The 64,343-nt window shown below is 53.3% G+C and overlaps 2 protein-coding genes across 5 annotated transcripts; both read left to right on the top strand.

Moving 5' to 3' along the window:
- Window positions 1-34,817: 34,817 nt before the first annotated feature.
- CLDN3 (claudin 3) lies at window positions 34,818-36,103 on the top strand. The gene has a single exon (XM_080830934.1). The coding sequence runs from the start codon at window positions 35,049-35,051 to the stop codon at window positions 35,703-35,705; it is 657 nt and encodes a 218-aa protein (XP_080687060.1). The 5' UTR covers window positions 34,818-35,048; the 3' UTR covers window positions 35,706-36,103.
- Window positions 36,104-52,152: 16,049 nt separating this feature from the next.
- ABHD11 (abhydrolase domain containing 11) lies at window positions 52,153-56,741 on the top strand. Of its 4 annotated transcripts, none has more exons than XM_080831032.1 (6): window positions 52,153-52,347; window positions 52,525-52,660; window positions 53,245-53,418; window positions 53,595-53,765; window positions 53,882-54,063; window positions 54,260-56,741. In XM_080831032.1, the coding sequence occupies exons 1-6, from the start codon at window positions 52,229-52,231 to the stop codon at window positions 54,390-54,392; spliced, it is 915 nt and encodes a 304-aa protein (XP_080687158.1). In that variant the 5' UTR covers window positions 52,153-52,228; the 3' UTR covers window positions 54,393-56,741. The 4 variants fall into 4 exon arrangements, with proteins under 4 accessions (XP_080687158.1, XP_080687160.1, XP_080687159.1 ...); XM_080831034.1 differs by having other exon boundaries at window positions 52,156-52,347; window positions 53,882-54,041; window positions 54,260-54,545; XM_080831033.1 differs by having other exon boundaries at window positions 52,164-52,347; window positions 53,245-53,386.
- Window positions 56,742-64,343: the final 7,602 nt, after the last annotated feature.

The raw sequence follows: 64,343 nt of genomic DNA on the forward strand, positions 1-64,343 counted from the left end.
AGGTTGCTGCGGGGCCAGGACTCCTGGATCTGTCACCTGCTGTCCCCTCCCTTCCCACCACCAGGCTTCCCAGGCCTGTCAGAAGAGGAAGTCTTTGGGCTGAAAAGAAAACTTTCCCCGCACCAGGAGAGTTTCGGCCAGTTCCCCCCCAGGGTTGAAGCCGCTTGACAGAACCGAGTGGGGGAGGTCACCTAGAGCCACGGGCCAGGCCCTGTTTACTCCGGGAGGACACACAGAGCGGTGGTCAGATAAAGTCAGGGTGGGGGCAAAGTCCCATGAGACCTGGAAGCCGAGGAAGAACAGAAACTGGGTGGAGGTGGGGCCCTGGGGAGGGGGCTTCGGAGGGGGAGGGGAGCTGCGGGGCACAACTCTGGGGGAGGGGGGTGGGGGGGTGGCTATGGTCTCAGGTTAAGTGCTGGAGGCGGGGATCACCAGGAATGGGGCCCCCGGGAGTTGTGCAAGGCAGCAGGTCTGGGTGAAGGAGGACATTTGGGGAGAAGCAACATGGAGGGCAAAGGTAGGGAGCCTGGGGAGATGCAGCTGGTTCTCGGAACCCGGAGGAATCCAGTCTGACCAGACCCCGGGGATATGGGGGAGGGGCCTCGAGAGAAAGGGCCAGAAACCTCTGCCCCGAATATCACGGAGCGTCTCGGAGCGCGCCCCAATGAGCTAGGGCAGGGGTTGCCAGGCCGAGAGGGGTCCACGCGCCTCGGAACGATGTCTCTGGAAACCGAACGGAGGTGAAAGAAAGCAGAGCAGGGTTTGCGGGGGTCTTTACGGGGGACAGTGGTTGGGCCTCACTCGTCCCGGAGAGATCAAGGGAACCCCTCACCCTCCACATGGGCACCACCAACATGGCTCCAAGGCATCCCTGAGCGCCCAGCACTGTCCAGCACCAAGCCCGGCACCCTGGGGTGGCCCCGTGTCCCCCAGCTTCCTACGGGAGAATCAGCAAGCGCGTGTGATTTAGGTTGGAGTCGTCTGTGAGCCCCGGGCACACGGGAGGCCTTGGCGGTCCCGTGGGGATGGCGTGACAAATCACAGGGTTGGCTGGGACAACGCGGTGGGGAAGTTGAGGTCTTGGGTTGTGGTTGGGGATACAAACAGCCGCCCCCTCCATGAGGCTGGGGGATCCCGGAGGACAGAAGCAGGGGTGCTCAGTGAATGCTCGGGACACTCAGGAAGGCAGGAGGCTCTCTCCTGGTTCCCAAATGCCCCCCTACCCTGCCCTACACTCCTCCCCCCACCCATCCACACACACACACACAAACACAAACAGGGACGGTTTCTGCGGGCACCACACCTCCCAGGTTTTCCTTACAAGGCTCAGAGGAACAGCAGATGCCCGCGGGCTGAACAACAGAGATAAGTACCCTTCCAGATTGACAATAAGTGCTTTCCTGTGATGACCTCACCGAAAGTAAGTAGGGCAGGGACTCTGACAGCCTTTGCACAGATGGGTAAACTGAGGCCCAGAGAAGGCTGGGGGCTTGAGCCTCCTAACCCAGGGCCCCCTCATCCATGGTCCCAGCCCTACAGTAAGCTTTCCGAGTCCAGAAGTGGGTTGCCCAGATGGCCAGACCCCCGGCACGCCCCGCCCCGCCCCTGCCCCTGCCAACTTCCTGCCCTTGTTTTCTTACGACACAGCCAACTGGCATTGGAAAAAATAGGAGTGTGGCGGGGCGGGGGGGGGGGGGCCACATAGGCCCTAGAACTTTCCATCTGTGGCTCAAAGAAGTGACTAAGAAGCTGTCCTTCCCTGCCCAGTTCAGCCAAGCACATCACAGGCGGGGGAGGGGCTGAGCACAGGGGAAGGGGAGGTGCAGGGGGGGCCCAGGTGAAGGGCAGGCCCAGAGCAGGGGAGGTCTACAGGGAGCCTGGATGGGGCTGTGGGCCCAGGTATGCAGAAGGAACAGGAGGTCCCCGGGAGCAGCTCTGCACATGAGTGGAGCTGGAGAAATATTTGTGGAGGCTTGACTTACACCGGGAGGTCCTGGCAGGGTCCCACCCATCTGTGGCAGGAAAAACACCAGGAGAAACCAGACACTTTTCCTGCACGTGCTCTGGCTCTGGCTCCCGGAGCCTGCCGCTCCTAACAGCTTGAACAACGTTTTACTGTGACATCTAATGGGTTTGCCACCCACCCTCGTTGCTTCTAAGGTAAGGAGGTGAGGGCTGGCACTTCCTTCCTTTTTTTCTCCCAATCCTCACTGTCGAATCTTATGCCAATAGAATTGTATCATGATGCCGGGGGTTTTTTCCAGGACAGCCCTCTTCCTCAGATCAGTTCACCCATCCCTGCCCAGTTCATTAGCATCTTGCCAACCATGGGACCTTGGAGAGGCCGGTTTCCTTCTCAGCCTCAACTTCCCTCTTTGTCAAATGAGGGCATGGGCGCTCCTCCCCTATCGAAGACACCTGTCGCATGAGACGAGGGTGTGAGAAAGCTTTGTCAGCTGGAAAGTGCAGTACCAATGAGGAGGAAGGAGCCACCCCCGGGCTCTGGTCCCGCTCACATGAGGAGGGAGCTGGGACTTCTTAGACTTCTCCCCACAGCCCTAGGAGCTCAGTCAAGCCCAGAATCACAACTCCGACCCCACTCCCATGCACACACTTAGTTCCCTGTGTCCCCTCCCCCGGCATCCCTAGGAAAAGGACAGCTACAGTCTCCCACCCAAACCTAGCCATTCCGCTGTCTTCTGAGCTTAGAGCCTGTGTCCTTCTAGGGACCAGCCTGCTGGACTCCTACCCGGACGGCCAGAAGAATCCCCCTGGGCCAAACGGACCTGGGTTCCGGGAACTTTCCTCCTTATTTCCTGGGAACAAGGACTCGAAGACCAGGAGAGCTGGTGTCAGCTCAGAACTATTCCCCCACATCCCCCCCGCCATGCACACCTAACATAACATTCTGATCCTTATAAAATCAAGCAGATTTTTTTGAAGACTGCAAGGAAACAGCCTCACTCTCAGCTCAAAACGCAGTCTAGCTAAAAGTTGGTCCAAAACTATTTATTTCTGGGGCGCCTGGGTGGCTCAGTCGGTGAAGCTTCTGCCTTCGGCTCAGGTCATGATCCCGGGTTCTGGGATCAAGTCCCGCATCAGGGTCTCTGCTCAACAAGGAGTCTGCTTCTGCCTCTGCCCCTGGCTCATGCTCTTTCTCTCTCTCTCTCTCTCTCTCTCTCTGTCAAATAAATAAATAAAATATATTCTTTGAAAACCATTTATTTCTGCAGAAGTTCACAAACTTCTCAGCCCACAGCCTCAAGTTAAGATCCTGTTCTTTTTTTTAAGCGGAGACAATGCCATTAAGTTCTAAGAAGTTTAAATTTCCGTAAATAATCTGCAACGGGACGTCACAGTCCTTGGTGACTACTCACGTTGTGTCACCAAGGGTCCCTTCAGAGCATCTCCCTGCATTGTTCCAGGGCAGGATCTCCAGGAGGCTTCCAGCAACAGGCGGTCAGCTCCAGCCCCGGCCGGTGTGGACCGGCCGCCTCCTGCGTGGTTCTGGAAGCCACTGGGATTTGCCCAGGGTGGCTCCGGCTCGGCTGGGAGGGCTGGGCCCGGGGCTGGCTCTCTCCAAATCCGGGAGAAGATGTGGAGGCCCCTTTGTGGCTGTCCTCTGAAATAAGCCCAGCCCTCCCTGGGTCGCGTCCCAACTCTGCCACGACCCGTTCTGTGACATTGGGCAACAGCCTTGAACTCTCTCAACTGATTTCCTCATCTGGGTATGGAGGATGACAAGGCCTCCTTCCCAGGCTCTGGGAGGCGCAGTGAAGACACAGAGCCGGGGCCCAGGAGATGAGCCCATTCTGCCCCCTGGGATTCTTCTGGCCACCCTGACAGGGGTCTGGTGGGCCCAGAGGACAGGCCCCAGAAAGCCACAGTTCCTGGGCTCAGAAGTGGAGGCCCAGCCCGAAGCCCAGCGCGTGGCCCTCGGCCGTCGGCCCGGCAGCCCACACGGGTGGCCGTCCTCCCCACCGGCTCGGGATGGGCTAATGACAGGCCTGGCTGTGCCAGAGGCCTGACTGCCCGGCCTGGCCAGACTGGCTGAGCCTGTGCTGCCCCCAGGCTGGGCCCTGCGTGGGCTGAGGGAGAGGGTGGCGAGGGGGAGGGTGGCATTTCCACGGAAGAGGAGCCGGGCTGGCCGCCCCCGGCGGAGGGGCAGGGATGGGTTCAGAGAGAGGGAGGGGCTGGGGGGGGGGCCCTGAATGTGGTTGGTTAGACAGAGGTCAGATGGGACAAGGATTCTGTGTGGGGGAGACTTACAGTGAGGACGGGACGGAGTGAGTTTTAAATTGCTTCCCATTAAATGTGTGCCTTGGATCCCAGCTTTGGGGGGGCCGTTTCAAAGGGCCCCGTGTTTATGGTGACCGGCGCCATCCTCACCATCCCACCCCACTGTCCAGCCGTGCACGGACAGGCCACTCCCCTACTTCTCAGTGAGGGCCATGCCGGGCCCCAGGCATGAGACCTCCTTCCCATCCACCCCTGTCCCTCTGCCCCCACGCCCCCTACCCACTTCAAGGCAGCCCTGTCTAGGCCGGCTGTTGTCTTTCAATTTTCCAGAAGCCGTGGAAGGAGAAAACTTAAAGGTTAGGGCATCCTTGAGGACTCTAATCTGAGGCTTCAATCCCGCCCAGCCCCACCCCTCCCCAGCCAGGGAACCTGCTTCTGCCAGACCCTTCCAGGCAGTTGGTCAGCAAATAGTTCCCCAATGCCTGACATGGGCCAGGCACCAGGCTGAGGGCCTTCGTATTATGAGAAAACATTTTCTCTTACTATAAACTACATGGGGGTATCATCGTTCCCATTGCAGAGATGAGAAAACTGAGGCTCTGGGAACGGATGCGATGTTCAGGGCCACCGGAATAATGACAAGACCAGGATTCACACCTAGCCCTGCCTGATTTTGGGGCTTATCCTCTGCACCCACCCTCTCTCCTGCACTGGACAGGCCCAGGGCCAGACATGGAGCTCAGTGGGGAGTCTGGCCAGCACCTGCCCTCAAGGCCGCCGGATCTGACGAGATAATTTCCTACACCAGAGAGGCCCCCTCTGTGTGAACTCTGCAAAGGAAAGAGCCAGCTCCACCCAGGGCCCAGGGCGGGCTTCCTGGAGGAAGTGGCAGGTGGAAGAGAGAGTTCTCCAAAAAGGGAAATGGGGAGGGGTGGGGCGGGCGAGGGCCTCTGCGGGGAGGGGTGCTTTGTGGGGTCTGGAGCCAACAGACGACAGAGCTGGGCTGAAAAGCAAGTTGGGCTTATCAGGGGAGGCTTTGAGTGCCCAGCCCAGGAGTATGGGGGCACAGGGGAGCCACAGACAGTCTTTGAGCAAGGGCAGGCCCAGTCAGCTGTGACTCGTGGGCAGGTACCTGGGCCAGTGTGGCAGGTTAATTGGAGAATGAGAGACAGGAGGGCGGCCCTGCTTTCAAGTAGATGAAGGAGCCTCAGGGCAGGGGAGACGGGGCTTCATGGGGGCTAGAGCTGGGGGGGTCATCTTGACCCAGGATCAGCCTGGACCCCCAGAGCAGCCCGCTGGCCCTGGGCTAGCCTGGGCCGTGTCTCCAGTGGGCAGAGCCAGGGGCTGGGGTCGTCCCAACCTGCTTCCTCTCCACCCCGCTGGGGGGAGCCCCAGACGAGCCTGGAACCCAGCACCCTTGCCCTGCAAGCCGCCAGGGCAGGGCCCACGCCTGCTGACAACACAGCAGAGAAGCTGTTTCTGTTTTCATGACACACCGAGAGGGAGAGAGAAACCAGCAGGCTGACCCGGGGACTCCCAGGTTGGAAGCCAGTGAGTCAGCAGTGACTGCCCGGGAACGGGACCTATCCAAAGTCTAGGGATCCTAAGTGGCATCACCCCAACCCCAGGTGACTCAGAAATCACATTACTCTTCCCTCTGGCTGCAGAGGCCCCCAGGCCTGACTTCCGTGCCTCTGGCCCGGCTGGGGCGGCCCCCGCCCCCAGATCCTGACCCCCTTGCCTCCTCGGGCCCCATCAGTCCAGCTGCCACAGCTTCTCGGTCCCCCTGCCGGGTGCCCCCACTGACCCGGCCCACAGCCCTCATTCCCCGTGGCTCCCAGCTCTGGATGGGTCTAGTTCCGAGGAAGGGCCCCAGACCCCACCTGCCCCACCAGCTGCGGAGCGGGAGGTGGGGCCGAGCCCAGAGCAGCCACGCGTGTGGTCAGGTTTGAACTTTTTTCTTTTTCAGTGTCTTTTTTACGACAGGGCTTAACCTACCTGGTTTGAACTCTTGATGTGTGCCCAGGGACCCACCGGCAGCACCCCGTCCCGCCCTCCCTCCCTGCACACACCCCTGCTTTCTCTCCAGCGCAGCTGGGGGAGCCGCAGAGGCCCAGAGGGGCTGGCCGGCCGCCACCGGCTTGGTGTCACCACCCTTACTCCACGGCTCTCCTCCGTCCCCCCACAGCCTACCCAGGCCCAGCCTCACCACCCAGACTGTAAGAAGTTCCCCGCACACACCTGGGGGCGCAGCCAGGCTCCTGAGTTTCAAGTTTCGTTTCTTTTCTTGCAGTCACCTTATCCCAGCCTTTAGCATCCCAGCCGGCTGGCGGGAAACCCAACCTTGCCCCTTCCTGCACCTCATCTTTACCCAGGGACCCTCTCGATCCCAGGACACCCACGAGTCCCTCCTTGTCCCATCAGTCATTGCCAGGCCCTGGCTGCCACGGAAACCTCCAGGCTTCAGGCTCCAGGCCCAGGGGTCCCTCCAGCGCCTGGGGCTCAGCAGCCCCCCAGATACACGGAGGAGTCAGAAATCATTGACCAGGAACCATAGAGCCATCGCCTAAAAGGTATCACCTTCTGTTCTGAGAATAGTGAGGCCGGTGCTTAGTAGGAGCGCATAGTAGGAGCCTTCCCTGTCCCGGCACGCTCTCAAGGGGCCCACAGCCCCCCAGGTCCTGGCATCCCAATGGAGGCACCCCGTCCCCATCTCGTCCCCATCCTTTCGGTCTGTCTCCACTCCAGAACACCAAACCCTGGCTCTTCGTGACCTTGGTCTCTACCTTGGGGTCAAGCTCAGGGAGAGCTTCTGCCTCAGCCCTCTCTTCCCACCCAACCCCCCACCCCACACACACCAGCCATCGTCTCCCCAGCCTCCCCGTTGGCTTCTCTCCGGCCTCACCTTCCACCTCAAGGGCACAGTGACCTTGAGACACACACTGACCTTCGGCCGCAGAAGCCTTCGCTGGTGCCCCAAGTGAGCAAGATGACGGTCGCCCCCAGGAGCAGACCCTAAAGTCTACCCTAGTTCTAGCCCAGCCTTTCTCTCCTGCCACATATCCTAACGTCCTGATGTCCTGGCTGGCCATGGCTTCCGCCAGCCACCTGTCCCGTGTCACTCGCATCTTCCTCCAGCCTCCGACCTTTGCGCAGACAGAGGCCTCTACCCCACGAGCAAGCTCATCGTTTTGCCGACACAGCAAAGCCCATCCCATCCTTCAAACCCCAACTCTCGGACAGCACAGGGGCGGCATGTGGGCTCGTCCACATGGTGTGGTCACCCCCATCAGAGTGCCTGCCATGGCGTGTGTGGATGTGGCTTCTGCCGCCCATCCACACCCCCCCCCCAACACACACACCAGGCTGGGAGTCCCTCGAAGGCGGGGTGACCATGTACTGCTCTCTGACCCTCCCAAGAGGAGCCCAAGTGGTCTGAACCAACATCAAAGTCTAGCTCCTGAATTCTTAGTATCACTGGACACGAGCGGCAAAAAAGAAAGCAGCTATTACTAGAAAATGACTGGCTAAATGACTGGCTACAGAAAGGGAAGAAAAGAGACAAATGTCCAGGGCAGAAAAGTACCAAAAAATGAGCATAAAGGCTGTACCTTCATTAAGGGGAAGCGTAACCCCCTTGCCTCAAGCGTGGGCTATAGTCACCTCCTTCCAAAGAGGACAGCACAGAGGAGGGAGAGAAGGGTCAGTGTATAGTAGAGGACCCTGACGAACACTTCCCCGGCCAGGTGATCAGGGTCAACGACGATCATCAGAAGCCAGGGTGATCTGGGGCGCCTGGGCGGCTCAGTCGTTAGGCATCTGCCTTCGGCTCAGGTCATGATCCTGGGGTCCTGGGATCGAGCCCCGCACTGGGATCCCTGCTCAGCGAGAAGCCTGCTTCTCCCTCTCCCAGTCCCCCTGCTTGTGCACTCTCTCTCTCTCTCTCCCTCCCTCTGACAAATAAATAAAATTTAAAAAAAATTTTTTTTTAAGTCTATTTTGGGGCACCTGGCTGTCTCAGTCCGTGGAGCATGGGACTCCTAATTCAGGGTCGTGAGTTCAAGCCGCAGGTTGGGCATGGAGCCTACTGAAAAAAATAAATAAATAAAAATAAAGTCTATTTTTAAAAAATTTTTATTTATTTATTTGACAGACATCACAAGTAGGCAGAGAGGCAGGCGGGGGCGGGGGGGGGGGGAAGCACGCTCCCTGCTGAGCAGAGAGCCCGATGCGGGGCTGGATCCCAGGACCCTGAGATCAGGACCCGAGCCGAAGGCAGAGGCTTATCCCACTGAGCCACCCAGGCGCCCCTATTTTTTTTTTTTTTTTTTTAAGTAGGAAGCAAGCAAGCCAGCTAGCTGAGCCCAAGCCCCACCTCCTCCAGGGAGCCTTCCTGGTTCCTGCTTAGGCAGTGAAGGGGCATTGAGGTGGCCAGCGGGCAGGACTCAGCAATCAGTTCTGCTCGTGTTCCAGAACTTCTCTGATTGGAAAAAGTCACGTTTTAGGAGACTCATGCTGAGCTCTGGGGCCCGCAGCTGTCAATGGTGTATTCGAGCAGCTCTCGCTGCTCCCTGCTCGGATGGGTCAGAAACAAAAATATGCGTTTGGGGAGGGGAGGGAGTGAGCGGATGGAGCAGAGGGGGGGTGCGGAGAGCCCGTCAGCAGGCAGGCAGGCAGGAAGGCCCGGAGCTCTCCAGGCCTGGCCCCTTCCTCCACCCTGCACCCCCACGAGCCAGGTCCCCAGAGCTGCCCTAGGGTGGGGTCACATGGATACTGTTCACCCGCTCCCCAAAACACACCTACGAGGGCTCTCCCGGCTCCCGTGTCCCCAACCCCATGGCCACCCATGCCTCGATTCCCCTGCCTCTCCCCAGCTCCTGACCCCGAACCGATGACACTGGGCTCCCCTGCAGGCGGGGAAGTGGCCTCCCCTGTCCTACGGAACTCCACAGCCCCAGGCCTCCATTTGGGATGAGTGTGGTACCAAAGCAGCTCTCCCAGGCTCTTTCTCAGGGCTCTGGCCAGGCTGGGGAGCTCAGACCTCACTGCCTTGGAGGCAAGGCCAGTAACACTAATAGTAACGTCCCGAATGTTCACAGCACTGCCATCCCGGTAGCCAAAACGTGGAGACGACCCAAGTGGCCATCAGTGGATGAAAGCAGAGACAAAGCGTGCTATGTCCCTACACAGATTTTTAAATTTTTTAAAGATTTATTTATGGGAGGAGCACCTGGGTGGCTCAGTGGGTTAAGCCTCTGCCTTCAGCTCAGGTCATGGTCTCAGGGTCATGGGATGGAGTCCCGCATCAGGCTCTTTGCTCAGCGGGAGCCTGCTTCCCTCTCTCTCTCTGCCTGCCTCTCTGCCTACTTGTGATCTCTCTCTCTCTGTCAAATAAATAAATAAAATCTTTAAAAATAATAATAATAAAGCTGCTTCAAACACAATAGAAATTAGCCCTTCCCCAGTGCCTGCCGGGGGCCAGGCAGGCGCACACAGCCGCTGTGAAACCCAGGGAAACTCCGATCCGGTAATACCGGTGCATTCTCCCAACGAAGAAACCGGAGTGTGGAGCGCGGCAGTGACTTCCCCAGGGACACACAGCTTGCGGGGGCAGAACCTGAACCCAGAACTGACCAAAACCCAAGCCCAAGTGTGAAACCACAACCACAAGCATCAGGTCTGCTCAACCTTGTTTCCAAGACATGACCGAGCCCCCAGCTCGCAAGCGCTGGCGAAAAAATCAGAAGGCCAGGCGCCCTGCCTCCCAAGGCTGCAGGTGGGCTGTGGCCACCCAGGGGGCTGAGATGGCGTGGGGCTGGGGTGACAGGTGCGGGAACGCAGCAGGGCGGTGGAAATTCGGGGTGCCTCTCCACACCCTGCCCACAAGCCCCTGTCCCCAATGCGCTGGGACGCCCAGCGGGGAACAGAGCCCCTTGGCCGTGGCGCTGCAGCCCCGCGGAGGAGGGCTGGCTGTCCACCTCCCCGCCGGGGTTGGGCCAGCCCCCCGTCTGCCGCCGCTCTCCCGGGAGTCGCCCCCGTCTGTTTGCTTGTGGGAATCGCAGCCTCCGAGGGGGCACAGCGCCCGAGAGCCCAAGGAGCAGAGCTCAGAAAATCCGCTCCTGTGCAGGTGGAGGGGAAGGGAGGGCTGTGACCCGCAGGGGTGCGTGCGATGGGGCCACCAAAAGTGGGGTTCAGCTAAGGGAGGGCCTGCAGTGCAAATCGTGAGCCATAGGTTGTTTTTTTTTTTTTTACAGATTTTTCATCATGATGGAAAATACAAGCTGACCACTGCCGTCGGGGGTGGGGAGGCTGGGGGGAGGGGGCTGGGGGGTCCGAGGGGGGTGTCCGGCTGGGCAGGCCTGAAGTGGGTGCCCTTGGGTGAGGGCACAGCAAGTGTGGCTGAGGCCCTGAAGCAGAGGGCAGGGAGGGGACTCGCCTATCACCCAGGGCAGGACGGTGAGGTCCACGGGAAGGGGGTAGCCCACACTTGATGGGGTGGTCCCGGGAGCAGGGGTGGGGCCCCAGGGGAGGCTGATGGCACTACAGCCCTGGCACCCTGTCCCGGATCTGTCGGGAGGGGTGGGCCTGAGAACTGAGCTTGGGCATGAGGGGGAGGACAGCTGTCTGTCCACAGAAGGCCAGGAAGGAGGCAGGGTAGAGGAGCCTGTGCCTGGGTGAGAAGGGGAGGAGGGGGCAGGAGCCATCCTGGAGCCCCTGGGGTGATGGGCACTCCAGAGTCACGTCCCCTGTTGTCCCTTCTGGGGCCCCTGGGGAGAAAGACAGCTTAGGGAAGAGACAAAGCACAGAGTAGGAGGTTCAGTGCAGGGAGGGGCTCAGGCTAGTGCCGGGACAGCTGGGTCGCCTCCGGGGAGCGCCCGGGGCATCGCTTCCAGGCAGTCCCCAGGCTTGGTTTCAGCAGGCCTGGCCGAAAAAACGGAAGAAGCCTGGGCAGGGTAGGGCCTCTTTATGGCTTTTGGCGAAACCTGGCCCTGGGGACAGGGAAGAAGTTTCCCTGAGCAGGTGGGGAGAGAGTGACTCATTCCTCCCTCCCAGACTCCGTGACACCGCAGAGCCTAGGAATTACCCCAAAGCAGCCAACTGGGCCAGTCCAAGAGAAAACAGCCCCACCCCACCCTGGCCACTCTCACCTCCCACCTCCCACCACCACCCACGGGAAAGGACAGACCACACCCAGAACAGTGGGTTCCCCGGATGAGAAACACACACCCTCTCCCATAAGCACAAACCCACACAGACACACAGACACACACACACCCCAAAGTAAACAACCGCCACCTACAGACACTCCCGGGCGCTCACCCAAAAGCCCACACCACCCCCACGTGTTAGGCCTAGGCTCCCTACCCTAAACCTTAATATCCCAGCACAGGTGTCCATGACCAAAGCCAACGGCAAAATCACTCCCTGAGAATCCCGGGAACCGACAGCACCGGGCCACGAGGGCTATTTCCATCAGCGCAGCCCAGCACGGTGTTCAGGCCCGGACCTCCCAGGCCGGAGCCTCTGCTGGGGTCTGGCAACTTCCGGCGTCTATGAGTCCTTCATGTTTTTCCACCTCAGATGGGCTTCCCAGGGCAGGGCCTGTGTCCCCTCAAAAAATGCTCCCCAGGGCGCCTGGGGGGCTCAGTGGGTTAAGCCTCTGCCTCCGGCTCAGGTCGTGATCTCAGGGTCCTGGGATCGAGTCCCGCATGGGACTCTGCTCAGCGGGGAGCCTGCTTCCCCCACTCTCTCTGCCTGCCTCTCTGCCTACTTGTGATCTCTCTCTGTCAGATAAACAAATACAATCTTTAAAAAAAAAAAAAAGAAAGAAAGAAAAAAGAAAATTCTCCCCAGTGGCATGGCCATGGCTCTCCAGTCAGACCAGGGTCCCATGTTGAAGATAGCAGGAGTGCTAGACATGATTCCTTTTACTGAAGGCAACAACAACGGACCATGTTGAACTCAAGTCAAAAAAAAAAAAAAAATACCAAGAGAAGTGATAGCATGTCTACTGGTATTTCTTGTGCAGCAAAATAAGTGTCGCCGGATTCCAAAAAGGCACCAACTGGGACAGCTTGGGGACTAGCATAGTATATCATATACATATATATTATTTAAAAATATATAAATATTCATCTATAGTCAATATATAAATTCTAATATATATACTTGAAATAAATGGGATACATGAATATAAATAAATATATATAAATATATGAATAAATGAAACATGACACATATAATTACATGAGCTAGAAATAAATATAAATATATAACCTAGAAATAAATTAAATAATTAAAATTAAATTCATACGAATGAAAAGAACTATTATAAAACTTTTAGAAGAAAATAGAGGAGAATATCTCTTTCTTGGAGCTAGGGACACTTCTTAAATAAGATTCAAAAGGTATGAAAAAATTGATAATCTTGGATGTGTTAAAACACTGGCATGATCGCGGTGACCGGCTGGCTTGGTGGGTAGAGCATGAGACTCTTGATCTCGAGGCTGTGGTTCGAGCCCAGGTGTAGAGATTACTTAAAAATAAAATCTCTACGAGGGCAGGACTAGAGGTGGGTGGGGTGGATCTGGCCCCGGGGACGGAGCTACAGGCCCTCTAGACCACTTTGCCCATCTCCCAGCCTCTCTTACCCCTACCTACAGAAAGAAAAAGAAAAAAACAAATAAAATAAAATCACTAAAAAAAAAAAAACTGGCCTGATAAAAGAGAATAAAAAAGGTTATACAACCCACACACCCAACAAATGGTTAGTAATCAGAATAAATAAAGAACTTCTACAAAATCTATAAGAAAAAGACAGCTTAATAGAAAGACAAAGGCTATGAACTGGCATCCTACAGAAGGTGACTGGAATGACTGATGAATCTACGAAAGGTGTTCAACCTCACTAGCCCTCAGAGAAATGCAAATTACAATGAGTAACCATCTCACATCCAGAGAAGAACAAAGCTACCAGGTGTTGGCCGGGATATGTAGCAACAGAAACTCCAACATGCTGCCCAGAGTGTTAGTTGGTACAATTTTAGAGAATCATTTGGCAATATCTCATAAAGTGAAGGGTAAACAGACCTATGACCCAGCATTTCCACTTCTAGAGAAACTCTCAGGCACATGTACCCGGAAGACAGGCGATTGGAAACAAGCCAAATGCTCATCAAAAGAAAAATGAAATATGAATTGTGACAGAGTCGTGGGATGGAATACTCTACAGCACCAAAAAGGGAAACCGTTACTGACACACCCAACAACATGCGTGGACCTCACATTCAGTTAAAGAAGCTAGAAACAGATAAGTACCTACTGATTCCATTTATATAAATATCAAAACAAGCAAAAGTAATCAAGGTTGAAAGAGGGGGGCCATCTCTGGGGAGACAGAAAGAGAAGGGACACCAGGAAACCTTCTGGGATTATGGAAACGTTCTCTACCTTGATCTGGGTGGTGGTTACCTAGTACATACAAATGTAAATATTTCATCTAGCTGTACATCTAAGATTCGTGCATTTTAGGGGCACGTGCCTGGGTCGGTCAGTGGAGCATGCAACTCTTGATCTTGGGGTTGTGAGTTCGAGCCCCCCGTTGGGTATAGAGAGTACTTAACTTTGGGGGGAAAAAAGATTTGTGCATTTTAAGGACCTCACTGAATGTACTTTAGGCCTCAAAAAAAAAAAAAAAAAAACCACCCCACATGCCAAAAGACTCCATAAAAATGGGAAAAGATAAGCCATGGTCTGGAAGAAGAAATTTGCAACAAATTCTATAACTTGATAAGAAAACTCCCCATTTGTGTTCCCTCTCTTGCTGTGCCTCTCTCTGTCAAAGAAATAAGTAAAATTTTAAAAAAGAAAACGTAAAGTCAATGAAAAATGCAAACTGGAGAATAAGTGCAATCTAAGACCATTTATATAAAATTTTCTAAAGATTTTATTTATTTGAGAGAGAGTGAGAAAGAGAGCAGGAGATGGGGGAAGGTCAGAGGGAGAAGCAGACCCCCTGCTGCTCAAGGCACCCGATGCAGGACTCAGTCCCAGGACCCTTGGATCATGACTTGACTTGGCAGTCGCTTAACAGACTGAGCCACCCAGGTATCCCCATTTATGTAAAAATTTTAACGCACAAAATAGTTCTAAGTAGGGGCGCCTGGGTGGTTCAGTGGGTTAAAGCCTCTGTCTTTGGCTCGGGTCATGATCCCAGGGTGCTGGGGTCGAGCCCCGCATCGGGCTCTCTGCTCAGCAGGGAACCTGCTTCCTCCTCTCTCTCTGCCTGCCTCTCCGCCTACTTGTGATCTCTCTCTGTCAAATAAATAAATGGAATCTTTGAAAAAAATAGTTCTAAGTATTATAAGGGGATGTATAACTAAGCAGCAAAAACATAAAAACATGAATAGGAAGATGACATGCCAACTTCAGGACAGTGAAGGGACACAGAAGAGCTTTAGCGGAATGAGATTCGCTCAATCTGAGTGACGGAGTCCTGTGGGTGTTTCTTACACTATTCTCTGTACTCTCCCATGTGTTTGAAGCATCTCATGACTTCAAAAATACATCAGAAGGGCAATAGGACAACTTTACAGTGTAGCGGCAAGATGGTGGATGGGCAGCCATCTTGGTTTCTGTAGCAGATCCCAAGCTGTGCCCTCTCTGCTTCCCTCCACGGCTCAGCTTTGGAGGTTGGGTGGGCACTCTTCACCCATGGAGATGGCTTGGACTTCATTCTTGGGCCTCCTAGGATTTGGGGGTCCTGGAGGCGGGCTTCTCTGAACTTTTATCAGTGGTGACAGCAGAAGGTGGATGCTCAGGAGGGTCGCTGAGCTACTACAGGTTCTGCCCCTGCTCTCCTCTTGTAACCATGACTTGATACACCTTCTAAGGTCAAAGTCAATCACCTAATCCATTGTACAGATTCCCTTTGGCCTGTTCTTATAGGGGCACAAGGAACCCCAAATGGACAGGAGGCCCCCTCCCTTCCAGTATAGCGGGCCTGTGATCATGCTGTCACCCTTTGAGAGCATTCCTCCTTTGGTAGCATTCAGAAAACAGAACTGTTCAGAGTGGACTATAAGGAATTTTTTCGGGGTGATGCCACCCCCATTTTTGTCCCTCAGTTCCTGGATCCACATATATATCTAAGATCCAAGAGACCTCATTCAGGCCAAGCTGGAATGTCCCATCCACAAAGCATGACCTAGAAGCATGTAGGAACTCCCTACCCCACCCTGGCCTTTTGAAACATGTCAAACATATGGAGATATGTGGTCTACTGCAACAGATGAGAACCTCCTTTCCTCGCCACTCTTCCCACCTCACACCCTACAACTGATCCTAAGCAGATCGAGAAGCTTCCCCCAAAACCTCTTTTCCACCCCCAGTCTAAAGAGCTCTGTTCCTGTCCTGCCCATCCCAACACTTTCCGTATATCCACATTGTCTCTCCTCCCAGCAAGCAATTCTTCCTCCTTCCAATTGATGAGATGGGAGAGCAAATCCCAACTCAATTAATGAATCCTCTTTAGCAGAGAAGGGAGGAGGGAAGTCCGGGATGCACCTGTGTTCTGCCCACAGGAGAAACAGCATGAGGTGTAAAAACATCTGCCAGATGGCAGTCCCATCTCCCAGGCTCCCATCTCCTGGGCGGAGCCACTGCTGTCTTCAAAAGGCCATTTCATCATCCTGCAGGGCCAGATGCTTCTAGACGGTGGGGTCTGTGATTAAAAAAACAAAACAAAAAAAACCAAACCAGGGCTCTCAAGACATTACCCATACTTCTTTGGCTGTAAAGCAGCTTCTAGATCAGAAGCAATATAGTGGGATTCACCAGAACAGTGGATGAGGCATTAGAAAGTTCATGAAGGGGGCCATTGGCAGAAGCACGATGCACCAGTAGAGCTAATACAAGTCCCAAGTAACCGTCTACTGGATATGGACCAATTGCTGACATCCTCCCAACAGGAGTCTGGGGTGATGGGTCTGCTTTAGGCCAGCTGGTCCCTAAGGAAAGAGGCGGCCATATTGGATTCAGGCTGACGTCCGCCTTGGAGAGAGAAAGCCCTGTATGGCCTCCGTCCCTGCCATAGCGGCCTCTGTAGTCGCAAGCCCAGCAAACAGGCACTGGGCTGGCTGGGGGAGAAGGTTACCTGGCACCCATAGGTGCCAACCCAACAGGGCCGTCCATCAGCCCAGAAAGTAATTTGAGCCCCTTCAGCAACAGGACGGTCCTTTGGCTTGGAGCTCAGAGTCAGGGCACCGGTGGCCCAGAACTGTGCTGACAGGGGAGCGTGGCCTCTGTCAGCAATAAGGCAGAAAACACTAAGGGTTGAGTAACCTCTGATAGAGCCCTATCTTAAGTCAACTTCTCTCTCCTTGGGCCTCAAAAGCTGCTTTGTTTAACTTTGTGCTGCTTGGATGAAGATATGATAAGGTCCCCAGCGTTTACATAAACTTAGAATGCGGCAGAGTCTATTACCCTCCAATCCCTATGAGGGTGGCTTCCCAAGATCCTGCAGGAACTGAGGACTGAGGACTGAGGTCTCATGTCCCTCCTCTCTCCTGAGTCGCCCTCAGCCCCAGCCTATCCCCCACTGAGTTTCCCTTGGGTTTCTCTCCTTTCCTTTCCCTTTTTCTCATTTTGGTTGCCCGTAAGGGATCCAGGGCCAAAACACAGTACTGTGAAAGCTACGCCGGGGGTCTCAAACTCAAGTGATCACAGGGGATGAACAGATAATGAAAACGCATACTCAGAGCCATTTGTAAGACAGCAGGTGGGGGACATCCACTTCTTAGAAGACGGAGTAGATGTCCTTTCCCGGTTCCTTCTGCCAAGAACGACTAAATGCCCTGGCCCCTTTATAGATAAAACAAACAGGAGAAGATTGAGAGGTGGAGAGAAGGCAGACCAGCTAGGGACCTCCAGACCTAAGGACATGCTACGCCCTCGTTGTCATCATCCTGCTAGCCACCTTCGGGCTCCTTGTGACCCCTGGTGAGTGCTCTGGGTTTTCTTTTTCCTTCTTGTATCCCAGACATGGAAATGAGGAAGCAGGCAACTGGGAGACACCAATGGGCACAAACAAAGACAGCCCCGAAGAAAGTTCTAGTCAAAGGACCAGCAAAGCGGCAGCCTAGAAAGACAGAAACTTTTGACAATAACCATCCGTACTCACACCATCTGTGTAACCAGAGCCCAGACTTCTACACTCCAGAGGCTGTACCAAAGCAAACATGCTCACCAAGGTGGGGTGACACCCCCCACCCCTTCAGTGTCAGGGGAGACCCCATGGGGAAGTTAGTGGTCCGCAATCATTGGGGAGGGATACCACACAGGATCCCCCACCGGGGTGCATCACAGGAGGTCACCCCATCATACCGTTGGTGGAAACTCCCTGAAGAGCCAGAACGCCCGTGTCTGTCCAGAAGTAAAGAGGAGCCACCCTCCTCCATGGCCCAGATGGCAGTCAAGGCCAAATGGGGAGCTTGGAATGTCTACTTCTGCCTGACAATACAAGGAAGACCTTTGCCCTTCTCCTGCAGTGTCAAAATAAAACAATTAAAACAGAAGGTTTATGTAACATCCAGACTCTCAGGACATAATACAAAAACGCCCAGGATTCAGCTGAAAATCACGCATCATATGAAGAAATAAGAAGATCTCAAACTGAATGAAAAAGACAATCATGAGGTGTCAACACCGAGGTGACAGAGATGTCAAAATTTCTTGACCAAAATCCTCTTAAACAAGCCATGGTAAAAACAATTGCATGAGCAATTATGAATGCACTTAAAACAAATGGAAAAGAAAACTTCTGGGGCGCCTGGGTGACTCAGTGTGTTGGGTGACTGCCTTTGTCTTGGGTTGTGATTCTAGGTTCCTGGGATCAAGCCCCACGTGGGGCTTCCTGCTTAGCTGGGAGCCTGCTTCTCCCCCTGCTTGTGCGCGTGCTCTCTCTCTCTCAAATGAATAAATAAAATCTTTTTAAAAAAAGAAAAGAGAAAAGAAAACTTCAGCCAGGAAATATAAGTTATAAAGAAGAAACAAATGGAAAGTTAAGAACCGAAAAATACGGTAACTGAAATAAAAACTCAGTGGATGGGCTCAAGAGCAGATGGGAAGGGACAGAAGAAAGAATCTGTGAGCTGGAAGATAGAATAGAAATTACCCCATCTGAACAACAAGAAATAAAAAATAGACTGGAAGAAAAAAGAACAGAGCCTAGGGTATCTGTGGGACTATAACAAAAGATCTAACATTTGTCATCAGAGTCCCAGAAGGATAAGGAAAAGAAGGAAGAGCTGGAAAAGTACTTGAAGAAATAATGGCTGAAAATTCCCCCAATTTGGCAAGAGACATACACTTACAGATTCGAGGAAAGCAAATCTCAAACAGGATAAACCACCCAAAAAATATACACAAAGAGATATAATCATTAACTTCAGAAAACAAAAGACCCAGGGCAAAATTCTTAAAAGCAACCAGAGAGAGGTGTCTGGGTGGCTCAGTGGGTTAAAGCCTCTGCCTTAGGCTCAGGTTATGATCTCAGGGTCCTGGGATCGAGCCCCACATCGGGCTCTCTGCTCAGCCAGGAGTCTGCTTCCCCCTCTCTCTCTGGCTGCCTCTCTGCCTACTTGTGATCCCTTTCTCTGCCAAATAAATAATTTAAAATATTTAAAAAAAAAATTTTTTTAAAGCAGCCAGCGAAAAACAACACCTCACTTTTAAGGGAAGACATTAGAGTAACAGCAAATTTTCCATCAGAAATCATCGAGGCCATAAGTCAAGGGAAATTTTGTTAATGCACTAAACTAAGTGAAAATGAAAATACAGCATATCAAAATCGTAGGACTCATAAAGCAGTATTGACAGGGAAATTGATAGCATTAAAGGCATGTGGTAGAAAGAAAGGAAAGTCCCAAATCAATAATCCAAGCTCCCACATCAAGAATTTAGAAAAAGAGAAGCAAAATAAACCCAAAGTAAATGAAGGAAGGAAATCATGAAGATCTTGAAAATAGAGATCAATGAAACGAGCTGCATCTTTGAAAGAATATGATAAAAATGACAGACCTTTAGTAAGGTTGACAAAGTTAAAAAAAAGAGAGAGAGAAGACACAACTTACCGGGGCACCTGGGTGGCTCAGTTGGTTACGCAACTGCCTTCGGCTCAGGTCATGATCCCAGAGTCTCTGGATCAAGTCCCGCATCAGGCTCTCTGCTCAGTGGGAGTCTGCTTCTCCCTCTGATCTTCTCCCCTCTCATGCTCTCTCTTACTTGCTCACTCTCTCAAATAAATAAATAAAATCTTAAAAAAAAAAAAAAGACACAACTTACCAATAGGAATGAAACAGGAGCTGTCATACAGACCCTACAGACCTCAAAAGGATAATAAGTAATTATTATGAACAATTATACACAGATAAATTCAATAATTTAGATGAAACAGACCAATTTCTCAAAAAAAAAAAAAGCCCACAAACTACAACTCCCTCAATGTAAAATAGATCATTTGAATAGCCCTGTAAATATTAAAGAAATTAAATTTGTAACTTTAAAACTCCGGGCGCACCTGGGTGGTTCAGTCGGTTAAGCATCTGACTCTTGATTTCGGCTTAGGTCATGATGTCAAGATAATGAAATCAAGCCCCATTTCAGGCACCACACTCAACATGGAGTCTGCTTGGGATTCTCTTTCCCTCTCCCTCTACCCCTTCCCTGCTAATGCTCGCTCTAAATAAATAAATCTTTTAAAAATATAAATAAATCAATAAAACTCCTAAAAAAGAATTTCCAGGTCCAGTTTTCCCTGGAGAATTCTACTCCATTCACCAGGGTTATCCAAGGAAAAGAGCCCTAATGTAGTGATCTGAAGGGGCATGTGTACCCCCAATGTTTATAGCAGTAATGTCCACAATAGCCAAACTATGGAAAGAGCCTAGATGTCCATCAGTAGATGAATGGAGAAAGAAGATGTGGCATATATATACAATGGAATATTATGGAGCCAACAAAAAATGATACGTTGCCATTTGCAACAACGTGGATGGAACTAGAGGGTATTATGCGAAGCGAAAGAAGTCAGTCAGAGAAAGACAATTATCATATGATCTCACTGACAAGAGGAATTTGAGGAACAAGACAGAGGATCATAGGGGAAGGGCGGGAAAAATGAAACAAGACAAAACCAGAGAGGGAGACAAACCATAATCGACTCCTCATCTCAGGAAACAAACCGAGGACTGCTGGAGCGGAAGCAGGGTGGGAGGGATGGAGTGGAGGGGTGCGGTAGGGATGGGGCGACTGGGGGATGGACAGTGGGGAGGGTATGTGTTATGGTGAGCACTGTGAATTGTGTAAGACTGATAAATCACAGACCTGTACCCCTGAAACGAGTAATACATTATATGTTAATGTAAAAAAAAACCAAAAAACCTGCTTTTCTAGCCCTAGAGGCTGGGAGTACTTACTGGGGAACCACCCAAGAAGAGAATGTTTAAGAATCAAGTGTGTCAGAGTCCTATCTCCAGGGCGGATTAAGCACCTTATGCCCCAACTGTGTACTTAAGGGGATGGTTAAACAAAAGGAAAGAATGGACAGTGGGGGAGGGGGAGGTTGCTGGGCTCAAGAAGGTCTCAATGATCACAGAAGATCATTGTGGCAGATTTGGTTTCAGGTGACAGGGTGATCATCATAGCAGATTTAAACATTTTGCTTAATATTACCCTGATACCAAACCCAGACAACTACAATACAAAAATCAAAAACTTCACTATTGCTCGTGAATACAGACTCAGAAATCATCAACAAAAATATTAGCTAATGGAATTCAGGGTACATAAGAATTATACACCATGACAAGCGGCGTTTATTCCAGGCATGCAAGACCGGCTCAGTATGCAAAAATCAATCAATATAACCCACCACATAAACAAGCTAAAGAAAGGCCCCCTGGGTGGCTCAGTAGGTTAGGCAGCTGCCTTCGCCTCGGGTCATGATCCCAGGGTCCTGGGATCGAGCCCCACCCACATCGGGCTCCCTGCTTGGCGGAGGGCCTGCTTCTCCCTCTCCCTCTGCCTTCTGCTCTGCCTGCTTGTGCTCTCTCTCAATCTCTCCATCAAATAAATAAATAAAAGCTCAATAAAAAGCTAAAGAAGAAAACTGACATCATCATTTCAACTGATGCAGAAAAAGCATTTGACAAAACTCAACACTCGTTCATGATTTAAGAACAACAACAACAACTCTTTGAAAAACAGTAATAGAAGGGAACTTCCTCAACTTGATTAAGAGTCACTTAAAAAACAAAAACAAAAAAAAAAAAAAAAGCAAAAGACAAAAAAAACCTACAGCCAACGTTGTACTCGGATGCTTCCGCCCCAAGATCAAGAACAAAGCAAGAATGGCTGCTCTCACTACCTTAATCAGCTAGTGACCAAAGTTGTAGCCAGAGCAGTAAGGCAAAAAAAGAAAATGCAAGGTGTACAGATCAGAAAGGAAAGAACGTATCTAGCTCTACTAGCCCATGACATGACTGCCCATGTAGAAAATCCCAAGAAATCTACAAAAGCATTCCTAGAATAAGCGAGTTTAACAAGGTCTGGGGATACAAGATAAATATAAAGAAATATTTGCTCTTTGTTAAGAGGACAAAAAGACCAGCTAGCACGGAAGCAACGGCTGTGTTAAAACTAATAAAAGGAAACCTCACTAAAAAGGACTCCGGAGGCCACCAGTAGGGGGAGCTGTCTCGTGTCCTACCGCTCATGGCCAATTGCAACAGGAAGAAACTCTGCAAACTGGTTCTCCCTCACTAACCCAGAGGGAGGAGGAAAGGCTTTCCTACACCCCAGCAACAGCCCAGCCAATGAGAGACTGTCACCACTCAGCCAATGAGAAGCTACTAGACTCTGCATCCAGCTTCCTCCAAAGGACTTGTTTTAACAGCCTTCTCAACCTACCCCTCTTCTAGAAAAGAGCGTTCCTCCCTGGACTTGCCTGTGGTTTTTGCCATAGTTTGTTTTTCATAGAATCTCCCTTATTCCCAAATAAAACCATTTTAAATAACTGGCAGTTTTGGGGTGCCTGGCTGGCTCAGTCCGTAAGCAAGTGATGAGTTCGAGCCCCACATTGGACAAGGAACCTAGTTAAAAAAATAATAAGGTTGGGGCAACTGGGTGGCTCAGTGGGTTAAGCCTCTGCCTTCGGCTCAGGTCATGATCTCAGGGTCCTGGGATCGAGCCCTGCATAGGGCTCTCTGTGCAGCCGGGAGCCTGCTTCCCCCTCTCTCTCTGCCTGCCTCTCTGCCTACTTGTGATCTCTTGTCTGTCAAATAAATAAATAAAATATTTAAAAAATAATAATAAGGAACTGCCAGTTTCCTTTTTTAAGGTTAACAGTTGCAAATCACACAATCAACAAAGGATTACTATGTAAGATATATAAAGAACTCTCAAAACACGAGAGCTAAAAAAAAAAAAAAAAAGAAGAAGAAAAAGCAAGCAATCCAATTATAACATGAGCAAAAGCTACCAACAGACATTTCAATAAAGGAGATACGCAGATGGCAAATAAGCAGATGCAAAGATGCCCAACATCGCGAAGTCATTAAGGAAAGGCAAATTAAAACCATAGCAAAATGCCACGATGCACCTTTCAGCATGACTTCAGTAAAATCTGGGGACAGTACCCAATGTTGCTGAGGATGCAGAGAAACTGGACAGCGCACAACTGCTGATGGAAATGACAAGTGGTACAGCCACTCAGGAAAGCAGTTTGGCTGTTTCTTTAAAAGTTGAACGTACAATTACCATACAACCCCCAAATCGCATCCATACGCATTTACCTACCGCATAGAAATGAAGACGTGTTCACCCAAACACCTGTACATAGGCAGTTTTCAGCTGTTTTGTTTGTAATAGCCCCAAACTGGAAACAATCTAGACGTCCTTCGAGCAGGAGATGGTCAGTTACAGAAAAAGTTCACGTCCATACCAGGCAATATCACTCAACAATAACAAGGGACAAGCCATCAAGACACATGACAAGCTGCATGAACAAGAGTCACGCTGGGTGACCAAAACCAACACCAAAAGTTACTGTTCATACTGTGTGATTCCATTTACATAACATTCTTTTTCTTAAATTTTACTCATTTGCATAATCTCTTTGCCCAACATGGGCTTTGGACTCATGATCCCAAGATCAAGAGTCCTAGGCTCCGCCAACTGAGCCAGCCAGGCACCCCTATATATAATATTCTTGAAATGACAACAGATGAGTGATTGCCAGGGGCCAGGATGGGGTGTGGCTATTAGAGAACAGATGAGAACGGGGCGCCTGGGTGGCTCAGTCTTTGGGTGTCTGCCTTCGGCTCTGGTCATGATCCCAGCGTCCTGGGATCCAGCTCCATATGGGGCTCCCTGCTTGGTGGGGAGCCTGCTTCTCCCTCTCCGGCTCCCCTGTGCTTATATTCCTTCTCTCACTATCTGTCTCTGTCATAAATAAATAAAATCTTTAAAAAAAAAAAAAAAGGTATTAAGAGCCTCACGATGGGGGCGCCTGGGTGGCTCAGTGGGTTAAAGCCTGTGCCTTCGGCTCAGGTCATGATCTCAGGGTCCTGGGATCAAACCCGCATCCAGCTCTCTGTTCAGCAGGGAGCCTGCTTCCCCCCCCCACCCCCACCTGCTTCTCTGCCTACTTGTGATCTCTGCCTGTCAAATAAATAAATAAAGTCTTTAAAAAAAAAAAAAAGAGCCTCACGATCACCTCCCCCACACATCGAAAAATAAATAAATAAATAAATAAATCACCGATGAGGGACCCCTGCGGTTTGGAAATGCTCTGTGTCCTACCAATGTCAATATCCTGGTTGCGATCTTGTACTATAATTTCATAAGATGTCACCACTGGGGGAAACCTGGTAGAGAGTATGGAGATCTCCACGTCGCTTTTTACAACCATATGTGAGTTACAACTGTGTGTGAATCTACAAAGATCTCCAAATAAAAAGGCCAGTTAAACAAAGAAAGAAAGACACGAGGTGCCATCAGCAAGCAGAGTGTGCATGCCCCACTTCGAAGCACTGGAAAAACCTTGTGCTGGTCGAATGAGACTCTGCAGGCTGAATTCTGCCCCGGGGCTGCACTTTGCAACCCTCGGCCAAGCGCTGGGAGCGTAGATAAGTGCTGTGATCAAATGAAATTGATAACCACTTTTGAAACACACATGTAGGGGCACCTGGGTGGCTCAGTGGGTTAAAGCCTCTGCCTTCGGCTCAGGTCGTGATCCCAGGGTCCTGGGATCGAGCCCCACATCGGGCTCTCTGCTCCACAGGGAGCCTGCTTCCTCCTCTCTCTCTCTCTGCCTGCCTCTCTGCCTACTTGTGATCTCTGTCAAATAAATAAATAAAATCTTTAAAAAAACAAAACAAAACACACGTGTAGCGATCCGCATAATCATTACTGTTTATTTCTCATCCTCACACATCCGCACATGTCATACACAAATGCTACACACTACACCCACCCCCCAACACCCACACTCACACACACCCTCCACCAGACGGACACCTAGACGCTGCAGCCAAACGATGGCTTTTCCCGTGAGGACTCGCCATCACAGTAGGCACAGATGGGTCCCCTGTGTACCCTTTTTGCCCTTCTCCTTGTCCCTGACTTGTCCCCAGCAAGGGCATCTGGGCCCCCAAGCTTCTCAAGCCTTGGGCTCTTCCCTTCTGCCCCCACCTCTGCACACAGCTCTCCCGGCTTCTCATGCTGGAGGCTGCAAGAAGGTGGCCCCAGCGGAGACTGCCTACTGAGGCGGGCAGAGGAAGGGCCAGAGCGTGCTGGGACTGGAAGGAACAGGAGGGTGCCCCAGGGGTTGCCATCGGGAGAAGCTGGCCCCAGGCCCCTGATGCCTACTCTCCGGGGTGGGACACTGGGCAGGAGATGAGGAACAGGCTCATCGAGCTGCAGGCCCTCCTCCCTTTCTTCCTTTTTCCCTGGTGCTTTGCTCCTTGGAAACACACACACACACACACACACACACACACCACTCCACCCAATCACGCCTAGTGCCTCCAGCAGCCAAATCCTTCTCCACCCACTCCTGCCCAACCTCGTAGGGGACCCCTTCCTGCAACAGCGCACCTCACTCAGAACCCTTCCTAACATCCCTGAGCACGGAGGGGTTCCAGCCCCCCGGAGCCTGGGTCCCACCTCGGGTCTTGCCACCACTTGCCACTTACCGTTCAGGAGTTCACTTAGGTTCAGGAGTGGCGTGCATTGTGCCTGGAGGCCTGGAGCCCCAGCCACCTCCTGCCCCCCTCACAGCCCTCTCCCTTCCAAGAGGGTGTCATCCTAAGTTCCTTCCCACCCTCCAGGGCACACACACACACACACACACACACACACACACACACACACTGCAGACCCTGAGCACAACTGTGCCCTACAGCTCACTATTTAAATCGCACTATTAAATGCTTAGTGAGTATATGCTCAGAGCTCTCTGCAGCCGTCACCCGCAAAACATTTTCAGCACCCCAAAAAGAATCCCCATACCCATTAGCAGCCACTCCTCATTTCCTCCCAACACTCCGACCCCAGCCCCCTGACAACCGCCCATCTGTATTGTTTCCATAGATTTTCCTACTCTGGACATTTAAAAAAATTTTTTAAATAAAGTTTTTAAAAGATTTTATTTATTTATTTGAGAGACAGAGCACAAGTAGGGGGAGCAGCAGGTAGAGGGAGAAACGGGCTCCCCGCTGAGCAGGGAGCCCGACGCGAGGCTCGATCCCAGGACCCCGGGACCATGACCCGAGAGGAAGGCAGTTGCCCATCCCACTGAGCCACCCAGGTGCCCCTGGATATATATATATATATTTTTAATGGACTCACCCAACGTGTCAGGCTTTGTGACCGGCATCTTTAATTTACTGTAATGTGTCAAAGGTTATCCAGGTGTGGGTGTCTTATTCCTTTTTACGGCCAAATAATATTCCGTTGATAGACATACACCATTTGGTTAATCATTCATCAGGTGACACTCGGAACGTCTCCACTTTGGGTTTATTATGAATAATGCTGCTACGAACAGGACATTCGTGGGCAAGCTTTTGCGTGAAGCTAATTGTTACTTCGCTTGAGTAGATACCCAGCAGTGGAAAAGCTGGGGCAAATAGTAGCCCGACCTTTTGAGGAACTGTCGGACTGGTTTTCACAAGCAGCCATGACGTGTTACGTCCCCAACAGCGTATGGGGGTTCCCCTTTCTCCAGCTCCTTGGGACCGTCCGTCCGTGTCCATCTTTACGATTCCAGCCACCCCTGTGGGTATGAAGTGGTATCTCTTTATGGTTGTTGTTGGTTGTTTTTTTTTTTTTTTAAGGGATGCCTGGGTGGCTCAGTGGGTTAAGCATCTGCCTTCGGCTTAGGTCAGGATCCCAGGGTCCTGGGATCGAGTTCCGCATCGGGCTCCCTGCTCAGCGGGGAGGCTACTTCTCCTTCTGACCTTCCCCTCTTTCGTGATTTCTCTCTCTCACCCTCTCTCTCAAATAAATAAATAAAATCTTTTTTAAAAAGATTTTATTTATTTTTAAAGATTTTATTTATTTATTTGACAGACGGAGATCGCAAGTAGGCAGAGGGGCAGGCGAGGGGGGGTTGGAGAGAGGTTCCCTGCTGAGAGAGCCCAATGCGGGGTGGGGGCTCGATCCCAGGACCCTGGGATCATGACCTGAGCCCAAGGAGGAGGCCAGACGCCCCCTTTGGCCATTTTTAAAATTGGGTAATTTGTCTTTTTATTATTGGGTTGTAAGAACCGTGGTAATATTAAGCACAGAGCTAATTGGAGCTGTTTGCCCAGAGCCAAAGTCTTACTTGCAGAGTCCCTGAAGTTTGGCCCCTGGGCACGAAGCTTCCTGTCCAGCTACCTCCTCTCAGCCCTGCCCAGCACGACCCCATCCCTCAGCCTTTGGAACCAGGCCCCTCTCCTTGCCCACCTCCCCTAACCCAAGCAGCTCAGAACAAGCCCCTCCTCACAGCTGAGGAACTCGAGGCTCCGGGAGGAAAAGCACCTGCTCAAGGTCACACGGCTGGGGAGGGGCCGCTGGGCTCCCTTTCCGGTCTGGGCAACTCACCCCACGCTCTCTCCACACATTCTCTGCACCTTGGTGTGCCCTGCCTGGGTTTTTTTTTTTTTTTTTTTTTTTTCCTGGTTTACTCTCACGTTGTGTCCATTCTCATCCCTGCCCTGCGAGGTGGGTCCTACAGACACTGTTTTCCTGGTTGGACAGAAGAGGAAGCTCAGGTCAGAGAAGTGACAGGACTGTCCTCAGCCCCGCAGCTAGCAAGAGACAGAGCACCCAGCCCTCCCCTCCCCGGCGCCACCAGCCAGGGACCCAGGCTCTGGCCGAAAGCATCTGACCTCGACCCCCCCTAAACCCAGCCCAGCTGCCTGGGGGCTCTGTTTCTCTTCTCGTCCAAAGCCACCCCCACAAAGCACGAAACTGCAGCAGCCGGCAGTTCACTGAAAGGGACCCGGGCTACCCGAAGCTTCTGAAAGGCAGCCCCCACCCAGCACCAGCTGGGCCCTCTGGCCCGGCACTCCCAGCCCTGCCCAGCCCAGCCCCAACAGGCCCAGCCCAAGACCTTTGCCCCTGCAAGAAGCAGGACCCTAGTTTTCAAGGGCCTCTGGCCCTGTTTCCCTTACTATGCTATCACCCCGGGGCCTGGGCACTTAGGGAAGAGGACACAGGCTGCATGCGTGTGGTTTGAAAGATGTGGGCAAACCAGAAAACCCCTTAGGTCCAGCTCTGTGAGGGCTCTCCCCTCCCTTGGAGGTGTGCTTGCTTCCTACTAGATTACAAAGCTCCCTTGGGGCAAATAAAACTGGCAGAAATCCTTGCCCGTTTGGGGACATTCTGGCTGCCCCCGTGGAGATGATATACGGGAGAAGAAAAAAAAAAAAAGAAAAAGAAATAAAAAAAAATGGGGCCCCTGGGTGGCTCAGAGTCCGGGTCTTGATTTCGGCTCAGGTCATGATCTCAGGGTCGTGAGATCGAGCCTTGCATCGGGCTCCGTGCTGGGCGTGGAACCTGCTTGGGATTCTCTCTCTCCCTGTCCCTCTGCCCCTCCCTCAAATAAATAAAAATAAATCTTAAATAAATAAATAAACAAACGAACCTCGAGTTTCCTACCTTCCCTGGACTAGAGTTGGATGATGAGTCTTAAGCAAAACGAGTTTCCTAAAGTGACGGAGGACCCCGGCCCCTTGCTGACAGATCTAACACTTATTCACACCTAACAACCTGGTTTCTGAGATTTCTCTCCATCAGCCCACGTGCCTGCCGCTGAGGACTAGGCCGAGCACTGGATAAAACGAACAGGAAAGTAACATCCTGAAGGGGATTTCAAGGAAGGAGCCCCTAACTTTTGGCAAGATGCTGGAACACTGTCTGGAAATTCCCACCGAGCAATGACAGTCGTCGCCTGCTGATGGAAACAAGAGTCGGGCTCGCGCACAGAGATCTGCTGACCCCGCTCCCAACGATTACAGTCCGCTCCAAATTGTCCTTTAAGAATATTCTGGGGACACCTGGGGGGCTCAGTCGGTAAGGCGTCTGACTCTTGATTTCAGTTTAGTCTTGATCTCAGGGTCCCGAGGTTAAGCCCCATGTGGGGCTTTAAAAAAAAAAAAAAAAGAATATTCTGGTCTCCCTTTAGATGTTAACTCCATCCAGGGAACTTAAGTCTATGCGTATTAACAGGCTGAACAGGGATCTTTCTTTCAGTTAAAAGGAGCAAAGTGGAATGGAAAACCAACCACTCCAGATTTAGACTGGCCTGCTCATGTCCGAGGTGAGTCCCCTAAAAGAAAGGCAGTAAAATTCTCAATTTCCAACTCAGGCAAATGAAGCCCTCCCCCCCCCCCCACCAAACCTTCTAGTTTCTATTATTATTGCAAAGATCCAGGGCATTTTAAAAAATGTTTTTAACATTGTTACTAATTTAACCACTCCAGTTGCTTCCACGCCTCTGGTGGGTCTTCCCAATGTCCTCCCAGTTCCCAGAGTCTGGACTTCCAGAAACTACAAGGGTCTCTTCCCAACCCTCACCCTTTTTTTTTTTTTTTAAGATTTTATTTATTTATTTGACAGATGGAGATCACAAGTAGGCAGAGAGGCAGGCAGAGAGAGAGGAGGAAGCAGGCTCTCCCCGGAGCAGAGAGCCCAATGCGGGGCTCAATCCCAGGACCCCAGGATCATGACCTGAGCGGAAGGCAGAGGCTTTAACCCACTGAGCCACCCAGGCACCCCCAAGCCTCACTCTTAATCAGCTTGGAGAAATACGAGTCTGTCTCTGTCTTTATTGACACCGACTTATACTCTCAGAGTTCAACTTCTCTGCTGTCAAGCAACCCCTGTCTCAAAGTATTAAAATAATAGGGCTTCAGATAATAGGGGTTTCTAATAAACCCCAACAGTTTCCTGCCTCTGAACCTATTCCCTCTTGTCCAGTAAGAGATATGCACCCTTTTCTCCCTACTTCCTCTGCCCGTATTCATTTACTGGGCCAAGATTTCTTAGGAAAGTATCACGCCAGAATTTCTTTCTCCTAAAAGGGAAAAGTAATTGCAGAAGTTGACAGTAAGATAAAATAAAGCTGAGGGCACCTGGGTGTCTCGGTTGGTTGGGCGACTGCCTTCCGCTCAGGTCATGATGCTGGAGTCCCGGGATCGGGTCCCGCATCGGGCTCCCAGCTCCGGGGGGGACTCTGACCTTCTCCCCGCTCATGTTCTCTCTCTCTCTCTCTCTCAAATAAATGGATAAAATCTTTAAATAAATAAATAAATAAATAATATAAAGCTGAAATGCCAAACAGGAGACATTAATGATCCTTTGGTGTGTTTTCTTTTCTTTTCTTTTTTTTTTTTAAGATTTTATTTATTTATTTGACAGACAGAGATCACAAGTAGGCAGAGAGGCAGGCAGAGAGAGGAGGAAGCAGGCTCCCTGCTGAGCAGAGAGCCCGATGCGGGGCTCGATCCCAGGACCCCGAGATCACGACCTGAGCTGAAGGCAGAGGATTTAACCCACGGAGCCACCCAGGCGCCCCTTTTGGTGTGTTTTCTGTGCGTTGTCTCTGATGGCGATGTGATTGAATCTGGGGACACGGATCATTCTTTCCTATCAGATCAGCTACCATTTACTTTATGGGCAAAATCCTCAGCTGATATTGGCAGAAACACTGTCCACCGGCCATCAAGATTCAAAGAGATCCCTCAAAACCTCTTCCCATAATGAATCAACACCGTCTACGTAAAGAGGACCTTCAAGGCATCGAGTCCATAACAGACGATGACTATTAGGCGCTCATTATTCCTTGTATGAGTCACTGTTAACACCCCCATTTTACCTGTGAGAAAACCCAACAGCCCAGGATGGAGATCCGCCCGGGACCTTTGAGCCATAAATAACACTGTCATCCCTCCCCTCCGCCCCCCCGTGTTCCCAACCCCAGTGGGCCACTACCAACATCCATTCCCAATGAAAGCCAATGTTTCACTGCAATTGACCTATGAGGTCCTTTTTAATATCCCAACTGATAAGGATAGCCAGTAACGTGTTGCCTTCACTTGAAAGAACGGAAATACAGCTGGACAGTAATGCCCCAGGACTTCACAGAGCATCTCATCTTAAAAGCTGATTTGGAGGGGCACCTGGGTGGCTCAGTGGGTTAAGCCTCTGCCTTTGGCTCAGGTCATGATCTCAGGGTCCTGGGATCAAGCCCCGCATCAGGCTCTCTGCTCAGCGGGGAGCCTGCTCCCCATCCCACCACCCCCGTCTGCCTCTCTGCCTACTTGTGATCTCTCTCTGTCAAATAAATAAATAAAATCTTAAAAAAAAAAAAAAGGCTGATTTGGATGATGGAGAGTTGTCTGTGGGGGCGCCTGGCTGGCTCTGTCAGTAGAGTATGTGGCTCTTGATCCTGAGGTCGTGAGTTCGAGCCCTGCGTTGGTCTTAGAGATTACTTAAGGAAATAAAAATCAATTAAAAATTTTAAAAAGCAGATTTTCTGCAGGTTCTACTTCATTAAAATATGTCGACGATTTCCTTCTCTGGTCCTCTCCTCAAACTTCTTCACAGGAATACAACACCCATCTGTTAAAACTTTGGCCTTGAAGGGACATAACGTCTCCAAAGGAAAACCGCAGCTGGCTCAAGTTTAGGGCAGACACATAGGGCATCTGACGTTGGAATAAGGGCTGTGGACGTACCAAGATGGAACCCCTGCTTAAGGCCGACAGATGAACTTTGGACACCCATTGGCAATTTATAGGAAACTCCTCTAACCAAAGCAGATTTTTCAGGGTTTACTGATGGTCCTTTTTTTTTTTTTTAAGCTTTTATTTCTTTATTTCAGAGAGACAGAGGGAGGGAGAGAGAACATGAGCCAAGAGGCAAAGGGAGCGGGAGAAGCAGACACCCTGCCGAGTGGGGAGCCGGATCCGGGACTCGATCCCAGGACTCTGATCATGACCTGAGCCAAAGGCAGACGCTTAACCAACTGAGTCACCCAGGTGCCCCAGTCTACTGATAGTTCTTATTTAAAGGATGGTGATGGTAAACACCATTACTATCCCAACCCCCTTGAAGTCACTGAGGTTGCTAGCCCCACAGGATAAGTTGTAAGCCAAGGGTAAAACCAAAAATATTTATTCTGATCATTGGTGTGCCTTCCGGGTAACTCATGACTTTGGAAAATTATGGAAACAACAAGGTGTCCTTATCGCCAGTGGGAATAATGTTCAAGATGGCTCCTATGTCCAAAATGTATTAAATGTCATACTTTTGCCAGCTTCTCTGACTCTTATTAAGGTTCCTAGGCCCTCCAGACTGAACTTTTGAAGGATCAAAGTAACCCAACTTGATGATCTTTCCATCAAAAACGCCATTCTCAAAAAGACCAATAGCCAAACCCATTATAGTCCAAAGGGATATTCTCTCAAATGGTAGTTTTGGAAAAATTGACAAAAGACACCCAACATTTGGCCCCAGAGAGGGAAAAACAATATTGGAAAAGTATCATTGTAGCTTCAATAAAAAGAACTCTGGTTTGGACCAAATAATAATGAGCCCTACCAGAAATTCCAAAATTCCCACTACTTACAACCGTCTATGCATTAAACCACTGGCCTACTGACAAGCTGATAGCATTCATGAACCAACATTTGTGGAGAAAAGTTCCTAAGGCCACAAAAAGCACCTCCCTCATTTGTCCTGGGTGTTCAAAGGATAATCCAGAGAAGCCTGTTCATATAAGTGGATTTCATCCAGGGGCACTTGGGTGGCTCAGTGGGTTAAAGCCTCTGCCTTTGGCTCAGGTCATGATCTCAGGGTCCTGGAATAGAGCCTCGAATGGGGCTCTCTGCTCAGTGGGGAGCCTGCTTCCCCCTCTCTCTCTGCCTGCCTCTCTGCCTACTTGTGATCTCTCTCTCTCAAATAAATAAATTAAAAAATATATATTTTAAAGTAATCTCTGCACCCAACATGGGTCTCGAACTCACAGCCCTGAGATCGAGAGCTGCATGCTCTCTGACCGAGCCTGTGTGGAGCCCAGAGATAAGAAGTCTCTGAAATGTTGCTGCTCTGCAAGGAGTTACACTTTTGCTTCATGTTGATACTTACACTGTATCTTCCCAGTGCACTGGATTGGTTCTTTCCATGTGCTTGTGCAATATTTACTATTCTGCTCTTGTGGCTACTTTAAGCAGGGACTTCCGGGAGCCATCCAGAGCCTGGGCTTGCCTTCATAGGGAGAAACTTTTCTTCCTTAAATTGGAATTAAGAGCCAAGAAACATTTTCAGCTGGCTACCTGCCGACCCAGCATCCTGGTTTAGAATCAGCATACAGTTCGAAATGGCCATGTTACTTTTGATTCCGTACTTGCCTATCAGTCTTTCATAAAAACAATGTCCCCAGTTAAGTGATGCTAGCTCGACCCTTTAAGATGACCTCCAACGCCCATAACCTGGAGAAGACGCAGACCTCAGAGGGGAAGTACCCGAGAGTTCTCCCTCCTTTCTCTCTTTGTTACTCGAATATGGTCCGAAGTGGTTTCCAGCTGCTATGCACTTTCCTTCCAGCGTGGGTCCTCCCAGGCCCTGAGGGACCAAACCAGTCTGTACAAAATACCTAACTCTTGGTCAGCGATGCTTTCAAGGAAAGATTTTGATCTCAAAGAAGGAAACGTGAAAATTAATGAAGGGAAACCTCCCTGAAGTGGACCTGGAATGCTGGGAAAGGAGGCAGGTGGGGGCAGTCCACCACTCCGTGTGGATTACAGGGAAGAATGGTCAGTTGCAGTCCCCAGCAGAAGGACCTCAGCAGGACAGAGTCATCGGTTATAGGGCCCCAAACGGAAAGAGCCACATGTGGCATCTTCTAGAAGAAACTGACCACCTCTGCCACTCAGGCAATGAGAAAGGGAAATGTCATTACCCTGAACTCTTGCTTCGCTTTAAATGGACTTTTGTTCAGAACGAGCCTTCCCAACTTCCTTCTTCTTCCCCGTAAAATAGTGTTCCTCTCCTTTGCTTGTTGGACTTGCCTACCGTTTTGCTGCAGCTTGCTCGTCCTGGGTTGTAACCCTCTGCTTTGCCCAAAGAGACCCATTTTTGCTGGTAAAATAACTGGCAGTTTTACTTTTAAGGTTCATGGGGCCAAGGACGGTACAAGTAAGATCTCTGACTTCCCACTTTTGTCTAGATCAAACCTTTCACCACCATTTCATTAAGGTGGGTCACAGCTCCCCGGGAGGGAGGACGAGGCGGTGGAGGAGGAGAGGAATCGATGAGGAGGAGGGACTTGTGGGAAGGGAGAGCGGCTCTGCTAAAGGTCCCCGGGACCACAGCAGGACTAAGAGCTAAGGGGGCTGCAGTGGGGCGGGAAGTGAAATTGAGCCCAGCGCTGCTTTGGGGCATCTTCTCAGTACCTTTGGTGCGGAAAGGCGGGTTCCTGGCTTCTGAGCGCAGACCTCCAAGGCCTGGATCAAGCCCGGGTTGTGCGCCAGCCAGGGCGGGAGGGACCGAGGAGCAGGTGCGCAGCTCCGGGGGCAGCCTCCCTCTCCGGAAAACAGCCCCGGCCACGCCCACACTGGGCGCTCCCAGGCCCCAGGGACCCCGGCCAGCTGGCAGAGACCCCCTTCCCCACGCCGCCTGTGCCAATGGCGCCGAAAATGTGGGGAAGTCAGCCAGTGTCGCGCAGATCGTGATTTGTACCGCAACCCCTGCCGGCCCCAGACAATTAACTCGGGGACGGTCAGGGACGAGAAGCGAGGGGCGGGGTGGCAGGCCCCGCCCCCACTTGGCACCCCCCACCCCGAGCCGTGCGCCACGCCCGGCCGAGTCCTTCCTCCCCGGGCGCTCGGCGAAGGTGGGAAGTGGGGCCACGTCACTGTCCCCGGGCCGGGGGGACGGCGGCTCCGCCCCTCCCACCCCCGCCAGAGCTCTGGGCACGGATCTAAGACTCACCGGCCCCAGCCCGGGGCCAGCCCAGTCGCCGCCGCCCGCCCACAAAGCCACACGCAGGTGCAGGCGCTGCCGAGGCGCGAGCCGGCAGAGCGGAGCCGTTAGCGCGCGCCGTCCGTCCGTGCGTCCGTGCGCCCGTCCGTGCGTCCGTCCGCTGAGGCCTCCGTCCGTCGGCGCGCAGCAGCTCCGGCCCAGGCCCAGCGGCCACGGCCCCTCGTCGTCCCGCACCCTGAGCCGCCCGGCAGAGCCGGCTTCGGCGCGCGGCAGCCATGTCCATGGGCCTGGAGATCGCGGGCACCGCGCTGGCCGTGATGGGCTGGCTGAGCACCATCGTGTGCTGCGCGCTGCCCATGTGGCGGGTGACGGCCTTCATCGGCAGCAGCATCATCACGGCGCAGATCACCTGGGAGGGCCTGTGGATGAACTGCGTGGTGCAGAGCACCGGCCAGATGCAGTGCAAGGTGTACGACTCGCTGCTGGCGCTGCCCCAGGACCTGCAGGCGGCCCGCGCGCTCATCGTCGTGTCCATCCTGCTGGCCGCCTTCGGGCTGCTCGTGGCGCTGGTGGGCGCCCAGTGCACCAACTGCGTGCAGGACGACACGGCCAAGGCCAAGATCACCATCGTGGCGGGCGTGCTCTTCCTGCTGGCGGCCGTGCTCACGCTGGTGCCGGTGTCCTGGTCGGCGAACACCATCATCCGGGACTTCTACAACCCGCTGGTGCCCGACGCGCAGAAGCGTGAGATGGGCGCGGGGCTGTACGTGGGCTGGGCGGCCGCCGCGCTGCAGCTGCTCGGGGGCGCGCTGCTCTGCTGCTCCTGCCCGCCGCGCGACAAGAAGTACGCGCCCACCAAGATCCTCTACTCGGCGCCGCGCTCCGCCGGCCCCGGCACCAGCACCGCCTACGACCGCAAGGACTACGTCTGAGGCGCGGCCGCGGGGAGACCCCAGCACCCCCCTCGAGCGGGAGCGCCCACCGGCCCGGCGCGCAGCCTCCCGTCGGAGACCAGCCCACCCCACGTGCCGGGAGCTCTCGCACTGGACTGGGAGGGACCCCCACCCGGCCGCCCCTTCCCCACCCCCCCCGCACGCCTCTCCCCCGATCCTCGCCCCCACCCCGGGCCCTCGGGTCGGGGAGCAGGACCAGGGCGCGCGCGGGGGACCGGCCCGCACGGACAGTGAAACCTTGTTCCTCCGGAGCGCGGGGCTGCGGGGGCCGCGGCGCCTGCCCAGCCCCGTCGGGCCGCAGCCCCGAAGCCCGCGTTGGGTGGGGACCGGCTGTCTTGAAAAGGGCCAGTGGGTATTTTTCAATAAAGGCCTTTCGTTTTGCATTTGCGGGCGCCTCCTTGTCCTGAGAGCCGAAGGGCGTCCGCCTCCCTGCGGATCGCCCCCCACCCCCCACCCATCCCCTCCCCGCCAGGGTTGGCCTTGGCTGGATTCTGCTCACGGGGCACCCAGGAGTGAAGCTCAGAGAGGGCAGACGTTGGGTAACGGAGAAAGCAGGGTTGGAAACTGGGCTGGGCGCGCCCCAGGGGGCCATTTGGCCTCCTCACTGGGGATCCGGACCTTGAAGGCCCAATCTCGAGAGGCGGGTATGAGCCGTAAAGGCCTGCTCAGTGGACAGAGGCGTGGGGGAGGCCGGAGAAGGGTGTCCGGGGCCTCCCTCGCTAGCCTGCACTATCTTGGGTCTGTACTCCTCCTCCTCCCCGGCTGGCTGCCCACCGAGTCTTCCCTCTTCGTATGCTAGAGACGTTCAGTGCGATGATTTCATACTGGGAAGAGGAAAACAAAAAGACCTATTGTTTTTGTAAAACACCGCCTCAAAAGTAAAGCCGGGCAGGATCTTCTCAGGGGGAGGAGAAATGAGAGAGGGGCCTCGTTTTCTTCCCAGGCCCCTCGACCAAGAGAGAGAGGGGACTCCGGACCCTCTTAGGGCTTGAGTTTAACCAGGCTGGGAAGCACCTGTGTCTGGGAGAAGGCGCAGGAGTTTCAGGCGGTAGGAAAGGGGGCCTGAGCCGCAGACCAGGAAAAGAGAGATCGCCCACAGCTGGACAGATAGCTTGGTGCAAGAGAGAAGGGGATGAGGCCCAGGGGCCCAGAGGAGGCCAAGTCATGGAGACTCCCATGTAAAATTACAAACTCTTATTCTGGTGTCTCTGGGAGTCAAGGAAAGACACACCTGGTCAGATTTATGCTCTTAAATATTTTTATTTTAAAAAGTTTATATATGTATGTATGTCTCCCACAGCGCCTGGGGAAGCGGGATTCAAGGAGGGAGATGAAGGTGGGGAAACCATCCAAGAGGCTCTGTAGCCATCCCTGTTGAGACGGTGCAGGCAGAAAGAAGTCAGGGGCCGTGGGGCCTGGAGCAGGGCCTGGTGGGGGCTGGGAGGAAGCAAGAAGTGTGGAGCTTGAGAAGCATCTGGATATGTGGAGTGACGGACAGAGGGAAAAGTTAGGTTAACCCCAATTTTCTGCCTTAGGTCACTGATTGGATTGGCGGTGCCATTTACCAAAATAGGAGACCAGGTTCCTGGGGCAAGCCGATGGGTTCAGTTTTGGGTGCGCGGAGTTTGGCAAGCCCCGGGGGGAACCTCCAGGCAGAGACGTCCAGGAAGTGACAGGACATGTATAGAGACCTGGGACTCGGGAGCGGTAAATGTGGCTCTTGTTGGCACACGGGTGGCACCCGAAACCAGGAGAGTAGATGAGGTCAGTCTAGAAACCAAAGAGAGAAAAGGGTCAAGAGACGGGCGTCGGCAAGGGTGTCCGAGGTTGCGGAAGTGGCCAGGCCTGACACGGCCTAAAGAGAAAGCCGGGGATTCAAAGCATCAAGGTGGTCCCTGGCGGCCTTGGCAAGAGGTGTGGGGGCAGATGGGGTGGGCAGAAAGGCGAGCGAGAGATGAGAAGTAAAATCAGAGTACATAGACCATGAGTCCAAGAGCTTTGCTTATAATGCGAGTTTCGGCCAAGTTAGCAAGTTGACAGGGAGCGAGGGTCAAGGGACAGGCATTTGGGCTTGGGGAGACTTGGGATTATTTCCAAATAGATATTGTATCTCAAACTGCTTTGCCTGCAACAAAGCTAAAGCAGAAGGTCCCAGTGGCCACCAGAATTTTCAGTAGAATGCTCCGCTCGGCTGCCCCAAAATTCTCTAGTTAGAGAAAACCGACACGCTGTCACCCTTTATGACTCAAGGAAGAGGAAGGAGATTATGGCTTTCGGTCGTTCTCTGTAGGATTCCGGGAAAGCATGAGGGGTTGGGGTTGGGGTCCTGATTAGTCTTTGGGGGACCAGTCTTCTAGCCTGGAGTGTGGGGCAGGGGGGAGGAAAGGGGTAGAGTGACAGTGAGTATGAAGGGGAGGGGATGAGTGATGGAGACACATCCTAAGAGAGCTGGAGAGAAGGGGTGTGGGTTCAGAAAAGCAGGACTCATTGGGGCCTCCGTGAGGGGAGGACGGGGCTCAGTGATGGGAAGGGGCTCAGTGGGGGAAGGGTCAGAGGGGGAGGAGGTTCAGCAAGAGGAGGGGAGAGGGAGGGAACCGAGAGAAGTTTCCCCGGGCCTGTCTGGGATGGAATTGGGGGTGGGGTGGGGGGTCAGAAGGGCTAAAGGGGTTGCATCTGCCTTAAACCCCCACAGTCTCGGGCCCTGGGTGAGCCAGGGGATGACAAGTGGGAACTGAGGGTCATGGAGTGGGTTCTTTGTCCCAGGGAGCCCTGGACGTGGAAGCAAGGTTATTCATTTACCAAGAGCTTCCAGAAGGCAGCCTGAGCATAATGCCTTCCGGCCACACTAGGACAGAGCTGCAGCCTGGGGCCCTGCCGCCAGCCTGCCCACCGCAGCCCACCCCCCAGGACACACACACACACATACACACACACACACACACACCCTGGTCTGGCTTTGGGCGGGGGGGGGGGGGGTGTCTCCCAACTCAAACTCTTCTCATGCTTTTTGGAGTTCAGGGTCTAAAGGGGGTGGTAGCACTTGCGGGGTACAGACCGCAAGCTCAGGGGAGTCTCACAGGAGGGATCCAGGAAAACCACAGGCTGGAGGAGAGACTGGGAGTCAGTGGTTTCTAGATCCCTTCCTTTTCCTGGGTGCCGTTGAGCGCATGCCTTCCCTTTCTGGGTCTCCCTTTCTCCACCATTCCAACAAGGGGTTGAACCAGAGGACCCATGAGGGCCCCCATGTTTATCCTTGCCACCCCCTGCTGCAGAAAATTAGGGAGAACCGAACGGGGCCAGCTGAGCAGGGCAGTTCACGCCTCTGGGCCTCAGCTTTCTCATCCACGAAATGGGTATGATACTAGCATCGGGCCATGTGGAGGACCAGCGGAGCCATCCTCCGGGTTCCCCAGGCGGCCTAGTCTCACCCCATCACAGCACCGTGCTGTGTGGCTTCTTGTCAGACCTCTCCAGCAGGAGGTCATCCCCCAAGGTCAGGGAAACTGTCCTGACCTTCTATCTGCCCGCAGCACCCCACGCAGGCCAGCACCCGTTCGTGGAAAGAAGGCCCGCCTCTGTGCTTTTCCACCTAGCCCAAGGCGAGGCACACGACAGGACCTCTATGAACGTGAGCTGGTACTGTTAACGCTTTGGTCTACAAAGCCAGGCAGGGGTCTGGGAACTTGAGGCCAGCGTCGGGGTCATGAGAAAGTCCTGGGTTTCTCCAAAATCCAGAGCCCTGGACACCCCCTGCCAGGCCCTGCGGCTCTGTCCCACTCCACCTCCCACCGTTGCGCCGCGGGGCTGCCCTGCTCCTGCCACACCTGTCCCAGCCCTTCCTCCTGCCGAGACCAAAAGCCAAGTGCTTTATCAAACAAACACAGCATTTATTGTGGTTCCGTCAAGGTCTGCGGCCGGCCTGCGGGAACAGACAGTACCTTCCTTCTCCCTCCCCTAGCAGGGCTCCAATAAAGGTCATCTGTGCCAAGACAAGGAGGCTCCGCAGAGCAAGTGAAGAGAGCAAGAGTCCTGCTGGGGTGACGGGCTGAGCGACCTTGGACAAGTCACCCGCCGCATCTCACTCTCAGCTGTACAGGAAGCCATATTGTCACTGATCCCGTCCTCGTCCCCCCCCCACCCCCAAAGAACCCTGCAAGGCACGCATTGCACGATGAGGCCACCAAGGCTCATAAGGTGATGGGACTAGGCTGGTGGCCCTGCCACGTCCTGCCAAGGACCAGCCTCTCACCTGCCAACCTGGTCATGTTCTAGATGTGTCCACCTGTCTTCTTCCCACTTGCTGCCATCACTCCAACCAGGACCATCGTTCAGGAGCAGCCTCAAGAGGGTCTCCTGCCTCCAGGCTCCCTCTCCACACCTCCCCACCTGGCTATGCCCCATTCCAGGCCACTCACCTTGGCATAGCCAAGGGACTCCTCATGTGATGAAGTCCTGAATTTAACCACATTGGAAAATCCTTCCAGTCCCTTACCACGCCCCCCCACCCCAATATGCCTCTTAGAATCCTACTCAGACCCCATGGCATGCGTTGAGAGCCTCTCCAGGGCCAGAGCCATGGTCGCCGCCATATTGTCTCCTCTCCTCCCCACCCCAACCCCCAAGGCCCGACTCGTCCGGACATCCTTCAATTCTGCATGAACCCTGCCCTCTCTGGGCCCTGGGCCTCACCAGAAGCTCTTCTCTGTTCTTGGCAATTTCCCCACCCTGGCCTCACCCCTCCTGGCAAGCTTAGAGGTCATTTTGTGTCTTGGCTGAGGGAAGCTTCCCTGACCGCCAGCCCATCCCTATAGAGTGCCATCCATCCAGGACCCCATCTTGGCCTTTGTCGGTCTCTGCCAGAATCCCTTCTCCCTTTCAAACAATCCCACAGCATTTCTCGTCAGCTGGCCATAACATAAGCATAATCGGAACAAAATGACCAAGGCGGGGGAGGGGGGTGGCTCAGTCAATTAAGCATCAGATCCTTGATCTCAGCTCAGGTCTTGATCTCAGGGTCATTGAGTTCAAGCCCTGGGTTGGGCTCCACACCCAGCGTGAAGCCTACTTAAAACACACACACACACACACACACACCAGTGTGAACAAATGTTTCCAAACTACACTATCAACAAAGGACACCTAAAAAGAAAAAAAAAGAAGAAGAAGAAGAAGAAGGAAATTACATTGTCTTCTCAGCAATTTCTCAGTTCATTGACCATTTCTACTTGAAGACACTTTGGAACAGAATAATATGATCTCCCCGAGCCTGATTCAAGCCACGTGTTTTCCTGACTTCGTTCTAGAATGAATCTCTTCTGCATCATCTAGCATGAGGGGCAGAGACTCATAAAAACCAATGATACAGCATCCACGCACATGGCCACTTGCTCACAAAGCCGCCGCTGAATCCAAGGTCTGTGTGCAGGGATCTGAAGATGAGCCATTCCAGCACCTTCCATACTCTGAGTGCTAGCCACAGTATGCCATAGTGGAAACTCACAAGGACCACGCTAACTCACATGCTACCTCCCGGAATGACCTCTGAACTTGTCTTTCTCCTGCCCCTAAACCATCAGCTCTGCTGGGGAGGGGCCCTACGCACCCCGTTCACCTTCGTATGCCCCTGGCTTAGCCTAATGCCAGCACGGAGCTGATGCTCAGTGAATGAGAGACAAGGTTCACATCCAGGGTGCCGAAAGAACAAAGTTGAAGGACTCACACTGGTGGTTTTCAAACCATATCACAAGGCTAGAGTCATCAAAGCAGTACGGTACTGACAAAGAGACCAATGAAACAGAATGAGAGAACCCAGAAATGAACGGTCACGTATGTGGTCAAATGATTTCCACAAGGGAGCCAAGAACACTTAATGGAGAAAGAATCATCTAGTCTAGTCTCTTCCACAAATGGTGCTAGGACAAGTGGATATCCACCCGCAGAAGATGAAGCTAAACCTTTATATAATGCCATATACAAAAATTAACACAAAATAGATCAAAGACCTAAGAGCTAAGCTTTTCTGAGGCACCTGCATGGTACAGTTAGTTAGGCATCTGACTCTTGGTTTTGGCTCAGGTCGTGATCTCAGGGTCATGAGGTCCAACCCTGCACTGGGCTCTGCACTCAGCTCCAAGCCTGCTTAGGATTCTCCCTCCCTCTCCCTCTGCCCCTCCCCCCGCTCTCTCTCTCTGTAAAATAAATAAATAAAATTTGAAACAGCAACAAAAAAAGAGGGGTGCCTGGGTGGCTGAGTTAAGCATCTGCCTTTGGCTCAGGTCATGATCTCAGGGTCCTGGGATTGAGTCCCACGTCAGGTTCCCTGCTCAGCGGGGAGTCTGCTTCTCCCTCTCCCTCTGCTACTCCCCTTGTTTTGTTTTGTTTTTTAATGAGAGATTTTTTTTTAAGATTTTATTTATTTATTTGACAGAGAGCGATCACAAGTAGGCAGAGAGGCAGGCAGAGAGAGAGGAGAAGCAGGCTCTCTGCTGAGCAGAGAGCCCGATGCTGGACTCGATCCCAGAACCCTGGGATAATGACCTGAGCCGAAGGCGGAGGCTTTGACCGGCTGAGCCACCCAGGCGCCCCTCGGCTTGTTCTTGATCATTCTCTCGCTGTCTCTCTCTCTCTTTCTCTTTCAAATAAATAAAATCTTTTTTTTTTTTAATGCTCAGCCTATAAAACTCTTAGAAGAAAACATACAACAAAAGTTTCACAATATTGGACTTGGCACCAATATCTTGGCTATAACACCAAAGGCACAGGTAACAAAAGAAAAAAAAAAATAGACAAACTGGACCCGATGGAAAATTTAAAACTTTGTGCATCAAAGGATACTATGGACAGAGTGAGAAGACAACCCACAGAATGGGAGACAATGGGAGCAGCAAATCATACAGCTGCTAAGGGATTAATATCCAACATATATAGAGAACTCCTGAAACTCAACACCTACAAAAAGAGCCAACGCAAAAACAGGCAAAGGATTTGGATAGATGTTGCTCCAAAGACGATATATGAATGGTCAGTAAGCACATATGATGCTCAAACATCACTGATCATTAGGGAAAGCAAATCAAGACCACGATGAGATAATACTTCACCCTCATTAAGATGGCCACTATAGGGTTGCCTGAGTGGCTCAGGTTAAGCATCTGACTCTAGATCTCAGCTCAGGTCTTGATCTCAGGGTCATGAGATCAAGTCCTGTTGGGTTCCTCTTTAAAAAAAAAGAAAGAGAGAGGGGCGCCTGGGTGGCTCAGTCAGTCAAAGAGTCTGCCTTCGGCTTGGGTCATGATCCCAGGGTCCTGGGATCAAGTCCCACATGGGGCTCTCTGCTCAGTGGGGAGCCTGCTTCTCCCTCTACCTCTACCTGCCTCTCTGCCTACTTGTGATCTCTCTCTCTGTCAAATAAATAAATAAAATCTTCAAAAAAAAAAAAAAAGAAAGAAAGAAAGAGGGGTGCCTGGGTGGCTCAGTGGGTTAAAGCCTCTGCCTCTGGCTCAGGTCATGATCCCAGTGTCCTGGGATCGAGCCCCGCATGGGGCTCTCTGCTCAGTGGGGGCCCTGCTTCCCCCTCTCTCTCTGCCTGCTTCTCTGCCTACTTGTGATCTCTGTCAAATAAATAAATAAAAATCTTTTAAAAAATACAAAAAAGTCAATAAAATATTTTTTAAAAAAGAGAGAGAGATGGCTAATCTAGAAAAAGAAAAAGGATGGAAGGAAGAAAAAAAAATGGTGTTGAAGATGTGGAGAAATTGGAATCCTCGTGCACTTGTTCGTGGGAATGTAAAATGGAAAACAACACGGTGTCACTTCAGAAAATTAAAAATTAAAGAAATAAGAAGAAGATAAATTTAAAAAGTTTAATTAAAAAATTAAAAATAAAACTGCCTTGTGATCAAACCATTCCACTTCTGGGTCTATACCTACAGGAATTGGAAGCAGGCTCTCAAAGACATATTTGCACGCCTGTGTTCACAGCCTGTTCACAATAGCCCAGGAGTGGAAACAACACAACTGTCCATCTGTGGGTAAATGGAGAGCAAAATGAGGTCCACCCGTGCAATGGAATGTGAATCAGTCTTAAAAAGGAAAGAAATTCCGACACCTGCTGCAACAGGGCAGAGATTTTACTGGGTGGACTATGTCCAGAGAGGCATGCACGGAGTTAAGGGATTCTGTAAAGGATGCGGAGGTATCAAGCAACTAACAAACTAGGAGCTGGGAAAAACAAACAGCTCAGCATCTCCCTCTTCATAAAAATTTTTTTTAAGTTTTTATTCATTTATTTGACAGAGAGATCACAAGTAGGCAGAGAGTGAGGGGGAAGCAGGCTCCCCGCTGAGCAGAGAGCCTCATGTGGGACTTGATCCCAGGACCCTGAGATCATGACCTGAGCCAAAAGCAGAGGCTTAACCCACTGAGCCACCCAGGCGCCCCTCCCTCTTCATAATTTTTAAGCGCAAGTACTGACGAAATAGTGGTATTTTCATCATCATCATCCCCATTTTATAGACAGGAAAACCAAGGCATAGAAGCGTTATACTGTTCGCCCAAAGTTCGCACAGGGGATCTGGGGTTTCAGCCCAGGCAGTCCAGCCCACTGGAGCCCAGGCTGCACGCCCTGCCTCTCATTACTGCTCCCCCCTGGGCTGGGGAAGCATATATTGATACAACAGTGTTAAAGGGCAATCTGGCCATTTCTATAAAATCAATCAAATAAAAGCCCCTTATAAAGACCCTCCGACACCCAGAAATTCCATTTGCAGATAACTTTGTCCTGCAATACAGAGCGTGCAAGGGTGTGCGATACTCGTTTTCCTCATCCTCGGGTACCGGCCGTTCTGGGGACAATTCCCAATTAGACGAAGCCAGTCATGGTGGCTGATCTCTTTCGCTCCACGGTGACTGGTTTGCAGTGCGCATGTGACAGCTGTGGCCAATGAGACAGGAGGGAAGTTGGGGGTGGGCGGCAGGAAAAGGCTTCCACATTTTCTAAGACAGCATCCTGACTTTCCTTGGATGGGCGGTAGTGTCTGGAATTCTATCGCCAACTTGAACCCCAGAGAGAATGAGCCCAAGAACCCATGAGGCCCACGGTGAGGACATCGGTCTGGAGAGGTGGAACGTGGAGCCCTGGAAACATTTTCTGCCTGGTAGTCGCTGTCGGCTCCCTGGGACCTCACCCTCCTTAGATCTTATTGCTTAAGCCTGTGTGACTTGGGGGTCCAGCCTGAGATGTCCTAACCAGTACCTACGGGCTGCTGTTTAAAAAAAAAAAAAAAAATCCCAGGGTCTTGGGATCGAGCCCCGCATTGGGCTCTCTGCTCCGCGAGGAGCCTGCTTCCTCCTCTTCTCTCTCTGCCTGCCTCTCTGCCTACTTGTGATCTCTCCCTCTGTCAAATAAAGAAGTAAAATCTTAAAAAAAAAAAAAAAAGAGAGAGAGAGACAGTTCGACATTGGAACAATGAGTACATCATTGATAATCTTAAGGGACTATGACTTCTTCAAGTGTGTAAATGATATGGTGGTTTTATGTTTAAAAAACCAACAAACAGGGGCACCTGGGTGGCTCAGTGGGTTAAGCCTCTGCCTTTGGCTCAGGTCATGATCTCAGGGTCCTGGGATCGAGCCCTGCATCGGGCTCTCTATTCGGTGGGGAACCTGCTTCCCCTCTCTCTCTGCCTTCTGCTTGGCCTACTTGTGATCTCTGTCTGTCAAATAAATAAATAAATAAACCTTAAAAAAAAAAAGAAGAAGAAAGAAAGAAAGAAAGAAAGAAAGAAAAGAAAAGAAAAGAAATACCTTCTTTCTCTTGCCAAAAAAAAAAGAAAAGTTTTCTTGACTTCACATTTCCGAACAAAGACCATCCCAGAGGATTTTGCCTCCTCTGCTCCCACGTGCCAAGCCTCTCCTGTCTGCTCCTACCCCCGCTCCTTCAGCACTCCAAGCCGCTCTTGGCAAGGTCCCCAGTGGCCTCTGGGTTGCCATGGCGTACGGTCACTTTTCTATCCAGAGCTGCTCACTCTCGGCAACTTTTGACATAGGTGATTGCTTCCTCCTCCTCAGAACCTCAGTTCCCCTGCCCTTTGGGACCCGTCCCTCCCCGTCGTCCCTCCCCTAGCCCTCCTCCTGCCACTGCTCTGTCTTTCCTCCTGGGCATTCTTCTCTTCCTCTGATGCTCTGGTGAACCCTTTGATTGTCTCACCCATTCCCACGGCTTTAACACCCTCCAGCTCGCAGACCTCTCCTCCCAGCTCCCCATGCAGGCGTCCAGCTGCCTCCTCGGGTGCCGTGGAGGTGGCGGGGCACAGTGGTTAACGATGGCGTGGCCCCTGGAGCCCAACCATTTGGGACCGGATCCCGGCCCTGCAGCGTCCAAGCTCTGGCAGTTAATTAACCTGTCTGTGGGTCAATGCGTTTAGCTCTAAAGAGGGACCGACAAATAAAATAATACAGCTCTTATGAGGATGAAATCAGTAAATAGATAAAGCACTTAGAACGGTGTTTAGCACATGGTAAGCACTCGACAAATGCTGACTGTTACCAGTATCTCACCGGCAACTCGACCTTAACATGCGTCGAGTAGGACTCTAGATTGTGGGACATCTGGGTGGTTCGGTCGGTTAAGCATCTGACTTCTGCCTGGGTCGTGATCCCAGGGTCCTGGAATCGAGTCCCGCATCAGGAAATCCTTCCTCAGTGGGGAGCCTGCTTCTCCCTCTGCCTGCCACTCCCCCTGCTTCTGCTCTCTCTCTCTGTCTCTCTGACAAATAAATAAATAAAATCTTAACAACAACAACAACAACAAAACTCCAAAATTGTCCCTCCCTACTAGTACCTTGTAGGGGGTGGAAAGTTCCTCGCCAGCCTTCCCCAGCTCTGTAAACAGCACAACTACCTGCCCAGGTGGTCTGTCCAGAAACCGAGGAGTTGTCCTAGACCCCCCACCTTTCCCTCCCCATCGTCCTCTCTACCCGTCCAATTCTTCATCAAATCTTGCTGATTCTAACTCCAAAACATATGTGATATCTACCTTTCTCTACCTCCATGGCCACCTCCCAGCCAGAAGTGGACATCGTGTCCTAACTGGACAACCTCAGTAGTGCCCAAGCTGATTTTCCTTCCCCTCCCCCATGTGCCCTTCAGTCTGTCCCTCCATGACCTCAGGGTCATGGGTGCATATAGGACCCTTTCGGGTGCATAGTATGCACCCAAAGAGTCCTATAAAAATGCATGTCTGTCCCTCCTTAAACCCTTCCCCAGCTCTCGTTTTTCTTAGAATAAAAATCAAATTCCGTACCAGGCTCCCGCTTGGACCACCTCCAGCCTACCTACCTCATGCCTTGCTCCCCTTGCTTCCTCTGTGCACCGCAGGGCCTTTGCATACACTGTTATCACTGTGTAGGACACTTCTCCCCTGGCGTTCATATGACTGCTTCTTTCTCATCCTTCAGATGTCACCTTACCTGAGGCCTTTCCTTACCATCCTACTTACTATTGCCAATTCCAATTACTAGCAAACACAGCACCCTGCTCACTGAACTTATCACAATTTATACTTACACACTTATTTGTTTACTTCTTTGCAGCCTGTCCCCCCCTAATGGAGAATAGAAAAGTAGGGGATTTAGGGTTTGGGTTTTTTGTGTTGCTTGAGGAACAGAGCCATGTAATCACCATATCTCTAGCTTTAAAATTCATAGTTGACATTAAAAAAAAGAAAAATCAGACCACCCGGGTGACTCAGTCAGTGAAGCGTCTGACTCTTGATTTCGGCTCAGGTCGTGATTTGGGGGCCGTGGGACCGAGTCCCAAGTTGGGCTCTGCCCTCCCCCCCTGCTTGAAGTCTCTCTAAATAAATATATAAATAAATAAATAATTTTTAAAAATTCATACTTGGCTTTAGCATGTGTTCAGTAAATATTTGTCGAATGGATTCTTGGATTATTGATTTAAAGAGAGAGTCAGTTGCGGGCGGATGTGCATGGTATTGTCACAATTATGAAAGTCAGTCTCTAGACTTAGACATATAGTGCCATGATTTCTGTGATGCCCGGTTCCGGCCCGGCAGTGGGAGTCACGTTGAACTTCAGTCCCCCTGGGTTGGGGCCACAATTCCAGGATATTCAGCAGGCCCAAGTTTGTTTGGGATGGGGGGAGGGGAGGTTGGTGGCTGGACGAAGGACAGGTTGGACAGTATCCAGCCCTCAGGGAACAGTGGTCACTGCTGAGACACTGTCATCTTGATTGAGTGGCCTCTTAGGTCCTGGTACTGTGTCTGCTTTGGGCTTGAGACCGGGGAGAATGTTGCAAGCTCCCTGTGGTTCTGCCAGCCCAGTAGACCCCTGAACTCCCTCTCTGGGGAGCCTGCCGAGGAGCCAAGAAGTGGGCGACAGACGCCCCTCCCATTCTGGGCCAAGCTCTGGTCTCTGCAGAGGAATTCCCTTCCCCTAAGGGCTTGGGCTCCTGAAACACACAAACCAGCTTTTCTACTCTTGGGTCAGCCCTATGCATCCCCAGTAGCAATGAGCACGGAAAAGTAGGAAGATGTAGGAAGGAACCAACTAGATGAACCCAGAAATACATTATATGCTTGGAAAAGAGCACGCTGACTGCTGTGTAGGGAAATGGACAAGGAGCTGGCCACCCCGGGGAAGGGATGGGGTCGTGGATTTGGACAGCAGAGAATGGATATCAGAGTTATTTGGAAGATAAAAATCCATAATAACTGGGGGAGGGATTGGGTGGCGGCAGGGGAGGTAAGGAAGATGCACCTAGAAGGATTCCCAAGATTCTGCCTTGGGAGAGGGGAGGGCTCTGCCATTGCACGTGATGTTCCCAACTTCCGGAACACCCTCCGCGTTGTAAGCCCTTCACCTGCCCCGACTCCTACTCATCTTTCTGACCTCCATTCGAGCATCACTTCTGCGCATTGGCACTACCTGGCCCCAGGGCCAGAGGCACCCCTCCTTTCTCTCTCCGCCTTCCTTTGCATATTTACTGCATGTGCGATTACACATCTGTTGGTATCCTCCCCACCAGACCGTCAGGTCTGTGAGTGGATCTGGGGTCATCCTTGCAACGGCAGTGCCTAGCACATAGTAGGTGCTCAATAAATAAAGGGTCCTGAATGCAGGCGGGGGGGGGGACGGGCTGCAGTGTCCCCTGCAGGTTGGTGTTTTTCCCAGGGGAATGGAGTGGGCTGGGTCCACCCACTCCGCCCAGCCCGACACCCAGACACCCAGACTCCTCACCCCCCCTACTTTAAGATCTATGCTTTCGAGGAGGCTGTGACTGGGGGTACAGTGTGCCCATGGGTCTGGAGGTGGGAAAAATGTCGACAGGGTTGCAGCCAGCAGGACCTGTGGGCCTTTCTGGAGGAGAGGAGTGAGGGGAGCAAAGCTGGGGACGTGAAGGTGTGTGGCCTGGTGGGAAGCTCAGAGGGGAGGGAACGTGGGGAGGGGGTAGGGAGGCGGCAGAGAGGGGACCCAGAGATGTTCTGAGCCCTGCGCACTCCTGGCCTTCTATCGATGGCCCCAGGGACCTCCCCCACCTACTAGGAAGAAAAAAATACTCCACACCATCCACTGCTGTGTGGTTCCTGAGTTTCTCGTCTTGCTCATGGCTGTGTCTAGAAAGGTGCACACTTTCTCCAAAGTGGCTGTTATTTTTGAAAGGACGAAGGAAAGAGGGAACGTTCTGGAAGTGCTCGGTGAGTCTGGGGGAGGCACCGGGATTACCGCGCCCCTGTGGGAAAGGCGGCAGTGGGGATTAAACAAGGTAAAGCCCAGAAAAGTCCCGGCAGCTTAAAAAACACAGGATCCAAATCTGAGAAGGCTGAGTGGCCCGGACGGGAGGAGGCTGGGCGGGGAATCACCTAGCGGCCCCCCGGGGAAGCCTCCAGGGGTCTCCTGGGAGCCCCGCCACGGCACCACGGACACTCAGGCCCCACCCGGCCAGCAGGCAGGAATTTGCCCTGCTGACCTCCCCTGGCACACTCCTGTCACCATGGCGACCAGCCTGGAAACAAGCGGCCCGATTGTCCCTGCTCAGCGGGGCAGGTGAAACCCCGGCCACGTGACCGATACCGAGCCAGGTGCGGCGACGGGACACCCGCCGCCTCCCCGTCTTAACCCCTTCCGCGCCGCCGCCCCCGGGGCGCAGCGTCCCTGCCGCCGCCGGCCGCACCCGTTCGGGGGCCCCCGGATTCCCAGCCAGAAGGGCGGGGACTACCGGGAGCACTGCACTAGGAGTCAAATTCCTGGGAAGGAATTCGGGTTGGGCCACGCACGTGCTGAGCGGCTGGAGCTGGGTTATTCCCCTCCCGCGTCTCCATTTTCTCAGCAGTAAAATGAGGATGACAACACCCTCTCGGTTCACAGGGACCTGGGGACGGCTGGGAGCAGGGATGCTGGGGACAAAGACTCCCAGGGCGGTCTCATTCACACCCCTTTGCCCCCTCCCCCACATGACCTCAGCATATCAGGGGCTCCAGAAGGCCTCCCCCCCCCCACCAAGGGCTGGACACACACACCCCCTCCAAGAGAGAGACCCTCACAAACCAGTTAGGAGTTAGCCAGTTCCTAAACAAGCTGGGAAAGGGTGGGCAGCCCCCATTTTGACCCCTCCCCAACACACCAACACCAGAGTCGTTCCCAGGTGGCCACAACCCCTACCCAGACCCCACCGCGCGCTCTGAAGTGGAAACCTCAAGCCAACTGGTTTTTCCGTTTGCTCCCAGACCCTAGCGAGCCACGTGATGGGGCTTTGGCCCGGTCTCAGGAATGTCTCCAGACTGCTTCTGCCACAAACCCAGGGCTCTGAGCAGATAGTCCAGGGTCATGGGCCAGGCTCAGGTTGCCTGGCTAGACAGTAGGCTGGGGAGGAGGTGGAGGGTGGTTTAAAACCACATTTGGAATATTAACCTTCTGAACCACCGACGTTATGTCCACCCCCTGCCTCTTCATCCACCAATTCTAGAAAAACACCGGGCTTGATGTCTCCTCCAAGGACCCCTCCCATGCCTTGGTCCAGCCCCCATCCAGGGCTCAGATGTCCTCATCACTCCCCTAACGACTATTCTGGCAACAAATCATCACACCACCTGGTGTGCTTCGCATCCCCCCGTGACCTCGAAGCCCTTCTCTCATTAGAACTAAACAACTGCCAGTCCCCGGGCTGACTCAAGGTGTGAGCCCTCTTATTGGGCAAGGTATTTTTAACACCTTGGAGTTCAGATGCATCCTACAGGTCTTGACTCCATCAGGCCTGCCCTGAAGAGGGAGAGGCTTGGCTGGTCCAGATGTCATCTCCTGCAAGGGGCACTGACCCAGCCCCTAGGTGGACCTTCACCTAAGCCTCAGCTAGAGCCTCGAATCTCTTCACAATCATTCAGTAAAATGATTACTATTGCACTTTGCCCCAGATAAACAAAAACGTGTCTCCAGTCCGCCAGGAGCTCCCAGACTGCGGCGGACACAGAGAAAGCCAGCTTTGGGAGCATGGGGTAGAAGAGATGAGGTTCAACTGGGGAAATCCGGGAAGGCTTTTGAGGAGGTGGCAGTTATCCTGGACCTCTTAAGCCGTGCAGGAGTTGGGCCCTTGGCTATCCGGAAGGCCCCCGCAGCAGCCAGCAGAGGGAGTCCTGGGGCTGGAAAGTAAAAGGCAGGTGTGCAGATACCCGGGTTGGAGAGTTCATAGGAAGCATGGGTGGAAGGATGGCCGGGGGGGTGGGGGGACACGGACCAAAAAAAAAAAAAAAAGTCACATCAGCGATTCTGGTTCCGCCGCTTGTGCAGCCATTTGCCTCAGTTTCCCCATCTGTAAAGGGCGGGAGTGGAGGGTGCCTGGAGATGCCCTCTCCAGTCGAGGACTTCAGGATGGGGAAGAGGGGCACCACCCGGCCTGCCTGCGCCCCGGCTGGGCAGCACGGCGCCCCCAAGCCGGCGCCCCTCCGCGCCCCGCGGCACTGAAAGTATGACGCCCACCCAAGGCGGTGCGTGAAGGCAGAGGAGCAGGCCGGGTGCGGGGCGGGCGCGGGCCAAGGCTGGGCCTCCTCGGCTCGCCAAGGACCTGCCTCACCGGCGCCCAAAGCGCGCGCCCCAAACCCGGGACGTTCCGAGCGGCGGGGATGGGATTCCCACGCCACAGGACCCGGACTCGCCACGAGGCTTCGACGCCGGAAGGGGCGGGGCGGGGCGGAGCTTCGCCGGGGCGTAACCAGGGAACGAGGTGGCTCCGCCCGGGGCGTGGTCAGGGGCGGTTCTCCCGTCTGCCGGCGCAGAGGCTGAGGGGATAGCGTAATGACGTAGGGGGCGGAGCTGGGGGAACAGACTGTACCCTGGGATTACGTAAGGAAACGAGGGCGGGGGCGGGGTAGTCCGTGCTAGTGGGCGGGGAGAGGGCGGGGCTACAGTCGGAACTGGGCGGGGTCCTGAGCGAAGGCAGGAGGCGGAGCGAGGGGGACAGGCGGCGGTGAGCGCCGGTAGCTGTTCCCGGGCATGCTCCGCTGGACCCGCTCCTGGAGGCTCCCCCTTAGGGGGCTCGGGCCCTGCAGCCTCAGCTTCTCCAGGGTGCCCGTCGCACCCAGCAGCAGTGGCCGAAGCGGCGCCGAGCCGAGGTCAGTCAAGGGCGCCATGTGGGAGGCCGCGCGTCGTTCCTCCCGGGTCAGTCCGGCCGCGGCGGCCCCGCCCCCTCCGTCTGCGCCCGCCCCCGCCCCCGCCCCCGCCCAGGCCGCTCCCGGAACCCCTTCCCCAGCCGGCTCAGGCCCCTCCACCGCCCTCGCGCCTCCCTCCAGGTCGGTGCTGCTTTCCTACAATCTCCTGGACGGAGAGGCGGCGCGCCCGGCCCTGGTGTTCCTGCACGGGCTCTTCGGCTCCAAGACCAACTTCAGCTCCATCGCCAAGGCCCTCGCCCGGCAGACTGGCCGAAGGGTGAGCTTCCGGGAGAGGCGGGGCCCCGCGGAGGAGTGGCCCGTCTCCCTAAGCCGGCCTGGGGAAGGGGGTGGAGGCTGCACGGCACACGGGGGCCCGAGGTGGACCCCGGCCATTCTCATGCTTGCCCCCACCCAGTCCTTCATGTGTGAGAGCTGCCGCGCGCGCTCCACACTGAGCTCAGCCGTCCAGTGGTCCAGTGGTCAAGGGGGCCAGCCCCTGTTCGTTCCGCAGGGATGACAGGGAGCTTGCCACCCTATGCAGGAAGGAGCCCGTCCTTCTGTGCTCCAGCTGGCGGAAATTCTTGGCACCTGCTTTCTCTGGGTGGTCACCCTGCCAGGCCAAACCTTCAGAGACAGGGTCATGCTCCTTGGGCCTTCTCTTCTCTGGCAGAGCAGCCCCAGGTCCTCCATCTGGCCTCCTAGGTCCGAGAACTGGGCCCTCTCACCATCGGGACCGTTTTTCCACTTCGCGATCTTTCCCCAGGCTCTCTACGCCCCTCAGCCCGCAGGAGTGCCATGCCTTAGGCTGTCTGTGCCCTGAATGTGGATGCCGGCTCTGCCCGCCCTCTCTCCACTCCGCAGGTGCTCACGGTGGATGCACGGAACCATGGTGACAGCCCCCACAGCCCAGACATGAGCTACGAGGCCATGAGCCAGGACCTGCAGGACCTCCTGCCCCAGCTGGGCCTCGTGCCCTGCGTCCTCATTGGCCACAGCATGGGAGGCAAGACAGCCATGTTGCTGGCACTCCAGAGGGTGGGTGAGCCTTCCCTATACGGGGCTTCCCCTGCATCCAGTGTGGACCCTGAGTACCCAGCAGTCGACCTGGGACTCAGCCAAGCCTTGGATGGCCAGATTCAGGATCTGGGACCCTGCCTGAGACGCACGGTGCCTGCCATAAGGCCGGTCCCAAGTGTGGTTCTCTGAAACAGCCGGAGCTGGTAGAACGCCTGATTGCTGTGGACATCAGCCCAGTGGAGACCACACCGAGCTCCAACTTCCCATCCTACATGGCCGCCATGAGGGCCGTAGACATCCCAGATGGGGTGCCCCGTTCCTCTGCCCGAAAGCTGGCCGAAGAGCAGCTCAGCACGGTTATCCAAGTAACACACCCATCCCCAGGTGGTGGTGTGGGCTGGGACCTGTGAAGGGAAGAGTGGTGGCCCCAGACCTCACACGGAGACTCCCCTCCCCCAACTACCGGACCCACCCCCTCCAGGACTTGGCCGAGCGTCAGTTCCTGCTCACCAACCTGGTGGAGGCGCATGGACGTTTCGTGTGGAGGGTGAACTTGGAAGCACTGGCCCAGCATTTGGACAAGATCATGGCTTTCCCACCACGACAAGAATCTTACCCTGGGCCAACCCTCTTCCTCCTGGGTGGAAACTCAAAATACGTGCGGTAAGTCAGTTTTAGCGGTGGTGGTGGGAGGGGTCCCAGCCTAGGGATCCTGCCTTGGGGAGGGCTTCGGTTTGGGCAGGGGGTGCCTGAGAATTCAGAAACACCCCTGGGCGTGTGGGCTCATGTGCTCACTTCTGTGTCTCTCCCCAACCTCCCGCTTGGACCCCTTCGGCGCGGCCTTCTCTTCGACGGACAGCCCCAGCCACCACGCTGAGATCAGGCGGCTCTTCCCTCGAGCCCAGATGCAGACTGTGCCCCGTGCTGGCCACTGGGTCCACGCTGACTGCCCCCAGGACTTTGTGGCTGCTATCCGAGGCTTCCTGGCCTAAGAGTTGCTGACGAGAGGAAGCAGGAAACCCCAGGCTTCCAGGCACTGTGGCCCACTCCATGTTTCTGCACAAAAGGACTCGGGCAGGCACCAAGAGAGCGTGAGGGTACGGAGGTGGTCAGACCTCAAGCTTTAATGAATAAAGACGCTGCTGCCAAGGTCCCGGGCTGAGCTCTGTCACCGCCAGCGTCCCCACCGACCCAGGGGGAACCGGACCCAGGGGACCCTCGCAGTTCGGGGGCCCAGGGGGGTGCCCAGAGTGCCTCTGGACTCTTTCCGCAGCTGACTCTCGACCCGCTGCCTCACCAGCTGCTGCATGTCCTCCTGGGGGCGGGAGAGCAGGTTCAGGGCCAACCCTGTGCCCTTTCCCTTCTCCCCGTGGCTCCCTGGCCCGGCTGGCGTTCCCATACTACCTCCCAGGCCTCCACCTCCTGCCTCAGCCTCAGTTTCTCCTCCAGGACCTCCAGCAGCTGGGCCTCCACGGCGCGCAACTTGGCTTTGCATGTGTCCAGCTCGGCCTCCAGTGCCTGCTTCCTGCGGGTGGCGGGGAGAGCAGCACGAGGCTTGAACCCCGCGCGTCTGCTGTGTGGCCACAGCCCCCTGCCTTGTGACAGGGTGAGCGCTTCCGTGGCTTTCCTTGCGGGAACACCTGACTTCTCACCTCCTCTCCTCTAGCAGGACAGAACCCTGAGGGTGAGCCACCCACTGCCCTCCCAGCACCCCCCAACCCCCGCAAGCATCTGCCTCTCACTTGGCAATGGCTTCATCCCGCTCCTGGAGGACTTGGTCCAGCGAGGGCTCTGTCTGGGCGTCCCCCAGTGCTCCAGCCACTTGGGATTCTGGGCTCTGTTGTAGGGTGACACAGGAGGGAGTGGGGATCTAGAGCTTGTCTAGTTGAGGTGTCCCGCTTCTGGGCCCGGCTGCCCTTCCCTTGGCTCTGATGCTAATGTCAGCAGGGGAGGGGGCTGGAAAGTTCTCTTCCTGCCTCCTCCCCCATCCCGTCCCCCACCGCATCTCCTGGGCCTCTGAAAGTCATGCAGGGGGACTGGGCCACGCTGAGGGGTGGCAGCTGTGGCCCCCGCCTGGCACAAGGCTAAGCAGAGGGGACGGGGCGTTTGGCCCCTCAGGGAGAAAAGAAGTTCCCACCCAAACCGCAGGAAAGAGACAAGGTGGTTTTCAGAAGGACACTTACCCCTCTAAGGGCCCCAGGACAGAGAGCGTGGCCTGGTGACTGGGACTCTTGTCAGTGGGGTGGGGCAGGCGGACTACGTAGCCCTTTGCCCTCCCTTCCGGGCGAGGCACTCCCTGTCAGGCTCCGCCCTGGGCTGGCTGGCCGGGCCCCTGTCTCCCCTCCTGGATCCTGGAACCTTCCTGCGGGGCCCAGAGCTTCCTCAGGTCCTTCCTGTACGGTCACACTCGTCCGTCCCCACAAGGGGGCGCCCCACCCACGCCGGGAGATGAGAACCGAGGGCCAGAGCCAGGACGGTCGTGCACACTGACGGGCGTGGGTGCCCCAGCACCCCATCCCGAAAGGTTGGCATCTTGGCATCAACCACGCATAGGACCAATCTCAGCTTAGCAGAAAACAGAAGGGAAAAAGCCTAACCATTCCTGTAGACTCTTAACATCTGGGATGTCCATGCTTCCTAGTAACACAGCTGGTCACTCCTCCAGGATCCCCAGCGTTCTGATCCTGGAGCCCGGCGGGGTCTGCTGGGGTGGGGGAGGGGTCGTCTAGGTAGCCCAGGCCTCCCCCCCACATTCCCCCCACTTCTCCCCACCCCGGGGTGCTCACTGAGCACACCAGTGACGTCAGAGGTGTAAGAGAATTTGCCCCATTGAGAAGCCTCTCCGGCAAGGTCATGTCTAGGGGATTAGACCCTAAACTCCGCCTTAAACACAAATATTTCTCCCAGGCCCCCCTGCCAGACATGACTCGTGGGTGCCACTGAGACACGGGCGCGACCAACAGCTTCCTTGGTTGAGCCCCGGGCAAAGAGGTGAGGTCGAACTGTACCCCCAGACACACCCTTCTGTTGAGACGGAGTCGCTGTGTTTTGAGAGTCTGATCTGTGCCGTGATCCAGACAGGGCCCAGGGACCTGGTCTCAGGGACCTCCGAGGCCAGCAGGGATGAAGCATAGATACAATCAGAAAAGAATGTCAGGGGCTCCCGGAACAGTAGGAGCACGAAGGAGGTCACAGGAGGTCACACCCAGCCCAATCACAGGAAGTTCCCTTAGGAGCTTGTCCAGAATGAACCCTGCAGGCCAGCAGGAGTCAGTCAGGAGAAAGGCATTTCTTTTAACTTTTTAAACTCGAAACAGTTTCAAAACTGCTCTTCAGTGTCCAAAAAAAATATCCTTTTAGGGTAAAAAAAAAAAAAAAATCTAATACGGTATCAAACATTGTACCCAGTCGTCACATCTCTCTGGTCCCCCTAGGTCTAGAACAATTTGTGGCTTTTCTTTGAATTTCGTGGCCTTGACATTTTGAAGATTACAGGGAAGTTATTTTGTAGACCATCCTCAAATTCGGGCTTGTCCACGCCTTCCTTATGATTAGGCCACTGTTAACCCACTTTGGGCAGAGACATCACAGAAAGGATGCTGTGTTCTCCTTTCTAATATCGTTTGGAACCATGACTGGTGGGACCAAAGCTGTGTGCTTGACCACAATTAATAAGCACTGGGGAAGGGAGGTACTTAGAGACTATGACACATCCTTTCCCTTACCCCACTTTCACCCATAGGATTCAGCACCCATCGATGTTTCTTGCCCACATTAATTATTACTACAGTGGTTTGCAAATGGGGGCGCCTGGGTGGCTCAGTCCATTAAGCATCTGACTCTTGATTTCGGCTCAGGTCCTGATCTCAGGGTCCTGGTATCGAGCCCCACGTTTGGCTTGGGCTGAGTATGGAGCCTGCTTAAGATTCTCTCTCTCCGGGCGCCTGAGTGGCCCAGTCATTAAGCATCTGCCTTCAGCTCAGGTCGTGATCCCGGGGTCCTGGGATCGGGTCCTGCATGGGGCTCCCTGCTTGGCGGGAGGCTTGCTTCTCCCTCTCCCACTCCCCCTGCTTGTGTTCCTTCTCTTGCTGTCTCTCTCTGTCAAATAAATAAAATATTTAAAACAACAACAACAACACTCTTTCCCAGTGTTCATCCTATGGTTCCGGTTCTCTGGAGAACCTAATAGAATTTACATCTATTAAGGAAAAGTTCACTGTTAGACCTGAATTCCCATCCACCAGGCTCGTCCTAGCTTTCCGTATTTTACCTTCTATCTCCAGTTGCCTGTAGTACATTTCATAATTAGTTCAGTCTTCCTGGGCGCTGTTAACCCCCTGGAACAGTGGTGCTCCCCCTGACGTGGATGCCCTTCTCATGGGGGCCTGGCTCCTGCGGGGACTGCCTCCCCCCACCCTCAACTCCGATGCCATCCTCAGGCGTGGCCCTGGCTGCCACTGGGGTGTCAAATGTCTAAGAGCTTTACCGTCATTAAGCGAGTCATTCATTCTGCAAATATTTGCTGAGCACCTACTATGTTCTAAGCGTGTTTCCGGGTGGTGGACATAAAACAGGAAGACAAAGTTCCCTGACTTCATGGAGCTCATTCTCTCTCTCTCTCTCTCTCTCTCTCTCTCTCTCTCTCTTTTTTTTTTTTAATTTTATTTATTTGGTAGAGAGATTCTCTCTGGGAATCCTGGGTTCATGCCCCGGCTGCCCCTGTCCAATCTCGCTCCTCCCCTGCTTCCCCAGGACGGCTGAGCTCAGGCCTCAGGGCTGAGCTGGAAAATGGACAGAGTTGATGGTGCGCTGGGGTGGCGGAGGGAAGTGGGAAGGAGAGCTGCCACCTGGGAGGGGGCTGGGGGGCTTACCTCTATGTGACCTTGTTTGTGCTAACCTCCCTGAGGCTTACCGTCCTCATCTGTGACACGGAACTCATGGGTCACCTCCCCCGTAGGGTCACGGGAAGGGTTAAGTAAGGTCGCTCATACAATGACCAGCGCTTTGCATACTAATGGACCAGGGTCAGACGTCCCAGGAAAGGCCAGGGAGCCTGCCAGAGAGCAACAGAAAAGAAAATTCTATACGAGCTGCCTCCTCCTCCTCCTCCTCCAGACCCCTACAGCCCCTGCACTTCCCCATCATTGTCTTGTCACTGTCAAGGTGTCTCTCCCACCAGCCTGAGGGCTTCTGGAGCACAGGTGGTGACTGTCATCATCCCAAACTGGGCACACGGGTGCTCAGCAGCCACCAGTGAAGCAGTACCGGCCCTGTCCAGCAGGTGGCAGCAGTTCCCAACCTCAGGGATTGGGTGGGCAGGGCGCCCTTGCCCAACCCTTCCAGCTTGTGGAATGGAAACCCCAAACTGTCCCCAGGGGCTTCGGGACCCCCCCCCCCAAACGCCCAGCTTTTCCCTCAGTGCTCCTTTATAGGAACACAGCTTATTCACATGTGCTAAGATCTCTCTGTGCCAGCCTTGGGAAATACACTAGAAGTGACCTGGTTCCTTCCCTGTAGATGTCCCCATCCAGTGAGGGGACAGACACCTAACACAGACCACAGCCACACAGGACAAGAAGCGCTACAATCAGGATAAATACAGGTCTTTGCGGGGCCACACAGGAGCCCGGCCCTCACTGTTGGGCAGTCAGGGATGAATTCCTAGAGAGGTGATGTCTGGGGAAGGAGTGAAAGTCAAGGGGCAGGTGCCTGGAGAGGAGGCAGGAAACGGGGAGGAGAGTGTCCCAGCCGTGGGGAACTAAGGCAAGTGCAGATTCCTAAAAGGAGCGTACTGTGTGGGCATCAGGCATCACGGCTGCGTCAAGGCAAGGTGGCCTCCGAGAGGTGACACGGGGCTGGGCCACAAAGAAAATAGAAATCTCTACTGGGGCATCAGGATCCTCTCCCTGGGGGTAATAGGGAGACCTCACTGCCTGAACAAAGTAGACTGCAGAATGCCACAGAGAAGCCCTTTTGACCAAGGTGGGGACAGGGCTTTACAGGGCATTGGTCTGGACAGACTATCCATCGATTACACACCTTAGAGAATGTTCTGGGGCACCTGGAGGGTTCAGTCCGTTAAGCGTCCTACTCTTGATCTCAGCTCAAGTCTTGATCTCAGGGTGATGAGTTCAAGCCCCACATTGGGCTCCACACTGGGCGTGGAGCCTACTTAAAAAAAAAAAAAAGAATGGGATCAAAGTGATGTGTGTTATGGGGACTGCCCTGTCCCCACGGGGAATAAGCCCCTCTCTCTCACTGTTCCTGTCCTTGTTTACACCGTTGGCCCAGAATGCCTTTCCCCCGTTCTCCACCCGGCCACCTCCTACTCATCCCTTAAGCCCCAATTCAAATGCCCCACCTCTGGGAAGTGGTCCCTGATCCCAGGGAGTTGGCCGCTCCGGGGACCCATGTCATCTTGTGCAACAGTTTTATTTTTTTTAATTACTTATTTTATTATGTTACTTATTGTTTTATTTATTTTTTATGTATTTATTTTAGTTCCTGCCATGGGGGCATTCCATTCCAATGTCAGCCCTTGTTTCTTATTCCAATGAGAGACACACACACACACACACACACACACACACACACAGATGCACACACGCCCAGGACTGTGGCCCCCAACTTCATGTCCACCCCAAGCCAGACTACTCCTGCCTCCTCCAGACTCCTCCAGTCTCCAGCTGGCGTGGTGCATGAACTCCTCCCCGACCATCTGCATGTCTGCCCGGGTATCTGGGCGGGCACTTGAAATGCTCACGGGTGTCTGGTCTGGACTCCTCCCCTGTCCCCCGGGGTCTGCTCCTCCTCCCGGAGCCAGATCTGCCCTTACCTGCACGTGCCCAGTCATCAGCACCTGTTGCGTCTAGTTCAAATCTTTCACACTGTTTTAGTGTCTTTTTTAGTATTTTATTTTTTTTAAGTAATCTCGGCTTCCAACGTGCGGCTCAAACTCACAACCCCAAGATCAAGATCAAGAGTCACATGTCCAGGGCGCCTGGGTGACTCAGCCCTTTAAGTGACCAACTCCTGATTTTGACTCACGTCATGATCTCGGGGTCATGAGATCAAGCCCACATCGGGCTCTGGACTTTTAGGGGTATGTCTACTCGAGGATTCTCTCCCTCTCTCTCTGCCCCTCCCCCAGCCCTCTCCTCTTCTCTCTCCAAATGAATAAATAAATCTTAAAAAAAAAAAAAAAAGTCGGGACACCTGGGTGGCTCAGTGGGTTGAGTCTCTGCCTTCAGCTCTGGTCGTGATCTCATGGTCCTGGGATTGAGCCCAGCATCAGGCTCTCTGCTCAGCGGGGATCCTGCTTCCTCCTCTACCTCTGCCTGCTGCTCTGCCTACTTGTGATGTCTCTCTCTCTCTGTCAAATAAATAAATAAAATCTTAAAAAAAAAAAAAAGTCACGTGCTCTGCGGACTGAGCCAGCCAGGCTCCCCTAATCGTTTTAATATCTTACAACAAACATTCTTTACATAATTGAAATACAGTATAATAATATTAAATATGTCTCTTGAATGGCTTTGACCATTCCCTCCAGGCGGCCAGGTCAAGGGCTCTCTCCTAGACACCACTTCCAGGCTATCCTCCACGCTGTCCTCTTCCCATGCTCTGAGAACTACCTCGGCAGGCTGCTTTCAGCCCTGACTGTTCCCATGAAATCCAGATCACATGGGCAATGGGCTACTTGCCCTCCCCATTGCGGTGTCCGATGGGCAACTCAAAATTAAGAGAGCCAAACCCCAAAACCTGATCTACTCCCACCACAGACCTACCCCTTTTCTAGTTCTTCCCCCACCTTTGTGAGCAGTAACACCGTCTTCCCAGGTATTGGGGTCAAACCTAGACTCCGCTCACCCTGGATTTCTCTCTTTCGTTCAGTTGGCTCTACCTTTAAAATGTATGCAGAGGGGCGCCTGGGTGGCTCAGTGGGTTAAAGCTTCTGCCTTCAGCTCAGGTCATGATCTCAGGGTCCTGGGATCGAGCCCCGCATCGGGCTCTCTGCTCAGCGGGGAGCCTGCTTCCCCCCCTCTCTCTGCCTGCCTCTCTGCCTACTTGTGCTCTCTCTCTCTCTCTGTCAAATAAATAAATAAAATCTTTAAAAAAAAATGTATGCAGAATACGACCACCTGTCACCACCATCACTTCCGTCACCACCTTTGTCCCAGGCACCGGAACCGCTGCGATCACTTCCTAAACGGCATCCCTGCTTCCTCCCCAAAGCCCTTCACGGTCTACAGATGTAGATTTAAGACGGTTCAATTGATGATTTTTTGACATTATGACGGTGCGAAAGTGAGATGCCTTCAGTAGAAACCACATCCTGAATTCCGAATCTGGATCTCTTCCCAGGCTGGCGATACGAGGCACGATCCTCTCTCTCGTGATGCTGGGTCGCGGCACCAGCAGCAATCACGAGAGTGAGGGACCCCTACGCTGCCAGCCCTCCCCGTGCCCAGACAGCCACTCTGCTTCTCACCCTCTGGCCAGCGTTCAGCACATCACTTCATTCTAACATAAGCTCTGCGCTGGATGCTTTTGCCCAACTGCAGGCTAATGTGACTGTTCTGAGCACGTTCACGGACAGCTAGGCTCAGCTCTGGTGCTCGGTAGGTTAGGCGTTACGACGTGCATTTTCCACTTAGGATATTTTCAATTCACGGTGGGTTGATCGGGACGTAACCCCCACCGTAAGTGGAGGGAGACCTGATTTTTTTCCACCCGGCAAACAGAGCAGTTCTGTTAAAGTCCCAGATGGATCTTGGCTCGGCTCGCGCCCCTCATCCGTGTCTGTGGCTTGCATCCCAGTCGGAGTAAAAGCCGGAGGAAGAGGTCCGGACCTCGCCTCCTTTAAGGTCTTCCTTACCGGCTCGGCTCCAGGCGTCCACGCCTCCTTGCTGTTTCCCCGGCAGGCCAGGCGTGCTCCCTGCTCATGGTTTGCGCTTGATGTCGCCTCTTCCCAGAATGCTCTCCCCCCAGAGACCTGCATGACTCACTCTCTCCCCTCCTTCAGATGTGTGCTCGAATGCCACCTTCCCATGGCGCCTGGCTGGACCAGTTGAGGGGGGTGGTGCGGCTCTTGATCTCCAGGTTGTGAATTCGAGCCCCACGTTGGGAATAGAGATTCCTTAAACAAGCAAACAAACAAAACACACACACAAAAAAAAACTTAAAAAAAGAATGCCACCTTTTCAGCGAGGCCCTCCTGGACCATCAAATTTCAAATTGGAAACCCCTGCATGCCTGGGTGGCTCAGACGGTTGAGTGCTGACTCTTGATTTTTTTTTTTTAAGATTTTATTTGTTTATTTGACACAGAGAGAGAGAGATGATCACAAGCAGGCAGAGAGGCAGGCAGAGAGAGAGGGGGGAAGCAGGCTCCCCACTGAGCAGAGAGTCCGATGCAGGACTCGATCCCAGGACCCTGAGACCATGACCTGAGCTGAAGGCAGAGGCTTAATCCTCTGAGCCACCCAGATGCCCACTGACTCTTGATTTCGGCTCAGGTCGTGATCTCGGGGTCCTGGGATGGAGCCCCGCATCGGGCTCCCTGCTCAGCGGGGAGTCTGCACAAGGATTCTCTCTCCCTCCCTCTACTCCTCCCCCTGCTCCCATGCACTCTCTCTCTCTCAAATAAATAAATAAATAGTTAAAAATAAAATAAAATGAAATTGGAAACCCACCTCAAACCCTACACCCCCTGCTTCCCGACTTTGTCTTCCCCATAGCATGTTATCACAAGCAAGGATGCTATTTACTATCTCTTTCCTCTCCTAGACGTGGACTCCACGAGGGTAAGGACTTTTGTCTCTCTTGCTTTCTGCCACGTCTCCAACATCTAGAATAGGCAGTGCACAGTAGATCAGTAGATGCTCAGTTAACTTTTTTTTTTTTTTAAGTGGGCTCTGCTGGGCACAGAGCCCCATGCAGGGCTTGAAGTCATCACCCTGAGAGTAAGACCTGAGCTGAGATCAAGAGTTGGATGCTCCCGGGTGCCCCAGCTCCGCTGATTTTTGACTCAAGGAATGAAAGTCTGACGCTTGATTCCTTCCTCCTTGTCTGCACCATAAAGTTCAACATTCAAGGAAGGCTTCCTTCACCGGCTTCATCTTTTACCCATGCAGAGCCGTGGGCCACAGCAAGGTCTGAGGTTCTGCAAATACTCCCGGCCTCACCCCAGTGTCTGGGCACACACCTTCTGTCCCAACTCTTCCGCCACTCTCTGCTGCAATCCCCGCCTCCAGGAAGCCACCCAGAATCCCTCACCTACTGAAACCGTGTCTGTCTGTCCCACCACATTACATCTTAAGTGCAAAACAGTGGCTCAGTCATGTTTGAGAATTGAATGAAGGTTGAATGAGGGTGAGACCGCTCACAGGAGAGCGGAGTGAAGGGTTCACACCCAGTCTTCAGTCATTGTTCACGCCACATTTAATATGTACATTAGTAAGCGATGCTTGGTGTGACCCTGGGGCCCTTTGAGGGCATGAGCTGTGTCTCCCCCTCCTGCCCAGACACTGGGCTCTGGGGGTGCACCCATGACCCACCCCACCATTCGCCCTGCACACAGGAAAGCACTCTGGACCACCCTGCCGCCACGGGTTCCCTGTAACCCGGGGCAAGTCCCTCTGACAGGTGAGGCCTGGTTTTGCATCACCGGTGCTTACTCTGTGGGATGCTCAAGGTTGAGGTCTGGACAGCTGGAAAGGGTGTGGCTGCCTCTGATGCCAGGCCGCATCTAAGCTAGTCAGTCTCTGGCCGGATTTCCAGGGAAGGAGAGATGACTGGAACTGTGTCTCTAGCCTGTCTGCCAGCCAGCAAACCTGTGCCCACAGTCCGGGAGAAGCGCCAAGCTCAGGCACACTGGGCAGCTGGGGGGGGCTGGCCCAGCTCCAGAACGACACCTTGGCAGCCCTGGGGAAAGGAAGAGGGAGT

Source organism: Martes martes, assembly GCF_963455335.1.
Source record: "Martes martes genome assembly, chromosome: 18".
NCBI classification, from domain to species: domain Eukaryota; kingdom Metazoa; phylum Chordata; class Mammalia; order Carnivora; family Mustelidae; genus Martes; species Martes martes.

What these genes read in the sequence shown, in the direction of transcription:
- CLDN3 (XM_080830934.1), top strand. Translation starts at nt 35,049, where the DNA reads ATGTCCATGGGCCTGGAGATCGCGGGCACCGCGCTGGCCGTGATGGGC.
- ABHD11 (XM_080831031.1), top strand. Translation starts at nt 52,229, where the DNA reads ATGCTCCGCTGGACCCGCTCCTGGAGGCTCCCCCTTAGGGGGCTCGGG. An exon ending in AGCTCAGCACGGTTATCCAA is followed by an intron (nt 53,766 to 53,881) that starts GTAACACACCCA and finishes CACCCCCTCCAG; the next exon opens with GACTTGGCCGAGCGTCAGTT. An exon ending in GGAAACTCAAAATACGTGCG is followed by an intron (nt 54,064 to 54,259) that starts GTAAGTCAGTTT and finishes TTCGACGGACAG; the next exon opens with CCCCAGCCACCACGCTGAGA.